General features: G+C 41.7%; 1 protein-coding gene across 2 annotated transcripts; it reads left to right on the forward strand.

The window, feature by feature from the left end:
• Nucleotides 1-1,263: 1,263 nt before the first annotated feature.
• PNPLA2 (patatin like phospholipase domain containing 2) lies at nt 1,264-40,702 on the forward strand. 2 transcript variants are annotated; one of them, XM_063437442.1, is made up of 10 exons: nt 1,264-1,417; nt 1,944-2,175; nt 23,897-24,129; nt 27,167-27,232; nt 29,845-30,054; nt 31,830-31,890; nt 33,158-33,328; nt 33,471-33,603; nt 34,420-34,542; nt 38,414-40,702. In XM_063437442.1, the coding sequence occupies exons 2-10, from the start codon at nt 1,989-1,991 to the stop codon at nt 38,679-38,681; spliced, it is 1,452 nt and encodes a 483-aa protein (XP_063293512.1). In that variant the 5' UTR covers nt 1,264-1,417; nt 1,944-1,988; the 3' UTR covers nt 38,682-40,702. The 2 variants fall into 2 exon arrangements, with proteins under 2 accessions (XP_063293512.1, XP_063293513.1); XM_063437443.1 differs by having other exon boundaries at nt 34,420-34,595; nt 38,414-38,536.
• Nucleotides 40,703-72,089: the final 31,387 nt, after the last annotated feature.

A 72,089-nucleotide genomic window follows, 5' to 3' on the forward strand; every position in this document is an offset into this window, starting at 1 on the left:
AATGTGCGTTATAATCCCTATAAATAGTCCAACCTATTAAAGTTGGACTTATTATATACAGTGGGACCTCGATTTACAAACGCCTCCATTAACATAATTTTCGGTTTACAAATGAAAATCCATTGAAAATAATGCCTCGGTTTACAATTTTGTTTCGCAATACAAAGCAAGTTTCCCCTGGATGCATTGCACCTGGGAGGTTATAGCACCGCCCCCATATATGCTGGTGCATGTGGGTAGCACGTGGCGTCAAGTGTGGAGGTGTGGAAACCATTCTGGTAATTGTTTGCAGTTGTTTTGGGACTTTTTGGTGCATTTCTCAAGCTGTGGAAAGGTAGGGAGCTTAGCTTCGTCATTTGCATGCCTTTTATTGTGTGTTCTGCATTGTGGGTTAGTTTCCATGCCAGCTGATTTTGACTTTTTTCTGACCTCCAGAACGGATTAATTGGTTTTCAATGCATTCCTATGGTAAACGGAGGTCCCACTGTATATATATTTTTCCCCTCTTATGACGCTCCATCTTTCATACATAGATATTTAATTATGCAAATTAGAATGGCCATTATTTTTCCAAGAAAGGTGACAACCCTAACTATGGGTCTGAAAATCCCAGCAGCTATAGTACACACCACATGGTACACATCCATTACCCCACCTCCTCACTCTGATGCAGTGTAACCTTACCCAGCAGTGTATATAGTTATGCTAACCAGATGTTCTAGAAAATTCCTAGATGGCATGTGATATTAGCACTGACTGCCGTGTGTCCTGTAAATTGCTGTTTCAATCTGTTCTGGATTGATGAAGTGGGGAGATTTAGCATTACTAGAATGTTGAATGAAACAATTAACTTGATACTTTTGTATTCAATAGTGAATAATGTTAACTTCTTATTGTATGTATGTACAGAGAGTCCTTTATTGTCAAAATAAAGCCAAGCCACATGTTTTGCTCTGGATTCTAACCTATTTTACAATGTAGGGATTTCAAGTGAAGTGTTTATATAGGACAAAAGTTACAAGTCCTCTTCATACAGATTGAATCCAATGAGAGATTTCAAGGGAAGCATGGAGCTAAGAAAGGGCTGTCAAATGATCTCCCTCCTCCCCTCCTCCCTCCACTATCTGAGGGTGTATCTCTAAAGCAGGCGGTGGTTGGTTCCTGGCTTGTTTCCACTTAGTGTAGCTCAGCAAGCAGCGATTGGTCGACAGGCAACGTGACGTTCCAGGACAGAATGCTGCGCCACCCATAATAAAATACCAGGAATTGGTCAGAAAATAAGTGTACACAGAGACAGCAGGGCACAGACAGAGACACAGAGAGACACAGACAGCACCAGCTCCAAGGGAAGAAAGGAGGCACCGAGAGGAACAATAAGTCTTCAAAAACAGATCTCATAGATCCAGCTATACAGGAGGTGTGGATCCACTTGTGTTAGTTACAATGTATCAGTGACAATAGTGCAACAAGGCATTGTGTGAGCATGTATAGGGAATAATAGGGGGTCTGGAAGAATAGGAAATTGGGGTACCATTAGACTGTATTGATGGTTACCATAGGGACTAATAGATGCAGTGAGGAATTAAGGTGACTGTGTGATTCTCTTCTTCCAATCTCCTAGTATTCAATGTGTTTAACCCAGGCAGGACAAGAGGACTGCTTGTGAGTAATTGGGGATTTTGAAGGAGAATAATGGCTTCTAACACTCAGGGCTAATAATGTAGTATGATTTGAGGGTGAGTGGGAGTTTCTTTTTTAGGATAACTGGTGGAGAAGAGTATGTAAATGTATTTTTAACACCCCTGTTGAACTAGCTAATCACACCCTGACTGATCTGGCTGAGGGTAATTGGAGTAGCAGTCCAGCAGTAGCTGAGGGAAGATGGGAATTATGTGACTAGTGTGTCCAGTTTGCTTATATATTGCCTGCTCTCTTCCATACAGATCAAACCCAGGATTTTGCTAAAAGAGGGAGTTTGTCCCTCAGTCATGTTTCCCCCTGACTCTTCCTGGAACATTTCCTTTGCTGGCTGTGGCTTCCTGGGGATCTATCACATTGGAGTGGCCAGCTGCCTGAAGGAACATGCGCCTTTCCTGGTAGAGAATGCTAAGAACATCTATGGAGCGTCTGCTGGAGCCCTCACTGCTACTGCCCTGGTCAGTGGAGCCTGCCTGGGTGAGTTATCAATAGCAATCTACTCCTATTACTGCCGGTAACAATTCACCTCTATACCATGTATTGGGAGAATACATGTACTGTTATATGACGAAGTGACATCCTATAGCATGGGTCCTCAAACTCTGGCCCCCCAGATGTTGCTGAACTACAACTCCCATGATTCTTTGAATTACATAGATAGCCAGAGAATCATGGGAGTTATAGTTCAGCAACATCTGGGGGGCCAGCGTTTGAGGACCCATGTCCTATAGCATTTGTTATTATTACTGAGTGATTTATCCTACACCTATAGCATACAAAGGCAGAATACATGTACTGTTATATTACGAAGTGACATCCTGTAGCATGTGAGTGTCTTATCCTATAGCATGTATAGGGAGCACATCTATACTATTAATTCACCTATAGCATGTATAGGGAGCACACATCTATACTGTTATATCACTGAGTGAATTATTCTATAGAATGTATAGAGAGAACACATACTGTTAAATTACTGAATTACTTTACCTAAAGCATGTATAGAGAGCACACATTTACTGTTGACACTGAATGAATTTACCTATAGCATGTATAGGGAGCACACATTTACTGTTAATACTGCATGAATTCACCTATAGTATGTATTAGGGAGCAGACATTTACTGTTGATACTGAGTGAATCCACCTGTAGCGTCGTTTATAGGGAGCACACATCTATACTGTTATATCACTGTGAATTCACCTGTAGCACACATCTACCAAGGAGTTAGTCTGTACATGTATTCTGCATGCATCTATTTTCTTACTTCTATACCATGTAGAGAAATCTGACTCTATTTACTAAGTCTATCTGTACAGACCAGAACACTCATGTTTACAGTGAAATGCTTATCTAAATGAACATTTACGAATCCAATCACCACCGTTTATTATTGAGGAAGTTCACCTAGGGTTGAGTGAGAAATATATTGGTAACAGTTACTGATTACCTATGAAAATATATGGGTCTGGTAATTTTATTATTATTATTAGATTATCTGTAGAATAATTGTTGTGTTTTTTACATTAATATCTAATAGTATGTGTGAATTGCATGAGAACCATGAACTTAAGGCAAATAACAATCATGATGATATCTGTTCTGTGGTAAAAATCCTAATATTGCTGTATTGAGGAGGATGTGCCTGTCTTGTATAAATGTGAGTCAAGTATCTGTTTAAGGCAGTATTAATATATAATTAGTGTGTAAGTCTAGGCACGTGCAGTAATTAAACCTGTTTATCTTCCTCACACTTTTAGCATAGTCTTATATTTATTAGTCATGACAGAACATGTCTCCCCCATCCTTTTAACTACCAGGACTTGCTGGCTTATTCACTAAACATTGAATTGTTGTGAATTGACAAATGTAGACCAAACTAAATATACTGGACAAATCCACTAACTCCGCTGTATTCACAGTTTTTGTTTTTTTGAGCCTGAACTTTGCAGTTGTGTTTTCAGTATGCTGCAATTCACTGATACAAACCCATCGTCCATATTATCAGTTGTAATTTACATCATAGTAAGATACATTTAATGTATGTTTACAACTACCAGAAAGTATAATGAGATAATGTTTCTTTAGGGTCCTTGACTGACTGCAATGGAAGTTAGAAAAAAACAAAACAAAAATTATTTTTTTATGTTTCTTAATTTTTATTTCAAATATATATTTTTAAAAAAAAATTTTTTTTTTGTTTTTTTTTTATTGAATTAGTGTGGGGAGGGAGGTTGTTCTTTAAAACTACAAACAAGTATTTCAGTAGGTAAAGCAAATGGCTAATACCAAATATTATATATACATACTGCTAGCAAAAGCAACAAAAATAGATGACCTTCCAGGCGCTAGCATTATGACTGTGTTTCATGCATGAGAGAGTTCTGTGTGATTGTATCTACTCCGCTCTGTTATTCTTTATAACTTTGCACACCTTCTAGTTTTTGTTTATACACAATGGGTTTTACTGTGTTTTAGAGAATGTGTTGTTTTTTTTTTGTTTTTATATATATATATATATATATATTCTCCATTAGTGCACCTTATTTGTATTGTCTTAAGGTAACAAAGTGCTTAGTCCAGTGGGTTGTTTATTTCTACATTAGTTTGTAGGACTTTTCTGATTATTGCCTTTATAAAGCATTGCCTTGCCAACTATGCCCAAAAATATGATGTCGTCGTTATTTTGCTAATAATGTATTTAAAAAAAATAAAAAATAAAAATGGGGATGAGGGAAGGGTGCAAAAGTCCCTAATTTTTTATTTTATTGATAACTTCTTTATTTTTATGGTCAATTTATTGTTTTAGATTCTTATGCACCATATTCTAGCAATTATTAATTAATACCAATTTCAATTGCAATAAAAAAACCTCATACAGTTCAGAACAACATTCTATTGAAAGTGAATGGAAAATCTTTCTGGATTTTTAAAATAAAGTTTTTTGTTTTGTGAATTTATCAACCAGCATTAATTCCTGAGTATGTATGATGTGACTAATCCCAAACAGAAGTTAGATTTATCTGCTTAATACATTTTTTACTAATCTAATCTGCTCTCTGTGTAGTTTGGTGTTGGGTGAATAAACGTCAGGATCTGTGATTTCCTTTAAGTTTATAAATTAACCTGACGTGCGTTTATGGTATTTCTAGCTGACTGAACCTAATTCTAAATCTATAAAACAGAATTATATGTTGCCAAGTAGCTAGCAAGAGGACTGCTGCCTGAACTGCTTATGTTTCCTAGAAAACCAAATTCAGAAAAAAAAACAAAAAACAACCAATGGGAAAATCTCGATTGATGTAACTTCAGTGGCTCCATCAAAAAAATAAAATAAATATATATATTATTTTTTTGTTTAGTTCTCCTTGAATGACCTTTGTTTAGTGCAGACCTGCTGCTATTGATTTAAGGGACACTATATTCACCTGAACCACTACAGCTTAATGTAGTTGTTCTAGTGTCTATAGCTTGTCCCTGCAGGCATTTCAATGTAAACAAAGCCCTTTCAGATAAACGTCAGTTTTTATATTTCTACCTAGTAACACCTCTAGCAGCAGTCACTCAAATAACCACTAGAGGTGCTTAATTGTTCGGAGAATGGACTGTGCAGCTGAGGGTACATTTCAATATGCAAAATACCATCTGCAGGTATATTGTAACCAAACAAAAGACACAGTGCATATAATGAGCTTTCCATATCTTTTGCAAAATGCACAGAATTTGCATGTAGGGATTTGTATTGTGTGTGTGTGTGTGTGTGTGCATATAGCCTTGGTCTTTTAAATAAGAAAAGTTATTTTTCACCTGGCATCCGAGAGGTTAACCAATATCTAGCATTATTCTGCTGACTAATATTTCCAATAATCTTCTTGCCTACTGGAAGCTTAAAATAGGACATTGTGAGAGTGTGAAGCCAAAGTTCATTAATATCAGCAAGTTTAGATCTAGAGATCAGAGAACAATGTGAAAGACAAACATGGAATATAGTCTCTGAGAAGGATCAAGGTTATATGGTATCTGGTTAAACAACAATTGTAATAATATGGCTCATTATTAAAAAAAAAAAAAAAAAAAATCTGAACAAGGGGGGCGGAGCCTAACATCCGAGCCGGCCAGATGCCATTTCCCTGAGCTCCTAACCTAAATGATTAAAATCTGTCTAAATCCACGATTCCAACCCGCAATCGACAGAACGTCTCACTTGCCTTCTTCTCCTGGTGCCAGGAGTTGCTGGCAGATGCCCTTATTATCCACGCAAACAGGCAGGAAAGTGCGCCGCAGGTCTGGGGCCTACCTCGCTCCCTCACTAGCAAGGGCCAGAGGCTCACAACACCTCCCAGGTGATCGGAGAGAGCCCTCACCGCACTGCCGACCGCATGGGCTGGAGGTCGCAGAAAACACACAAGGACCTACAGGTACCGACTCTCGAGACATCGGCACCATGCTGCAATGCCCGGCGACCTGCAAGATGGCGGCATGCCAAGAGTAAGATACCAGTTCCACCTCCTCGGAGCAGGCCCTGGATGAGCCCGTGGACCCTCCAACACAAGCACAGGGCCAATGGACCCAGATGCACTGACACCAGCCACTAAGCTGGACATCAAGAACCTCCTGCTGGAGTTAAAACAAATGTCTGCGGCCGATATGGCCCTGTTGAAAATGGAGGTTCAGGCGGTGACAGCCCACCTGCAGGCCTCCGAGGAAGACATCATGGAGGTACAACAAGACGTTAAGGCCCTAATGGAAGATTTCCTCCTCCAGTCCTCCCACACAGCCCTGTTGACTAGATTCAACATGGCAGAGGACAGGAATAGGCGCATCAATCTAAAGATCAGGGGCTTACCGGACGCAATTGGTACTGATGAATGACCTCATTACCTCAGAAGGCTTACATCAGCGCTGATGCCCCATGCTCAGGCGAAGAAAATAGCTTTCGATTACTTTTTCCGTATAAACCACAGCACCTATATCAGCCTCACGCAATGTGATCGTGCGGTGCCAAAACCGACAGACAAGCGGCGCATCTTAGCTGTGGTGAAGGCAAGACTCCATTGGACTTTGAATCCACACAGCTCTCGTTCTTTCAAGACCTTACGTGCAACATGCTACTATGGAAACAATCACTGAGGCCCGTAACAAGCCGGCTCTGGGACGCGGAGATTACCAAGAGCTCTGACAGTCGCCCACAATGGCACTACCTTGAAACTCACCACACTGCCCGAAGTGGTCCCGTTCCTCCACGCCTTGGTTCTCCCAGGGAGTTCAGACCCTCCAGAAAATCCCCCCAAAAAGCTACTTGACACACCATGGTGCTAACAGTAGTGCTGTTGTATTATGTTCTCTAATTTCTCTTCTGTTATCGTTTGTTGATTTAAAATGTTTTAGTTAACCAAGGAGCAATGTATCACGTAGCTCTAATGCCAGTTAGAAAGCTAAAAATGGCAACGAGAGTTTAGACTCTCACTAACGCCCTCCCGAAGACCCCCTTGGTAAGGGGTCATTAAGCGACTCTGTTAGAATTCACATGGACCTCACCTACGTTACTTTTTCCATGGCACCCTGGGCCCACCCTACTGTCTTACTACCCGACCTTCAAGCGCAGTCTATGCCCTATCAATACAGCTTTCCCCATCTTTGCCAAAGCTCCACCAATGTCACACCTAGACTAGACATGGGGTGATTGGCCAACTATACCTCGAAGGCATACCCTCATGGGGTGTCCGTACTGGTCAGTTATGCCCAGGGAGATTGTTGTGTTCTCCCTTTCCCTTACTACTTACGACTAGCACACATTTAATTAATTTTTATTGCAGTTGGAAGTGCTCTAATCTTACCAGAGTAGGCTTTATAGCGTTGGGTATACAAGGCTGTATTTGTAACTCTGCAGTGTTCCTTTAAGTGCAAGGCTTGTTTGCCCCTACTGTCTGTACACTTAATGCATAATGACAGTAAGGTTGCTGATTACACATGCCATGCAAACATCTTGCCTAATATTTGTACCAAAAAAGCAGAAGGAAGTTTGCAAATAAGCACGCAATATGTTTATATTAACCACTTGTCTGTCACTATGACCTTGGGGATTGTGTTATAGGTGCTTCTAGATGCATTCCAAAGGGATAAAGAAGGACACAGAAGTTGGTCAAAGTGATGGGGGCCAAGACACACATACACACACACACACACACACAGGGGAGGGGGGCTAAGATACACACAGAAGGGCTGAGTGGACCAGAGGCTCTAAAAGACACACAGAGAGCTGGGTGGGGGGGGGAGAAAGCGACACACGCAAGGACTAGGGGGGCGAGAAAGCGACACACGCAAGGACTAGGGGGGGGAGAAAGCGACACACGCAAGGACTGGGGGGGGAGAAAGCGACACACGCAAGGACTGGGGGGGGAGAAAGCGACACACGCAAGGACTGGGGGGGGAGAAAGCGACACACGCAAGGACTAGGGGGGGAGAAAGCGACACACGCAAGGACTAGGGGGGGAGAAAGCGACACACGCAAGGACTAGGGGGGGAGAAAGCGACACACGCAAGGACTGGGGGGGGAGAAAGCGACACACGCAAGGACTGGGGGGGGAGAAAGCGACACACGCAAGGACTAGGGGGGGGAGAAAGCGACACACGCAAGGACTAGGGGGGGGGAGAAAGCGACACACGCAAGGACTGGGGGGGGAGAAAGCGACACACGCAAGGACTGGGGGGGGAGAAAGCGACACACGCAAGGACTAGGGGGGGGGAGAAAGCGACACACGCAAGGACTAGGGGGGGGAGAAAGCGACACACGCAAGGACTAGGGGGGGGAGAAAGCGACACACGCAAGGACTGGGGGGGGAGAAAGCGACACACGCAAGGACTAGGGGGGGGGGAGAAAGCGACACACGCAAGGACTAGGGGGGGGAGAAAGCGACACACGCAAGGACTAGGGGGGGGGGAGAAAGCGACACACGCAAGGACTAGGGGGGGGAGAAAGCGACACACGCAAGGACTAGGGGGGGGAGAAAGCGACACACGCAAGGACTAGGGGGGGGGGAGAAAGCGACACACACACACACACACAAACAAGGACTAGGGAGGGGGGAGAAAGCGGCACACCCACACACGCGGACTGGGTAGGGGGAGAAAGCGGCACACCCACACACGCGGACTGGGTGGGGGGAGAAAGCGGCACACCCACACACACGGACTGGGTGGGGGGAGAAAGCGGCACACCCACACACACACGGACTGGGTGGGGGGAGAAAGCGGCACACCCACAGACACACGGACTGGGTGGGGGGAGAAAGCGGCACACCCACACACACACGGACTGGGTGGGGGGAGAAAGCGGCACACCCACACACACGGACTGGGTGGGGGATAGCAACACACAGAGGGACTGGGGGTGGGGGGGTACCTAGATTTAAGTGAGATTTTAGGTGTAATTTTAACACACATACTTGAATTTATATTGTCTGTTATGGTAATGACTGGTATATTTTTATGGATTGTGTTTGTACTTTGTATGAATTGCTGTTTTACATAATAACAGTGTTCAGTGGTGTAGAAAAAAGGACTTTTCATTATATATTTTTTTTTCTTGGTATAAATTTTTGCGTACATGTTTGACTGAAAACTCATTGTTGACTTTATCAGGCAGTATTGCGTTCCAACTCTCAAATGATTATAAAAATTTCATATTTGTCTTTTCTCTATACATTTATGATTAGCTCATTTGGTGATACTATGTAACAAAGTGGGTTATTTACAAAACTGTACATTTAAATGAAATTCGCCAGAGAATTGCAAAATTCCTTTTTTCGTAAATAACCTTGAATGTAGTCTAAACCACTAAAACTAGCCTTTTATTATGCATTATAAACACCTAGCCTTTGATGGGCCCCTCTTAGGGGGACAGTAAGGGCCCTTCAGGCTTATCTCTACCTAAAAGGTAACTGTCGGTCAATAAACTTGCTTGACTTCTTTCACTCCCCTTCTAAATATTTCCTCTCCATACACTGACTGAAGTCAAATACACAACATTGAGCACTGTAACTAAACAGGCCTGGGCTGTGCAGGGTCCCCTCTGCCCCAGTGAATGACTCTAGAGGGTGTGATTTGAAAGCGTTCTACTTCTTAATCTTTACCCTCCTGTCCCTTAAAAGCCCATTTCCCGCCTCTTTTTGATTTTCTTTTTTTTTTTTGTAAATATGTTTTTATTGAAAGCATATCATCATTTTAGGTATTTTCCACAATGAACAATGTGAGACTCGCAGGTCTCTCGAATCACCTGAAATTGCATGGACGCGCAGGTCCAGCTGTTGGTTTACACATAAGCAGATAAACAGTCGAAACCAGCCATATGGCTCTGAACAAAAGTATAACTCGGCATATTTATATCCCCATCATAATTACTAAGAGAGAGTGAATGAATCGAGGGTTAAACGTACAAATTCTAGGTCTACGCAGTGCACTCTAGATTGTAGGCCTAGTGCCGTTCCGTTTGTATATGGAACGAAGGCTTAGATACCTGGGATGCAGGATTACAGATACTATTGTTTAATACTAGACTAAAGTATTTGTATTTGTATGAATGAATTTTCGGGGGAAGGGGCAACATAGCCATCCATTAGTCTGGATACCGAGTGGGGAGCCGAATGAGTGGATAAACAAACCCCCAATACAACGAAACAAGAATCGTTCAGAACTTCTACTGGCCTGTACCCTGTCTGAGTCACAGGCACTTGTTTTCGGCCACAGTACCTAAAAATGGTGCATTCTATAAATGTTCTGATAAAGCAAACCAGTTGCAGAAAGTACGAGCAACTAGCATTTAGCATTCTAAGATACCATTTATAGCTAATTCAAAAGTACACGGATACTGGCGCACTTCCACCCCCTACCCCCGTGAGGCCGTAGGCTGTTTTGGGTACCGCATAAGGCCGCACACAGGTGTTGTAGCCCCACTTACGCCCCCGTGGGGTTGGTCCCCGCCCCGCTCCCCGGGCCCCCGATCCCTCGCTCCGCCTGGACCTGACGTGGGGTGGGTGGAATAGGGTGTGGGAAGGAGGTACTGAGTTTTGAGCAGAGTGTGGATTATCCCGTTAGTTTCCTAGTGTCTCCTCCTGGGGATCGTCAGCTCCTCCCCCCATTTGCAAATGCACAGTCCGAAATGCCTCTGTACCCACCCGTGTCAACCAGGGTGTCCATGTGTCTAAGTATGTCTGCATTCGGTCTTGGGCTGAATACCAGCTTTCCTCTGTCACTCGTAACTCCTCCATTCTAGTAAACCACAGGGAGAGCGGTGGGGTTGTGTCTTTTTTCCTTTTTGATTTTCTATTGCGTAGTCTAAACTGTTGCTCATTGCTGTCCTATATAAAGAAATTCCTTCAGCTTGTTTGAGCATACCGTGTCTATTTGTATAAGTGTGACTGAAAACAACATTTGCTTAACTGTACTTGAACGGTTTCTGTACTCGGAATGAGTATGAGGTCAAACATTCTCATCATGCCGAGTCTACTTTTAAAATATACCTTTTATCATAAGAGAGCTCTCCAGCAGTCCTCTGTCATAATGTCACCCTCTCAGCATTGGGTACAGACTGCTCCCATGAGCTAAACTTGGCAGGATTTCCTTGAAGTTATCCAAGCTGCATATATAAACCTGGCTTTTGGCATTGTGTTTAGGACACTGTGTACTTACATTTCCTCCGTAACATTTTGGTAATCAGGATTTATTTATTTTTTGTTCCCTCACCTCCTGATACGTAGCTGTTTCTTACCTTCTTCCTAACTCTAAAACTAGGAGTTTGTTCACCAAACTCTGAATAAAAATCGGAATGTCAAAATTTAGGGTAAAATAGACCGGTTATGACTAATACATATTAGGGGGAATTTTTTTTTTTAGTTTTTTTGTTTGTTTGTTTCCGTCTATACGATTTTTGTGTACAACTTGCAATTCAGTTTTCAGTTAATTTAAATATTTAGTAATTAATTCCCAGCAAAGTTTGTTCTTTAAACTGACAATAGTGAAACATTTACAAATTTATTTATTTTTTTTGCATTTTTTATTTTTTTGGGCTATCAAATTGAAAATAAATATTCAACAGTTTTTTATTTAAAAAATTTTTCCCTTTCCAGTTTGGCTACTTTCATTTTCAATTGTCCAACAATTTCCAGTTTAGTAAATAAGCTTTCTGTGGTCTCACCTAACCATTAATTCCTCTAATTAGTCTTCTTTTGAATGTGTGTTTCTGTCTGTCAGACAAAGTTCTTAAAACCATATCAAGAGCAGCATAAAACCCTGGTCATGCATAAATAAAGATAATGGATATTAAGGGATTGTGAAAGAATCTGAAGAGATGCAGGGGAGTTATGTGATTAAAGGTCTTTGGTACTCCAAGGGTTACGCTAATTGTAGGTAGTAACAGAATAACTCTTGATTGTATAGTATTAGATCAATACTCTCTGTACTTCACCCCAGTGGCAGTGCGCCAAGGTGTAATAACCAACGTTTGGACTTTATATGATGGGACATGATGGAGATTTTTTTTTTTTTTTTGGTGCAAACAACTAAATGTTGAAATTTCTATGGCGATGGATTTTGATTTAGAATTTTGCCCCAGGATGGCACTTGGTTTTTTGTCTTGTTAAATCTCCAGCTATATTGTTAAAGGTTATCCATCATACCACTTTGTGTTCTCCATAAATGAAATCTCCTGATTTTGGTTATGCATTGTGCTGGCGGAATCACTAGCAAATGTATCGTTTTTTGCGATAATCCTGTGGTCTAGTGACGCGTTTTAATGTCCTTCCCGTAGTCTTTGCTGATTTTTCAGAATTTTTTATTTTCCCCGCCTACGCCGTAATTGTTGCATAGTTTTCATCCGTATGACCTCCAATCTTGTACTCCTTTATTTCAGTTTATCTTCAAAGTACAGATTTTAAGCAATTTATTTTAACTAAAAGAAATTGCCTGAAATTAAAGTTGAGATTGGGCAATATGTCCACATGGATTAAGAAGCTAATGTTCCCAGCTTATGAATTCTGGCCAGAGTTGATTTTGCTAATGTGGAAGGAGGACTTCTGCTTTAGGGATATCCTGTAAAAACTGGCCAAACCGCATGCTTCAATGGGACCAAAATTAGTGTGAAACCTTTCAAAAACTGTTTTACTCCTGACACCATAAGCACTACACCATGCTGTTGTGGTCATGGTGCTTAAAGTGACCATTTTTAATAACATTATGCAAGTATTTAATAGGTAATAAACAGTGTTTTAAGTAAATTGCTTTTGCAGTGATGGTTAGCAGCCCCGATGTGTTTGTACTGCAAGTTCCATGGTGTTCTGTCACCTTTTAAGGCTTTCTAGGACACCTCTCAACTCTAATCCAGGAATTGAGAATTCTAGGCCAAAATAGCTGAATTGGAGAATATTTGCAGCTTAACTAGTTTGGTCTCATTACAATTCTCTTCTTCTGTTTCTGTGACTTATGTTTGAGGTCTTCAAGATAAAACACTGATTACACTAGTTTAATTATCTGCTGGTTTATCTCAGTCCCCTGTATCACAATGTTGGTTTGTGACACAAACTAAAATGTACATCAGTGATCTGGAATGATTGGTTTTGTTTTGATGTGATGTAAGCCTGCAGTGTGTTGGAATGTGTTACACTGTAAACAGGAACACGTGAATATTCATGTTTAAAGATTTTTTTTTTTTGCTGGTTTTGCATAAAATGCCTGGAACGTACAGTGTTTTACTTCTTCACAGAAAAACAAATGAAAGGTTAACTCCTGCCATGCCATTCACGGTTTGCAGATAATAGTGGCTGGTATAACCGTGCCATTGTGTAATGTAAGATACAGCTTGTCTAGGGCATTGCATATTAACTTTGACACTAGAGAATCTTGGCAACTCCTTTACCCACTGTGTTCAGCCATCATTCGACAACTGAAACTCTGGGTACAATGAGAGCTTTCCAAAAAACCTGGGTACAAGTGTGGTTTCTGATGTTGTCACCTCGTCCACCTTCAGCGAAGGATGCAGACTGTCACTGTTATCGTCACCTTGTCCGTTTTGCAGTGTGGGATTCAGATTGTCACTGGTATTGTCACCATGTCTGTTTGTAGTGTGGGATGCAGAGGGTCATTGGTATTGTCACACTGTGCACCTGAAGTGGGGGAATGCAGACTGTCACTGGTATTGTCATCTTGTCCACCCGCTGCGAGGAAAGCAAGCAGTCATTGTCCACATACAGTGGTGGATGCAGAGGGTCACTGCTAATTGTCACATTTTATCTACCTGCAGTGGGGGAAGCAGACTTGTGACTCTGTATGTGTACAGTGTAATCTCTGGCTACATTTTGTCTGAGGCCTTCCGGGGTCTGTCCTATTGTCCCACTCCACCTAGATTAAGGTTTGAACTGTCACTGCTTGTGCTTAATTGGGGCCCCTTGCATGTGTCCTGTTTACATCTTTCTCACACATTCCTGAGGGAGGAGTTACGGGGACTGGGGAAGGTTAATAAACACCCAGCATACCTCTCCAATGAGGCACTTGGCTCTCCCTGTAAGGAATAGAGCAAATACCAAAAACAAAACATAATTTATAGCCCAAATATATAGGGTAATGCACTAAAGTGAATTTCAGATTTTAGGCCAAAGTAGCCTAGCTAACCTAGAAATATTTTCCCATGAGGCTATTTTGGACTTAAATTTTAAATTCGCATTCATGATTAACCCTGTAAGTGCGTTGTGTGACAAAGTAAAGCTCAATGTATCAGACCTTAATCATAATACAGAAAGGTTTATTCCCTAAACCACCAATTGTCGGGAGCTGGGCGTGGTATTGTAAATTTTATACCAGATAGCCAAGCCGTAAGAAGTGGTGGAGTTGTAAAATTATCCCTGGGTGGCTAATTCAGTCTAAAATGTTGCAATTCCCTTGTTTGTAATTTGCCATGCGCACCTCTAAATAATGCCAAGCATGCCTGAACGGTGACATTCCCTGTGAATGAGCTTGTTCAGTATATAATGATGAGTATATGTATATACATCCACTTCCTGCTAGTAATTATATTGTTACGTGTAATCTTGCTGAATAACTGTACATTCCTCATAAACAGTGCTGTGATATGCTCAGTAAGATGTTTATTGCTACACTATTTTTATGTAACATATTGTGTGAGTGCTGATTTTACATAATGATTTGCTGTAAATCTCAAGTTATATAACCGCTGACATGCAAACACCCCTATACCTGTTGCCTAAACTTCAAAAACCATGCCAGCATTAACATTATTAACAACCTGACAGTCGTTGGAGGGCGGCTTACACAAGGGGCAGTTCTTCCACATTGCCTTCAGGCAGTGTTTATTTTGGCGGCAAATTTCACTTTAGTTTTACTCATAGTTTTCACTAAAAAAACATTTTAGTTATCTAAATTGTGTAGTCTAATTTTATTCGACTAAATCTCCTCCAGTCGGTTTTAGTCGACATGACTAAAATCTAATAGGTTAAGTTAAAGCCTCTATCTGTCTCTCTTGCCCCTTCCACAGCCTCTTCTGGGAAGTGTAAATTTTAGTTTGTCAATCTTTTTAGTTTTCGTATTTTAGTAATCTGAATTGTTTTAGTCGACTAAATCTAAAAAATATTTAGTCGACACAGTTAACACTGCCTCCAGGAGTTCAAGACAGTCAGCCTACCACCATCAGCCCTTGGCAGACTACGACTCCCTACATCAGGTATATTTAGACTGCGCCAGGAAGAAACACTGCCCACTGTGACAAAATTAAAGACAAACACATAAACCAACAAAACTACAACACAAATTCAACACAATCCATGGGTGGGAAAAAAAAAGTTAGGCTTCCTCAACTTCTTGCTGACTGGTGGGTCTCCACCCTATCCTCGTTGTTATGTAACCTTTTCCAGACCTGCAACTTTGTATCCATTGTTACTTCCCCCCCCCCACACCCCATCTCTTCCTCCCCCCCCTCCCCCCCCCCAATTTTGTGGGCAGTGGTCATGCTTCCCCTTCCATCAGTGACCAGGGGAATCCTTTTAATTTGCTGGTGGGAAAACGTTTATAAGTGTAGCAATGCTGAATGAACTATGGATACAGTATTATAGTGGCCTGTGGTATGTGTCCTGCCAATATTTATGTGAATACCATTCTTTATGTCCTTGAGGCATACCTGTAGTGTTTGTGTGTGTGTGTGTGTGTGTCCTCACATTGCTAAGATGAATTGAGCTGCTCAGTCACACGCATGTTTACACATATATAGCACTTGGATTACTGCCAAGGGATTTTCTAAGAAATCTTTTTCCTAGAAGTGTTTGTAGAACAGCCTGTGTCCAGTATATCATATCAAGCAGCCCTTTATCTTGGCTACACGCCAGATATGCCTCCCCAAGATGAGTGCGGCAAAATATATTTTCAGAACTCTGACACTGTTTTCCATAATAATTAAAAGGAATGGTGTTTTGTTTTTTTTTTTTTATATTGTAGAACCATTTTCTTGCAAATTTTACTCCCAAGCTCTTTTTAGTGCACATACTTGGCTTTATATTAATCACTAGATCATTAAAGGACCACTCTAGGCACCCAGACCACTTCAGCTTAATGAAGTGGTCTGGGTGCCAGGTCCCTCTAGGATTAACCCTTTTTTTTTATAAACATAGCAGTTTCAGAGAAACTGCTATGTTTATACTGAGGGTTAATCCAGCCTCCAAAACCTCTAGTGGCTGTCTCATTGACAGCCGCTAGAGGCGCTTGCGTGATTCTCACTGTGAAAATCACAGTGAGAGCACGCAAGCGTCCATAGGAAAGCATTGTAAATGCTTTCCTATGCGACCGGCTGAATGCGCGCGCGGCTCCTGCCGCGCATGCGCATTCAGCCGATGACGTCGCAAGGAAGAAGGAGAGGAGGAGGAAAGCTCCCCGCCCGGCGCTGGAAAAAGAGGTAAGTTTAACCCCTTCCTCTCTCCAGAGCCTGGCGGGAGGGGGACCCTGAGGGTGGGGGCACCCTCAGGGCACTATAGTGCCAGGAAAACGAGTGTTTTCCTGGCACTATAGTGGTCCTTTAATAAATGTTTGTTTACCCAATGTAATAGTAGTTACGAGTATCCTCATAAAGCTCTACTCTGACCTTTTATATAGGGCAATGAAACCTAATTTTGGCCCCCACAACGTTTGGTCTCAACAGGGCGTTTTGTCAAGCTTGACACATGGCCTTTGTGGGCCGAAACTTTGTTTTGATTCTGCTCCAATAAATCTGCCCACTGGATTGAATTTGAGTGCCTGGACCATCCTTATTTATTTTTTTAAAATTATTTTTCAAATCACATTATGATGATTGGCCAACCTCAGGCCCGGTTACACCCGGGGATCCAGGAGAGTGTGGTATCCATATTGGTAATTATACTCCTGTAAGTAGACTAAAATAGTCAGAATATTAAAATCTAACTTCATGATTTACTCCAGTTAATGTGCCGAACATGTGTTGTGATCTCATCAGTTGTCCACATTTTACAGTTTCTATAATAGAACATACAGAAATAAAGGTAATATAAGACCACCAGAGTAGTTTCCACCAATTCCTCTACCCACAAACTCTATCCCTGGTCACTAGTTCCAACAGACCCAGGGCATTTTCCCTTGTAAATTCAACTGTAGGCATCTGAGATTAATAATTATTTGTACTGGCAAGGCTCTCTAGACTGTACTGTGACAACAACAAAAAAAACACACACACAAAAAAAAATTATAAAGAACATGACAAGTTATTGATATTGGGTAAAGATAAGCAAGACTGTAGGTGTTAACCTTTGTGCTCAACTGTCCTGAAGAATAAAGGATTGTATGAAGGGGCTTACTCTTCAAATACATTCCACTACATGTGAATATTGTCCTAAACTGACTCACAGACCTGGACCTACAGTCGCATGGTTGCATGCACTTTCCCCAATTGGTCCAAGGGTATCCTCTTTATTATTATTATTATTATTTTTTTTATCAAGACAGATTTCCAAGGCATATAATTAAAAAAAAAAAATGTTTTTTTCTTAAATGCTGATACTTGGTTAAAAAAAAACAAAACCCCAACACATTTTGATGCCTGTAGTCCATCTGTTACAACCCTGATATCAATGTGTTTGTGGCACAATTTGAAGTGGCCTTAGACGATGCACCGGTTTGGCGTGGCTCAATGCTTGAAAACCACTGCTCTAGAATCAAATTCTCTCCTTCCAAATCAACTATAAACTATAGATTTGTATTCAAATTTCCCATTTTCAAAAGGTCTGTAATCCATGTCGTTAAGAAAAGACTATTGTGAAATGGTTCCGTGGGGGGTGGAAGAGTCCGCAAAGGCCTTTGGCAAACCGGAAGCATAAACACCATAAATATTTCGTATGAGGCACAAGAACATTGTTCTATGCAGGAATTCCAGTCCAGGCCTCATCCAGTAAATATTTATTAATTTCCTGTGGGATATTGAGAACACATGGGCTGTTTTGAGATACACATCAGGCCTTTGATTTAGAGGCTTACCCTGCCTGGGGTGGTAGTATAGCCAGCTGCAATGAAACTCCAATTTCTGCAAATATTATTGGAGATTCCATGAGTGAGGAATAATTGTTATACCAACTGTGTTGTGTTAGTTTCCAGAATGTTAAGAGTGGAACTGTAGCTGTAGTTTGATAATGGGTTATCTGACTCAGTGAGCAAAATGTGGAAAGGTCAGTTTGCTAAAAGTGGGAGGTATTTGATTTGGAGTTTCTTAACCGTCCTAAATTTGCAGTTAGTTGAACACAAGAAGGTGTCTATTCCCGAGTTTATTACATTGAGAATGAATGATCTTTTGGAAATTGAGCTGTGATGAAGCTTTTAGAATTCATGCCATCGGGAAGGGTGTAGTCCATGGATATATGATACTGTCTGTCTGTGTGTCATCTATAATTTTTTTTTTAATCGTGAACATTCTGGACGCACTATTTATAAAACTGTGCTGTACTGTAGAAGTAATTGTGTCACATGCATATCTGGCTTTAAAGGTTTTCCAGAATAATCGAGCTAATGCCCTTTAATCCTTTAGATTCTCCCCTTAACCCAACACTGCAACATTCTCTCACAATGTTTAGCTACTTGGACAAGTTCCCTGCCCTTTACCCAGACTTGGAACCAATCCAGTACACAGCTACAAACCACAAATAACCTTTTATATTTATATTGGGAAATGCTGGGGTCATAGTTAACGGAACAGTGTGGTAACAAACTACATTCATACAACACGATTTACATTATTTGTTTGTATTCCCTGGTAGATAAGGGATCACCTGATTCAGTTTAAGATTTCTTCAAATTGCAGATTTAACAATCTGTTTGGGAGGTTAAATTAATTTCATGTTAAGCCCCTACTATATGTTTAAGATTGTGTTGCCTATTTAATATTCAAGGCTTAATTTAGTACTTAGCTTTCTATAAACCATGCTCGCGAAAACTTCACCGAACACGAAATGTAAGGATTTAGGAGCATTACATCGAGCCTCTCATAAATCCTACAGTTTGGCTCATGATTCAAATAAATCTATAGAGCTTTTCTCAGATTACTCGACAATTAAATTCTAATAAAAGTGTGTTTATTTAGTCCCTATCACATTTCAAGATGTATAATGTACAGTATTGGAATTGTTGTCCTCCTCCGCAGGTGTGACATTTGTTATAATAACCGTTAACCTGCCATTTTAAATTTTTTTTATTTTTTTTTATTCTTTATTTTTATTATGCAAAGAGGTTAACATACAAGCCTGCAGTGCCACAATAGCAGCAGCAGGCATAACAAGGCATTCCGTGTGATAACATAAAATTGAATTGCACATTTTGCTAGGTAATCAGAATAATGCTAGTCCTGCTATCAGGTATGTAAGGTTAAGTAGTAATACATGGCTACTAATTTTGCAGTGACTGGCTTTTTCAGAGTTCAAACGGGGGAATGATATCTTACTAACCACAAGATAATATATGAAAATATAGTATAATAAAATAATATAGTAATGTAATAATGGTGTGTTGTTCAGGTAGTATCAATTTCTGGTATGCCTGTAAACTGACCTATGGTTGTCGATAGCCAAGTTGACCGTCCGGCATCATGCTTACATGTCGTGTGACTTGTGTGGTGCACGTTGGGCTAACCCACTGTCGCTATAGCCATGTGAGGTTCAAGGGTGTGTGGCTGCTTGTCTCGGTAATTCAGTGTAAGGGTCAAGGTTGTGATCGTAACGGGATCTGTTGCCTGCGAGGGTGACTGCGCGCTGGAAGGCAGGGTCTGTCCAAGCCTCAGCAACCACTGCCCTGAGGTGTTTCTCCCAGCGTAGCACTGGAGGCCATTGATAATAAAGGCAGTCGCCTGGGGGGCGATAAAGCATAGAGTTGCCTGGGGAGGGAAGAGTGGCACCTACTCTCCTCTATATAGGTTGGTGGGTCGGCTACCGTTCCCGGAGGCTTACATGTCTGGGACAGGACAGGAGGCTCTGTGCCCGGCGTAGTTACACCTCTTATTGTGTGTGCTCTCCCCCTCCACTCCTCGACCTCCCTTTCGCTAGGTCAATGAGTGTGTTCCCTTCCCTCTGTGCCACTACACCCCGCAACTAAGCTAACACAAAAACATCTCTTACAAACTTCTATAAGTCCAAGCGTTCAATAACTATCAACTGTTGTCAGGTAGAAACATTTAGAGCTCTCTGATCAGCGTTATAAGGGGTTCATCAGCCTGGGAGCGTCTCCGCCTTCTCTCATCCCAGTGTCCCCATCTTCTGGCAGCTTGATCGCCATGGGTCTCTGGACTCTGACCCTCTGTTGTGTTAAGGGTTGAGTGGGTTGAGGGGGCTGCTGAAGTTGCTGCAGAAAGTCTGCTGGGTCCTCAGTGGCCAATAGGACGTGGATCTCCTCCCCCCCGTGGCACAACCAGGGTTCCCAGGACTCCCCATCGGTACCTGACGCCGTGCTCCCTCAGGAGCCTGGTGATGGGCAGGAACGTGCGTCTGGCCAAGAGCACTGAGAATGGTAAGTCCGCATATACCGTTATCTTGTTGGCATCTACTTGTACACTGGGGCTCTTCCTGGAGCAGGCCATGATGGCCGATTTTACTGTTGTGTCCCGGGTTACTGCGATTATGTCCCTAGGTGCATCCGCTGGGGCGGTCGGAGCCTTCCTTATCCTAAAGGCCGCCACAAATAGCGGTGAGTCTCCTGCTCGTTTGACCCCCATTGCCTGTGTCACCTTGTGGGCGAAGTCCAGTAGGGTATCTGGGTTCACTGTTTCTGGTGCTCCCCGGATCCGGACATTCCTCCTACGGTGTCTCGCCTCCAGCGATGCCACCGTACGTGATAGGTTTTGGACCTGTTGTGCAAGGGCTTCCACCTGGGATTGGGTGTCGGTCTGGCGCTGTTCCTGGGTTTTCTCTCTGGATTCCGCTGCTGTGATTCCGCTGCCGCAGCCCGCCAACCTCCACCTGCACCTGCCAGGTCTGCCTTCCACACTGCTCTTAGGTCTTGGAGGAGTTTCTTTATGTCTCCTTTCGTGGAGGGAGAGGCGTCAGAGTCCGAATCTGCCTGTAGGTGTACTCCACTGGTAGGTCGGGGCAAGTCCTCTTCATCTATGGAATCTATGGAGTCGCTGGAGCCACATGGCCTGTTTGGCGCCATTTTGTTGCGGGCCTGTGACCGGTCAAAGGAGATTCTTATACCGGGGTGAGTTGCGCTCTCTGGGCTGGCTTTTTCCTTATGTTTTCTCCCCATTGCACTTTGGAAGGCAGTGAGGCGATTTGGGGCTCTTTTCCGAGGTGGTCTATTTATTAAAAAGCTTCTTTTTTGGGGTTTGGAGCCGGAGCTATCCACATGCACGTCTGCTCTGTATCTCAGCTAGCCCAAATGGTCCCGTTGTAAAAAATGTAATTAACGGAAATAGAGCATTTGCGTTACAAAGTGTTTTTTTACTAACTAACAATAATCACCTGGAGCGTATTCCTGGGAATTGGGTGTATCATTTGTAGTGTACGTTCCCACACGTTTCTTGGACAACGTTACTTTCTGTATTTACTAGTGATAAAGAAATGTTGAAGTAAATGCTTTTTTATATCTCAACAAGGAAATGTAGTGGAGTTTTCATAACCAGAATATTTTAATTTTATTTTTATGAACATTTTAAGAATTCAAATTAAATTTTTTTTATTTTTTTATTGTTTTAATGATTTTAAAGTAGAATGTCAGATTTTCTATTTGGATGACGTTTTGAAATCTATAGTAACTTCAAATCCTTGAGTTTGTGTGCACCACATTTTCACAGGGTCATCGCTCCTGTAATTCATAAGATATTAGTAACTTCATTAATTTGAGTGGCCCAACTATTCTTTTCTTTTGTATTTAGTTTTCAAGCTCTAAAGGACAATACAGAATATATAAACAGCTGTATTACCAGTTATTCCAAATAGCCATTATACATAAATTGATGACCTAGTGGCTTTATGCGGCAGTAAAAATAATGAATCCGTGTGGTAAGTTTTTATATTTTGCTGCCTTTGTGCTGGTTAAAGGATAACATCATTTTATTTATGAACTTGTAACGTTGCATAGTGCAGTTGGCCAGGACAGAGGTCATAAGTTTTAACGTTTTATGCCAAGTTCACACTTATCGTTGTCCCTTATTTTCTATATTTTTTATTTTTGCAGAGCTCCCTAGGAAAACCGTCAAAAAAACTAAATATATTGTTAAAGTTCTGTACTTCAGATTCGAGAGCATGGGTGAAATTTGATGGAAAACGTGTTTTTTTTTATTATTTTTTTTTATTATTTTTTTTCTAAATGTTCATTAGACTGTTGACAGCACTTTACTCCAGGGTAGGCCCACAAATACCAAGGGGCGAATTGTGAAAAAAGTCACATTTTTGCCTAGGAAACAAATACAGTGGAATTCTCTGTGTTTGATACAAAAATTTAGGGAAAGCGCACTCCTTCATCTCTGTACTTTTGGCCTTCGGCCTGGTTCTCTTTTGAACAAGCCCAGGCCTGTTCTTTCATGTGGCATAGAATTTCATAATGGCTTTTTTATGGCTGTTGAGAAAAGAAAAAAACACTTCTTTTTGGCACGTTCAAAACTTATTCCAGCTCCAATTAATTTAACCATGCTTTCCACTTCTAATTGTACAGCGCTACGGAATTTGATGGCGCTATATAAATAATAAATTAATAATAATAATATTGATACTTTTATATAATGGAGAGCGTCATGAGCCAACTGTGAAAGCCTTTAGTAAATTTGTATATATTAACAGTATCAATCTCCAAGTTTGCATGTGTTTTGCAGTAGAATGGTAGATTTTGTTTATTGACACCTATTTTAGTTGGTGGAGTATATTGATGTGATTAGGTAACCAAATATTTTGCATAGTTATGCAATTAGTTTGTTTGTTACACTTAATTGTATGTGTTCTGTGTGAGGATGAGTGTGTATAGGTAATCATGATCTGTCTATACATTGCATGATGTCATTTCAGTAAGCACATCATGTTTTCAATGCCATTATACGACTTGGTGAGTGATGTCATTTGTACATGATTCTGTGGTAGTGTATGATGTGTCTAACACCATGCAGGACGTGGTCACAGATCTCTCTGTGGCAGTAATTTGGACCTATCCCAATAATGATATTTGGGGGGGGGAAATGATGCAATTGTGTCTCCTGCCCTCTGCTAGTATATCTCTATCGAAAGAGAGCCTGACTTGATAATGGTAGCATCTGCACTGGGGTGATATTCACGAATTTCAGGCCACTAAATGTTATCAAAAACCCATGAACCCTGTTTCATGAGAATAGTCAGTTTATTCCATCAAAGTTCCTACCCAAGAAGGGGTTAAACCCCAGATGGGATCTTCGTCAAGCCTGAAACTTGGAACGAATGTCCTCTTTGTATGACCCCAAGACTTCAGGAACTGTAGCATTAACCCCAGTAAAAATAAATTATACATTCAATTTAAAAGGTGCGTTAACGTGCGTATTAAGGGAAAATTATGCCATCTTGGTGGGTTTGATGTTTTTAAGGTCTTTATCCATAATACTTGGTTCATGGTTATTTATATACTGTACCATATCAATATTTTCGGTACAACGGTTTAAGGGATAATATGACTAACGCAATTTTACATAATTTTTTGCAGGTGAATCTGGAGCAAACATCATCGAGGTATCCAAAGAGGCCAGAAAGCGGTTCTTGGGGCCTCTACACCCATCCTTTAACCTAGTTAAGATAATCCGGAGCTGTCTGTACAAAACCCTTCCAGATGACGCACACATTCATGCCACGGGGCGGCTTGGGATATCTCTAACTCGCGTATCTGATGGGGAGAATGTTCTACTGTCACAGTTCAACACAAAGGAAGAGCTCATACAGGTACTGAGCGAAGGGAAATTGAAAATAGAATTGATAAAATCAGACCTCCCTGATAGTTTTATAATATAGATTTAGTTTTTATTTATTTATTATTTTATTTTCTTTATAATGGTTTATTACAAATGAATTATGAATATGTGTTAAATTATTGGAACCTATATTCATGTAAATTAAACATTACTACCAAAATTACGTTCACAATAATGCAGAGTAATAATATTGTTATGGTGCTAGGCAAGTATTACAATTCCTAACTGCAGTTTTAGACAATATAGAAAGGAGTATTATCCAACCTTTTTGTGGCTGGACTTAACATGAATGAAATACACCACAAGTTGTAAGGTTTACAAACCTGTAAATAATTCAAGGTCAGAACTCCGGAAAAACAGGCAAGTCAAATTAGCCTAGGTCAGGGCAGGCAGCAAGCAAGGATAGGTCAATGAATAAGCCTGATCAGAAAAATGGAATTCAGGAACATTATAACACAGCAAAAATAGAACAAGATGGTAAGGACCACAAACCGGCAATGATCTTGAAGACCATCAAGCCTAGGACAGTTATGTCAAATGCGACAGGACCCAATCCTGCCATAGTGGCATCAATAAATGATGCATCTGGATTATCGAGGATGTGGCATAAACAAATGAAAATGCACTTGCATCAAAATAAAAGGCGAGTGTGTAGAGTGTCCAGTGTGAACCAGGCTAATAACGCAAGGATAATGCTGGATGCAAGGTGTACGTGATAAATATAAGTCCGTTAAGGATGATGATATCTATGCCTTCCCAAGTATGAGGTCCGTAGAGAACCTAATCTGACCCGGAATGTCCTACTCATTTAGCTGCAGCAGGGTACCATATGTTTATAGGCTCTGCACCCACCTGAGCATCTTTATGTCCATGAATGTCACTTGTCCTTAAGAAACATATAGTTGTGTTTTCTAAAAGATCTTAACATTGATTATTATTCCATTGAAAACTCCATTGGCTAGAGGAGATTTATTTTTTTGAAGTTGCCACAGGCTTGGTAATTCCACAAAGTTGACCAATGCGTTCTATGTTTTGAACAGTTCTCTTCTGTGTTGATTGTATCCATTGCCAAGTTATGCTTGGCTTTCTCTGGAAGCTGCTGTAGATAATAATGGCTCCATCTCAAAATTTTGCAATTGGCATCCGTGCTGTAAATGCCCAATTTGATACTAACAAAGAGTGAAAAATCAGTTCAGTCAAAATGGGAACTTCTTTTATGGATTTGAAAACTTTATTAGGATCGTGTAGTACAGATCCTGGTGATAGATATCAACACTTGGGTATATTGTGTCTGTCTTTTTTTTATTTATTCTTTATAAATTCTTTATTTTGAAAGTTTTTTTTTTTTTGTTTTATGTGGTGGGGCTACAGAAAAGAAAACAGGGAGTTAGAGCTTGTGGTACAGTTTTTGCAGAATATACATGTGCTGTTTTATGGCAGTCAAACATTACAAATACAGTCTGTCCTTTTTTTTTTTTTTCACAATTTATATTTTTTATTGAGTTATCTTATGTGATATACATCATTTCCATTGTATAAGAAAACAATATTGTCTAAGAAAACAATATGCATGTGTCCATTAATCAGTTACTGTCCTGGGGCAGCCTCCCGGGAAGCATGCCGTGGGGTCTCCCAGTAGCTATCGGACAAGGGCATAAGTCTCTGTGGGCTCAGGTGGCTATCTGGGCTCATACTGTCCTAGGTATCGTTATAGCCTCTCTGTCTGTTGTTCGGGTGAGATTGGTTTGCTTTGTATGCTGTGGCGTCTGGGGTCCAGCGTCCTGAGGCTCTTCCTCCTTCTGGTCTGTTCAGACTCTGCACTTTGCTGGGGCTGATCTTTGATCCGCCCGCTTGGTGGCGCTTGGAGGGTGGCTCTGTTGTGGACCGGGGCTGCAGTCCCAGAATTTTGTAGAATGCCTCGGGGTCATCTGTTGACGTCAGGGTGTGGGATGTGTCCCCCACTGTCACTTCTAGGGACCCCTCCATTCCCCATCGGTACTTTATGGAGTAATCTCTAAGTTTCCTGGCCACCGGTGCTAGTTTCCGTTTCTCCACCAGTACGGAGAATGGAATGTCTCCATAGATGGCTATGCTGCTGCCATCGAATTCTATGGCCCCCTGCGTTCTGGAGCGGCTCCTGATTGCATTTCTGGCACTTATGTCGCGTGTTACCGCTATGACATCCCTGGTGGTCCCTTCTGGTGCTGCTGGGGATTTGCGGACTCTAAATGCCGAGGTTATGAGCGGCTGGGTAGCTCCCCCTTCAATTCCCAGGGTGTCTATGAGGCTCTGAGCATATGGTAGTAGCCTCTCGTTACCAATCGCCTCCGGTATCCCCCTGAGTCTAATGTTCCTGCGCCTATGTCGAGTTTCCAGCACTGTCACATTGCGGTTCAGTTTCTGTACCTGTGCGGTTAGGTCCCCCATTTTTGCCACGGTCTCTTGTAATTGTGCATCTCTGGCACCCTCTCTCTCTTCCAGAGCTCGGACTTTGGTGTGGACTGTTCCCACCTCAGCCTGGACCACTTTCAGGTCCTCTTTCCACACTCTCCTGAGGTCTTGCAGGAGTTTCTTTATATCCCCCTTCGTGGAGGGTGCTGAGTCTTCATCAGACTCTGATGCAGTGGAATCTCCGCCTGACCGTTGCGGTGTGGAGGGCTCTTCTTCCTCTGGAGAATCTTCCGATAGTGTGTTTTCCACTCTGGCCTCGGGCGCCATCTTGGCTTGCAGCCGCGGTATGGGCCTTTCGAAGGAGAGCCGAATATCGGGCAGTCGGGTCGTCTCTGCGCGCGGAGCTTTCCGTTTTTTGCGCCCCATTGTTCTCTCCGGTGGGGGGTGATGTTTCTATCCGGTTACTTTTGTTTTTTACGGCCAAATTTGCGTTTTTGCTGTGGTTCGATACGGAGCCTCTCACTTAGGCGTCCGCTCAGTCTCTTGGTCGGCCACGCCCCCCAGTCTGTCCTTTTTAATATATAGCTGACTTGATATTTTCTGTGTTTTTTTTTCAGGCCTGCGTCTGCAGTACTTTCATACCTGTATATTGTGGACTCATCCCTCCATGCCTGCAAGGTGTTGTAAGTATAAACATTCAATAGACATATACTATAAATGTGCATTCAGTAGGTATTTTTTTTCCAAAGATTGAGGTTTATCTGCAAGGCACGATATTGTGGTTAATAGTAAATATGCAAGATATTAAAGGGACAGGCTGGATTTGGTACATTATTTGTATAGCATTACAAAGAGGCTTATTAAAAATATTTGTAAAAAATATATAAAACTTACACCACACGCATGCACACACACATACATACATGCACAAGAATACGCGCAGGCAAAGACAAGCACATACAGGTACACGCAGGCCTAGATCCGACACACACACAGACAAGCACAAAATCTTATTGTAATGTTCATAGTAGTGTATAACTGTGCTCCACAGCTCTGTCACAACTGTATGTTCATATCCTGAAGTTCCACTGTAATATAACTGAGAACCCCAGGTTACTTGGTTCTGGTGCTTCTAATATTGGGATGCAAGAGGACAAAGTGGGACAGGGGCAGAGAACGGTATTGTAAATGCGTTTAGGGGCTGTTTGTGATGTAGTGTGTGCAAAAAGATCTGCTTGTTTTGTGTTTGTGGTGTAGTATGTGTGTCTAGGGGCTGTAGAGAGTGTGTGTTTTTGCTGGGGATACATTGTGTGTGCTGGTGATGTCGTGTGTAGAGGATGTAGTATGAGATAGGGGAGGCAGTGTGTGTGTGTATAATATATATAATAATGTATTTCCCCGCCCCCCCACCCCCCCCTCCCGCTCTGGTTAAGGAGGGAGCATCACACTTTCCCTGGTCGTCCACTGTGGGAAAGATTTAATATGATGTTTTACAAACCATGTAACTTTACTTTAGCACAGGGTGTTCCCATCCTGTTTCTCTCATACAATTACAAATGAATACCTTGCATGCGTAAAGCCCTGCAATATTTTGAGAGAATCGCCATGTATAATAAATGAGTGCGCAGCCTGATTGAACATGCTTTTTGGCATTTCCTCTTCTTTAAATTCCCTTTGTTAATGGTTCCTGGCTCGGGAGATGAGATGAGATATGACAAGTGACCTCTGTCACTAGTTCTCAGGCTTTAGAGCTGTCACTATTGGTTATTTACACTGGAATGAAGTAGACTTCTTTTTTTTTTCTTCTCTCCGTTCTAGTTGTTTACCAGCTGCTTATATTCAATATAAATCTAGAGGTGTGTGTGTTAATATGTTCGATATGGAAATAGTACGTTTTTGTAATTGTATTTATAATGTTCTTTACTTAAAAAAAAAAAAAAAAAATGTATTTAATAATTTTTAATATTATAATCGTCTCTTATTGCTGTACTCCCAATGTATTTGACGAGAACCTGTTATTTATATCTAAGTTAACTCAAATTATCACCCGCTGCTCACAATAAAAGACGTAGTATTTAGAAAGAATGGCTAAAAACAAGGGGGAGGTGCAGCGCCTAAATAGCCCTCGGTAAAATATATGTAATAGAAAAAAAAAAAACTAAAGGAACACAATAGTCATGTATTTAAAACTAGGAATGTTGTAAATAGAATAAAAAATTGCACACTCTCACTTTTCAGGAGCTTCAGTGCAGCTCCAACTTCTGCGCCTGGGCGGAATTATCCCCGCCCAAGGATGAAGTGTGAGTAGAATTCTTAATATGCTTGTGGCGGTGGGAGGTATCCTCATAAAGAGATAAAAAAAAATTGTATATGGTGAAGTATGTAGAGCTATGGAACAAGGTTAGTTGTGTGTGTATATGTATGTATATATATATATATATATATATATATATATATATATATATATATATATATAAAAGGTGCACTCACATTTGATGGAGCCTTAGATATGGCTCCAAGGGAAGCGTGTGAAGTTGTACGATCCCCACTCAAGGATACAGGTGTAAATGGTAGTTCTCAGTTGAGAGAGAGAGAGAGAGAGAGAGAGAATATATATATATATTAATATATATATTCTCTATCTCGAAGTATGGTTTGCTCACTCCAATGTGCTTAGGTGGTATTATCCCCACCATGGATATAGCTCAGAAATTCAGCAGCAGCAGAAAGCGGTCCAATAAAAAAGTACTTCAATGATAAAAATAAGTAACAATATAAAATGGATAAAATAACATACAATTATAATTCAGCGCTCAAGTCAATTGATTACAGCTCCAATGGCAGCCTTAGCACAAAGTACGGAGTCTCTCTATTCCGATCAAGGAAACTGGGTAAAAACAAGGGGGAGATGCAGCGCCTAAATAGTCCTTGCTATAATATACGTAATAGAGGAAAAAAAATAAAGGATCACAATAATGATGTAAAGTATGTAAAACTAGGAATTATGTAAATCGAATAAAATATTTTAGAATGGTATGTTTTATCTGATAGGGGCACCAGATATTAAACCATGAGCCATGTAAAACCAATTTAATCTTCCAGTATTTTATGAATGTTCTAATCCTTTTAATAAAAAAATAAAATAAAAATGAAATGTAACTTTTATCAAATTGTCAACAGTTAGAAGGTTACAGACCCACTCTGTTGTGAAATATATTAAGCAGTAAAATGTTACATTTGTATTTATCTTTGTCGTTAAATATTGAGTAATGACCCCCTTCTTTCTCATTCTCAGAGGTATGTGGACGGAGGTATTTCGGACAATCTACCCCAGTATGAACTGAAAAACACCATCACAGTGTCCCCCTTTTCTGGGGAAAGTGACATTTGTCCCAGAGATGGGAGCACCAATATTCATGAGCTCCGTGTTACCAACACCAGCATCCAGTTTAACCTGTCCAATCTGTACCGGCTATCAAAGGCTTTATTCCCACCTGAGCCCGAGGTAATGGTTAATGACGAGTACATTTGATTGGCAATATAGGGTATTATGCTAAAAAGAGATCTTAAGTGATTTGAAAAATGGTCAGTCCTGCTGGCTGGATGAAGATTGTTGGGTGCTGAAAAGCCTCCCATTTTTCATTTCTGTTTAATTGTTACATTATTTTTTGTCTGTTTTATCTAAAATATACCTAGCGACCTGTTATTTCAATTGGCAAACTTTCCAGCGAAGGGGAGCCCCCATAATACACAGTTTAACTCTATACCTTACAATGTAGACCGTATTCTTAGTACAGCCCCAAGGCATGGGTACAGTATATGTGTGTGTGTGTGTGTGTGTGTATATCCCCACCATAACCTATTTGGATTTTGCTTCCCAAGCCTCAATAAGCAAACCAGTAACCAACCTCATGCTGATGATTTGCATTAACCATGAAACAGCTGTCCATGAGTGGTTCACTGGTTTTGCATCTTTTCCTAAATTGTGTTCCAAGCAGTTCTATACTGCAAACAGAGATTAAAAGGAATCCATGTTTAAAATTGAATGAGGGAAAAATGTGATTCTTTGTTAAACTAATTTGCATATGCCCACCCAGAATCCTTTGCGGTTGTAACATCACTGCAGATTTGGGATTTCTGTGGGAATAGCAAGTCTTATGGCTTGACTGGTGTGCAGATTTTTGTTTAACATTGTATTAACTATCCACAGACTTCAGATGGAAGGGGTTTTCAATCACAATTTTCCTCCACCATAACCTATTTGGATTTGTGTGTGTATATATATATATATACACATATATTTTCTAACACACATGTTGAAGTGTGTGTTATGGGAACATTTCATAGACCTGTTCTGGACATCAACGTATTATTTCATTATCCATTTGTGACGGAACGCTGTGACGGAACGCTGTCACTGAGTGCCATCCCCTCCCCAAGCACCGATTGGTGCAAGTTGATTTCGCTCCCTTTCTCCCTATTGGCCGGCGGGACACCTCTCCTCCCTGAGTGCCAATTGGTGCAAATTACTTTGCACCCTTTTTCCTGATTGGCTGCCGCATGGTTTAGGCACAAATTTGAATCCACTGGCGAAACCAAGTGATTCAGTTGAGCTATTTTTGGGTAAGTACAGAGCCTCAAGCCCAGACTTTGTACGACAATTTCTCGGGGTCTGTACATCGAATAGCTTGGGATCATAACTGGGACCAGGAGCTATTTGGGGATGTATGTGTAGGTGTGTTACTGTATTTATGGGGTTTTTGTGTGGTCGGCTTCCTGTGTCCGGGAGATGCCATGATCTTCCAGACACAGCGACACCAAGGTGGGCTTGTGTTTTGTATTGTTGTAAGTGGAGACCCCCTGTGGGGGTCTGTGCATAAATACGGTGTATCTTGTCAACAAAAGAGTTCTTGTTCACCCTTCACGAAGTCTCCACTAGTGTCTGGATTATACCACGATTTCCATTCTGCAAGTGACTATAGTTACTGGTTAGCAGCTATAATCACTCTAGGGCTGGGCACAACTAGGAAGGAGCGACCACAGGCTGTAGTAACCCATCCTCAAAAGGGTATACTGCCACAACATTTTTTTTATTTTATTTTTTGACAGGAGAGCTTAGGTGCTGTAGGAGACAGTTAGTGTGGTGATAATAAAAAAAAAACATGTCACACACCATTTATGACAAAGAATAAAGAGACATTTTGTTATGTTTAGAACATTTTAGTTTTAACTTTTTTTTTTTTTAATTTTTATTCTTTTTCTTCTCCCCTCCCCTTACAGGTATTGAAAGACATGTGCAAACAGGGATACAGAGATGCTCTTAATTTCTTAAAAAGAAATGGTAATACAGATGTGTGTGTGTGTGTGTGTATATATGTAAAACTCTTGAAAGCTTATCGTTTAAGTAGTATTTTAGTCCAATATAAAAGGTATCATTGCATACTGCAAGACTCAGGTTTTTTGGCATCTTGTGTAATGGACTAATATGGCTTATCGTGCGTGTGTGCGCATGTGGTGCCTTTAAAAGTATTCAGACCACTTCATATTTTTTTACAGCCATATGCTGCAGTTGTTTATTTTTTTCCACATCACTCTACACTCAATACCTCTTAATGCTGTAATAGTGGCCCAATGTGCTTCAACTGAGTACTGATTTGAGGGTTTGAGTATTTGTCAATGTCATATTTCAGGTTTTGTTTTCTGTTTCACATATTTGCAATAGTGTCAAATTGTGTTTTTTGCGTTGTCATTATAGGGTATTGATGTGTGTGAAAAATAAATAAAATAATAAATGTTGTACATTTAGACCAAGACTTTTAAAAGAATCTGTATTTGCTGACTCCAGTTCCATTAATTTAATTATAATGCTTAATCAGCATGCCTTTTATTTAATATAATTCTATAGAGCGGGTGCATTCTAGGGTTAATGGCATGCTATTATCACGTCATTTTAAGCATTTGTAAGCTACAGGAAGTAGGGGAATACAACTGAATAATCACACACAGCCGTAATAAAGACATTGTGTCCTTCAGTAACACATCTTCCCTGTGTGATTGTGAAGTTTATCTGTCACTTTTCATTTCTCAACCCATTACAGAGCACATCCCCTTTCCTTTGCCACAGACTCGCATATGTACACACACTGCATTCACTATACATACACGCACATTGCATCCACTATACACACTACATCCCCTATATCCACAAACTACATTCTCTATACATACACGTGCACACACTACATTCACTATACATACATGCACACTGCATCCACTATATTCACACACTACATTTTCTATACATACATGCACACTGCATCCACTATATTCACACACTACATTTTCTATACATACATGCACACTGCATCCACTATATTCACACACTACATTCTCTGTACATACACGCGCATCTTTCACGATACATACACGAACAAACTACATTCACTGTACACACATTGCATCCACTTCTCTGAAACACACCCTTTGCAAAGTATTTCTGTTACATTGTTTATAGCGGATAATAATGATAGATACTGATTATGTTGAATAATAGGTAATATTTGTACTCTACCAAAGTAATTGAAAATTAAACTTTGTTCCATTGACAGGGCTTCTAAACCGACCACAACCTATGAGATCACTTGCACTTCCTGCTCCTGAAATTCAACCCAATGAGAATGAAGAAAGCAATGATGAGGAGGAGCGACCATCAGAGAGTGTGGTAGTAGAGGCAGCTGAGGATCATATATTTGAGCACCTGCCACAGAGACTTAACCAGGGTGAGTAACTCAGAATGTGCCTTTAAGGGTGGGAAATCCTTGGACGCCCCGGAGTAATCTATTATTAACAGCTGCCAACTACTTGCTGTTCCACCTTAAGCCAGCAGATGTCATATGCACTCTCTATCTCTCTCTCCATCAGCTCTCCTAGAAGCCTGCACTGAGAAGCGCAGCATGTATCTCTCGATAACCAACCTCCTACCTGTTCGCTTGGCATCAGTCATGATGCTTCCGTATACTCTGCCTCTGGAATCTGCCGTATCCTTCGCAGTTCGGTAAGGAACAAAGCTAAACATTCTCAAAAGAAGGAATTCATGAAGTAATTAATTAAATACTTATGACAAGTGAGAGAGTGAAAAAGATCTCTCCGGGTCCTTCTAATTTAACATTTCTTGGTTCCCTTGTTTTGAACTAGAATAAGAAAGTGATACCAGCATCAATGTCCTTGTCACTTGTTCAAGGGAAAATTCTGAAAACATTTCAGTCTGTTTCCTCTCCCTATTCAATATAATCAGCATTTCTGATGCAGATTTTGTTATACTACAGCTCATATGATTCTACAGTAACTTAAACCCAGTCATTCACTGGAGATCTACCTGTTGGCTCCCATAGCCCAATCAGCTTGACTTCCTTTAAATATGAATTTCCTGTCAAAACTGAATTTGCACATTTTCCACGCATTCAACACCACTTTTTTTTTTGTGTGCACATAATACTCTAAATTAATTTAATTTGAAATTTTTTTTTTTTAATTATTATTTTATAATACATTAAACTGTATTTTTGAGAAGTCATAAAAGCAAGCTGTATTAGAAAGCATATTAATGTTTTTCCTTAAATTACTTTTGTATTTATTAGAAAGGGGGGAAAAAAAGTAACCCATATTATTCAGATTAGTCCCTTCCCTTCATGTCAACCACCCCCCACGTACCATCAAGTATATCAAGATATATTCCCACCAGCAGAGATTGGTGATCAATGTAACCTTTCAAGAGCCCAATTGAAACTGTATGCATTGCTGGAATGTTTCACTAATCCACATTTAAATGTACTGACTGTATTTTTTTCCACTATATCCTTGTTTGACCCAGACTGCTGGAGTGGCTTCCTGACATTCCTGAAGACATACGCTGGTTAAAAGATCACACGCGGAAAGTTTGTCACTTCATCCTGAGGAAGGCCATGACAAGTGTAGGGAGCAACATATCAGCAAGGTACAATCCTGGACTTACTCGAAAACAAGAGCAAGCTCAATGTATTACTTCTGGTAAAAATCTTTATAAGTACATTGTTTAGTATTGTTTTTATCACTATAGAGTTTATATAATACATTTATTTTTGTCATTTTCTGTTATTTAAACCTTTTATCCTTAATGAATTGATAGCGTGCTGCAGCAAAATTAAGGAAACACTATAGTGTCAGGAATTGAAACGTCTTTAGATCCCTTAAATGGGATAAAAACCTCAAAAATAAAAACATTATTACAGCGCCACATGGTTTTGCTGAATTTGACCCCGCCCCTTACCCTTCTCCTTGACGATCTAAACCAATCCAATGCTTTCTTATTCTGAGGCAGGTTAGGTCCGGAGCCAAATGCCACGTTCGCCAATCAGCATCTCTTCAATAGAGATGCATTGCATAAATGCATCTCTATGGGGAATGTTCACGTTGTGCAGCACTGACCCAGGAAGCACCTCTAGTGGCCATCTGAGTGACTGCCACTGGAGGTGTCCCTTCGGGAGCAATGTAAACACTGAATTTAAAATGCATGCAGGAACTGGCTATACTCACCAAAACAACGACATTAAGCTGTAGTTGTTCTGGTGACTAGTGTTCCTTTAAATGAGCACCCCAAGCATCATGATCACTGCATCATTCTGTAGTGCTTGTGGTGCCTGGAGTGTCCTGGTACCCCACAATTGTAAAAAGTCAAACAGTTTTTAGAACGGTTTGAATTCCTTCCTAGAGTCCGCAATGATTTTCCCCACCTCCACTACATTAGTCTGAGAAGTGGAAGCTCTCTTTCTCTCGGAGATAAAACCAGTGGTGCAGGTCTGAGCTCATTGGTTGAAAACAATCAGCTGATATTCCCAGCCAATGAGCTAGCCTTACACTGCAGGGCTTCACTTACAAAGAGACCTAACAAACTCTTGCTTAGGAGCATCTGGCTCTCAGACTGAGGTAGTGGAGGCGGAGAGTGGGGAGCATTACTTGGAGTAACCCAGGTAAGAAGTCATACAGTTCTAAAACGGTTTGACGTTTTATCATGTGTGCATCAGGACACGCCTGGCTTGGACTGTTCCTTTTAATGCAGTCTGATCTGTGAAACTGAAATTTCCTCCAACTCAACCATTTATACCAAGGTGCACTCATTCCACAAAAACAACTTTCCACAATCTCTTTTCTGTCAATGAACATATTACATATATTAGGAGGAACAGAAAACCAGTTCCAGTGCAGTGTGTGCCCTAATACTGACAGGCCTGATCAGGATTCTGATGTCAATGTTTAAAATACATTTAAAAAGAAAATGGAACATCACATAAAGAGATTTACAATAATTTATTCAGCAGTGTAATTTTAAGTGTTGGTTCCTCTATCAGAAATCATTCCATAGAAACCCGAATTCCTAATTAATTTGTATAGATTATCCAAATACATTAGCAGGGAAGGAAGATGCAAAAATGCTGTACTTCCAAAATCCTCCACTAGGCTGTGCTACGCTAAAGAGAAATACCCAAAGTGATTTGTTGGGTGTTATGTGTGTATAAAGGTGTTTGCACAAACATTTGCACAAATGCACTATTTTTAGATCACTTTGCGAACTATAGCTCTCCACTGTGATGACTTTAATCTATATGTTGGCAATCTCTGATCTAAGGGGTGCTCTAGACTCACATTTTCACTTAATTTGTGGTTTTTACTCAGAGACCGACATATTTATAAAACCTAATCTACATATTTTGTCACATTACATTTAAGTAACCCATAAGATTTATGTATTTTGCAACATTTCCATCAAAAAGACCTACAGAAGCAAACGCTTAAAATGTCTATTATAGCAGCAAAATAGTGCTGCACTCGGGAATTGTGATCAGTCCCCTCCGATAACCTAGTTCGTGAGCTCCAAGTCCATGCAAACCGGTACACCAGTAGCGTTTGCAGTAAATGTTCTCTTTATTGACGCCATATATGGCAGAATCACTGCAAAACTATAGAGATTTCTAAAATATGTACTAATGGATCAGATCTGCTATAGAAGTGCAGCCTATTTTATTAGCCGCCCTTCTTGGCATAAAGTGTAATCTTAAAGAGACAGTTACCACAATTTTAGCATTATTTTCTACAATTTATCAAATTCTTCTCAGATTTAATGAAACCTTTATGATTCAACGGAATATCTAAAACTAAAGTGAATGTGACGTATTGAGACTAATCTTATATTGTTTCAACTACAAGATCACTGTACGGAGAGACCGATAAAGTCAACATATTACATAATATGTATATACACATCAACTGTATCTTACTCCATATATCAACGTTCTGTGAATGTGTTAAGTAAACATTATAGAGTGCCATCTGTGAGATACACCTACGGCTTCATTCCTTTTGGGTAACCGCATTATGATTTCTTCAGGCATTTTATCAGAGTGCAATCTCTGCGTTTATAGTTGTGATATGACCAGCAGCTGTCTAGATTAAAAACAATAGAATAGAACGTGTGCGCTGTGTATCCATTTTGTCCCCTGTATTCTAAACCTGGCATCCCACAATACCTTGTTGCTTGACTGTGTGCAAAGCATTTTGGGATGTCATGCGACTCTGACAGGGTTATTCACAAAGTGAAAATTCAAAGTAAAGTTTAACTTTAAGGTTACAATAACTGATCTGAAAAAATAATCAAAAATCTATAATTCAGATATTTGGCCCAAATGTTGATTACATACAGCTTGAACAAGATAAAATGAAAAGGGATTAGTGTAATAGGGTGTTTTACGTCAGGTAGGCTAAGTATGGCAATTTGTTTATTTAGAGAAACTCCCAAGCAATTACATGGCTAAAGAGTTTAGGTCACTACATTTAAATACATTAATTATAATTTACTTTGCATAATGCCTTCGGGCTCCTTAGTGTTCCTTTAACTAATAAATATCGAGCACTTGAGTGTTGGGAATACAAAGCTTTGTGAATGATTGCAAATGAACAATGGATATTGAGGCACATATCTCTTGCTCCTTATAACTAACATTTTAGGAGTGAAGTGGCATAATGAATTTATTTTGCTGTAGAGTTGATACTCTTGCTTTCCGGATGTCCCTCTTATTGCACAAACCATAGTATAACACTTAAGAAAAAAGCTCCATCCCCCTACCAGGCTTCAGGTTGATTCTGTACATCAAATATTGGATTATCTTTAATCTTTGCATCGCGTGGCAGAAGGTTCTTTTCCATTAATGGCCAGTAATAGCTAGTGACATACAGTAGACCAGCTTTGCTATACTATTGGTCATTATCATCCTTAGCTGTTCCCACCTTTTGTAAAAGTAATTACAAGTTTGCCTCAAACTGGCTAGTGGACAAACAAGTCTGTCCACCCATAAATGAACACATGGAAAACCAGTTTTTATGAAACCACTTCAGCTGAGAAAATCTTTTTGCAAATGTTTGCTTGTACTACAGGATTTCAGTGTACATAACAAAATTTCACGTGTAGGCAAACCTTGTTCAAACAGAGCTGTCCAATTTGTGGGGGCGTATAGTGGTGAAAACATATATTCTATTGGGTATGGTGTCCATAACAGTGCATCCCAACTATTGTATTTTGTCAGGGACCAATCCTTCAATTATATAACTAGCTCAGTATACTGCAACTGTAATGTGATGAACATTGAAGGAACACTCAAAGCACCAGTGTGCTGTAGTGCTTACGGTGCCAGGAGTTCCCTTGCTCTCCCTGCTTGTTTCACGTAATTATAATTTAGAGAATCTGTGATATAAATTGTCAGTCCCTGCATACAATGATGAATGTTAAGGTCCGTTTCCAATAAATTTCTTTACTTTATTTTATTTTATATATAAAGGTTATATTACCATCTGGAGCTGAGACGAGTTCAGAGTCTACCAGTTAATTTCGTCATTCGATCCAGTGAGTCTTTGCCCAGATGGGTGAGAAGCAGCACCTCTCTTATGGACCTGATGCAAAAATGGGATGAATATCAAAGACAACTGATGCCTGGACTCTTCTGCATTAATCTTAACATGAAGGCTTCTCTGTACCATCATGAAGAGCCAGAACTCCCTCAACTTCCCATGGACCCTGATAGCCTAATAATGGTGGAGGTGGCTTAAGATCGGAATTATGCTGTTCATCTCAGTGACTGAGGCCTAGAACACCTCTTATAATAACCATAGTTGGCTGTTTTATACATAAATTTCAGTTGAATCAAGTCTAGCAAGATGGCACATGTCATCTTTAGGAGAACAACTAGGACAATGGCCAATTTTGGGTCTATTAAGGTAGCAACTGCCTTCTTTGGACGTACGTTCTGATGGAAGGGTTGGCGGTGTTACCTATAACATCTCATGATGATCATGGTGTAGTGGACCCAACAACTCTTGCAATAGTAAATATGCCTGTGGAATATATATACCTAAATAATAATTTTTTCTTAAGAGCTTTTCAAGGATTCTGAAACCACTGTAAGAAACTATGAATATTCATTTGAAGACCTTGTGGGACCAGTTAGGATTTCCACCTCTTGAGTACTGGGGCACTCTGGGGATTTTTTTTTCACTATTTCAATTATTGACAAACTGTTACCTTACAGAATTAAAGATCAGCCTGTTCAACATAGCTCAGAGCTGATGACATTCACTTAGACGAAGACAATGCAAGATAAAAACACATTTATATTTTAGTTTTGATGTTAGGACACCATCAAAATGAAACTAGTGAGGAGCCAAAACCTTCAACTGTATTATGTAATTATGTGCAATAATGTAAATTATTATCTCTGCTTCTGCCAATGTTTTTTCCTTAATAGCACCATTGCTCCAGGTTAACCTGTTTCTCCTGTAGAACTATTTTTTTCCCCCATGGCACTCTGCATAAATATGTCTATTTTTGATATATTGCATTATATATTCACAATAATGTTATGGTGCTGTGTGTTCTTACTAAAAATATAAAATGCTGTGGTAAAGTAAAATTTACTTATGGATAAGGTTATTGAAACGTTGATTATAGACAATTGAAAATGATAAGGAAATTAAGTGCATCATTTTCTTTGATTTATAAAGTTCTATAATATTGTGTTAAGTAATGCTCAATGCAGGTTCACAGTGTGGCAGACTAAACCTATACTATTATTCTATAATATTGCTGTACTACAAGCTCTTAAAATATGTGTAACATTTTCCATTATTTTTCACATTTTAAAATGGCACGTACTGTTTTTCAGCAAACCAGCTGTTTGGTTTTCCTTTCTTTTTTTTTTCCTTTATGTTAAAAACACGCATGTGGCAAAATGCACAAAGGAAAGTAATTATATAAGCACGTCACATATCAACCGCTGTTCATCATAGAAGCAAAATATCACATTGGCAGGGTGTAGGGTCTCTGCAGAAAATGCGAACCTCTGCAAGTGACTCTTCTGTCTTAAGGCTGACAATGTATCATGGTAGTTGTAGTTATTCATCCGCTACCTTTTGGTCATCCGAGCTCTAAACAATAATCGGTCATGGCAGGTTCACTTTAACTGAAATTGCCCCGATATGCATTGAATATATAATTTATATAAAAAGTCCCATCCCACGTCTTAATCAATTCCTCGAAGATAAATCGGTTGTTTCTCCCATTCTACAAACACAATATACAGGTGGGATTTAATGTACTCTTACATTAAATGTGTGCTGTGACAGCTACACTGTAAATACATGTTTCATTACATGATCAAAGGAAGCCGTGAAATGTGTTTAGTAACTAGTGAAAATGAAGGGTTCATGTGAATGCGATGGGATTAAAGGAACACTCCCCTGCAAAGCTCAAGTCATAAATGTGCTGATTTCAAAAGAAATCAACCCTTTTTAATAAACCACTTTAGTGTGGTTTTATTTTTACCTGCTTTATTTGCTTTACACTATAGTTTAGAGCAAAGCCGAATGCTTCTCCTAGAGAAACCTTGAAGCATTGTAGTGCGTGCATGCGCGCCCTATGTCCCTATCCTTTTCCTTGAGAAGTTTTGGATTAAACAAAGATCATCAGGACTGATTATATCATCATAGGCCGACTGTCCTGCAGCGAGAATGTCTTCGCATTGCAATAAAGGTAAAGGAAGTTTAACTCCTCCCTCACCCCCTTCCCCCCTCACACCCCCTTTAATATAATCTTAAAAAAAAAAAAAAGACTTAAAAAAAAATGCACTTTACTTGTTGGAGTGTTCCTTTAATCATAATAAATGTTCTACTGTTCAGAATCTGTTTTATGGAATACAGGAAAGTGATTTTAAGGACAGTGAAAATGTCATTGTTAACAAAAAGAGGGTTACCGTAAGTCATTAGTTTGTTTTGGATCCTTTGGGGAAAGACAAGTAATACGTTACATACGTAATATAGCAAACTATACAAGATGTGGCAGCATACTTAATCCCCATAATATTGGCTGAGAGTGATGGGGCCTCTAGTTTTACATCGACTTGTTTATTATGAGACCAAACACAATAAAACTCCACACAGTGCAAATACAAAAGTTACTGTTATGCATTAACTGCATATCTCAAGTTGGACTTTGAGAAGAACTTCTTGGGTGTAGACACTCGAGAAATCATGTTTCTGTAATTATCCCAGAGTTCCCAGTACTTTTTCTGTGTGTTTGATATATATTGCATTATCCCTCTCCCCTCGCCCCCTTCCCTCCAATGTTAATGCAATTTAGCATATTTATTCTAAAATGATGAGACGAAGACATATAGGCACTACTCTTTTAAGGTTATTAATTATATATTTTTAAAAGGAATGGCATTACTGCCTCTCATAGGGTTGTATAATCTTAATGCCAGCCTTTGCAATCAGTAGCATACCTAATAATTCCATAGGCTCTCTTACTCTAGAACTCTTACTGGGCATAAAAACATTTCTTGTTTGTTTTTATTTGGTTATGCAAAATGCCTAGAACAAGTATAAGGAATGTTTTAGTGCAAGAAGGCTATAGTGCTGCAAATGTTTCTCAGTCCTTTTTAAGCTATATTGATCAGGGACATTTATTAAACATAACTCGTCAGTTTTATTGCTAGTTCAACAAACTATTGGCATAGACCTATTTTGCTTCATAAGCTTTCATTTGAGTTTTCCATTTATTATTTATTCATTCAAAGGTTCAACTTGTCCACTGCAGGGAAACTATTCAGTTCATTTTATTCAAAGTTTGTCAAGGGGGCATCAGCAATATCAACTTCAGGTAACGGAGTCGGCCATTTTGTGCCATTGACATCAGACATTTTAAGGATTTTTTTTTTCCCAATCAAGACTTAACAATTACCCTGCATTAAATCAGCATAAACTCAGGTTGTCTTTTATTTTCATTGCTAACTTATTAAACTTTTATTTGTGTAGATTATTATATTATATAGTTCTGTATTATATTCTGCTTAAGTATATGTTTTTAAGTTGTGTACGACATTTACAGTATCTCTTGCTTTGGGTTTTATTTTTTTTGTTAATGTTATACCTCAACATGGGTGATCCCTAGGTAATGAACCAAACTCTGTTTGCCTTCGGGGCCCTGCATTCACAAGGTATTAACCACGTTCTACCTCAAATCAAACCTAGTGCTTCACGCAAATTTGATTTGTCAGAAATTTAAAGTTAATTTCAAATTCTAGGACAAAATGGCCAAATTGAAAACCCGGCTGACTAGAGACTGTTTCCAGTTAAACTATTTTACCTAAAATTCTAATTAACTTTGACTGACAGATCACACTTTACTGAATAACCCTGACCCTAAAATCCGTTGACTAAAGACATATATTTGAGTTTCATAAGCATGCAGCACTGCCTACCACTACAGTGACTATTTAAAACGTAATATTTTAAGATCTGACTGGACATCGGCTAAAATCCCACACTTCAGTTCTAAACATCCATCTGCTATTGCATAGCTGATTTGAGTTGTTCATCAGTCCTAATTAATGACCAGACAGCCCTCTATAGGTTATGAACTGAAAACAATGCAAAAAGAAAAAAGACTGGCTCAAGGTGATATGATTTGGATTAAAAAAAAAAAGCATACAAGGTCAAGATACCTGAAACTGTTATATTTAGCTTTCCTTTTGTTTCTTCTTATTGAAGTGATTATAGTTTATGGAATCCCCCGGGCACTGTTCTTCTTTTTACTATTAAATACTTTTTCTGCGGTTTGATGCGAAACAAGAGTCCCTAGCAGCGGTGATTGGCTGAGAGTGTCAGCTGACTGCATTCAGCCTATCACAGGCTCCCATGACTGGTATGGATTGGTATAGCTAAGGAAGAATGGAATCTCATACCTCCAGTGGTGCCAAGCTGTAGGTGGCCAGGATCCCTCATTCATTGTTAAATTGTTAAACACTTTTAAAATGGTTTAACACCAAATGGATGGACAGTGCTCTGGGTTTCCAGGAACTATAACCACTTAAATGGTTATATTGCCTACATTGTCCCTTTCACTCTCCCATTGCATACAGACTTGCTATTCTTTGATAGAAGGATTTTTATTTTTCAGTCCTGGTCAGTTTAGTGGTCTTTGAAACAAGAGGATGTACCTGTTTACTAATGCTGGACTGCGCCACATAGTATTAACGTATTCTGACGTTCTCAGAGTAACCAAACCATGGTGTCATTCAGAAAAATATTCAAATTGCAGAAAGCATTTCAGAATTGTAATAACCACTACAAAAAATTTCTTATATTGTGGACACTGAGTCCTATTGCTTGTGCTTAAACCTGTCTTCTGTGTAGCAAAATTTGTCATTTGTGTATAAGAATACACTTTTTACACTAAGAAATGTGCCAATACCCCAAAACCATTTCTCCAATTTGTTACCTTAAAGGAGCCTTCTAAACACAATACCCACTAGAGCATGCTGACTGTAGTGTTTATGGTTCAGTGCTCTCGTGCCGTCATCATTGTAAGTAACCAAACCTGCTTGCTGCTGTTCTCCAGGTGATTATGGTAGTTCCACTGAGCTGTGACTATGATACTTGGACGGTTTCTTTTAAGGGCTGCAACAGAATTCTGCAGGACCCCTTCAAGTGTTATTATGGATATCTCTGTGTGTGTACAATTATATAATATCTGTATATTGTTATAGCTGCACTGGTCTGATTTATCTGCTGTTAAATTGTAACTTAATCTGCTCTGTATGTAAATATCCTATAAATAGTTTACGGTTTCACATTACCTTTTGTCTTGAGATTTTTTTTTAGTCTTATTTTGGAGCTATTGGGGGATGTATAAGTATGAAGTTATTTTATTTATGATGTTTTTAACGCTCAGGGATTTATTGACTAACCTCGTGGACGTGAATTTGATGCCTTGCTTTATCTAGAGGCACATACTGCTCTCACTGTATCTTGAAACTTAAATTTCATACCAGTAACGGCGGCCAAATAATAATGGGGGGGGGGGAAAAACAACGCTGGGATGTGTTTGGGGCAAGTGTTGCAGAACGCAACATTAAACTGTGCACCAAAACCACTATAGCTTATTGAAGTGTGGATGGTGCAAGGAAACTACATGTGAAGTCCCTTCGGTTTATGGCAATGTGTTTTAGTTCAGTTTGATAAACCCCATCCACTAAAATAAAAATGATTTGAGAGGATTCCCCAGCACCCAGAGTCCTCTTTATCAGGAGATGCCATGAAGTTCTCTCAGCCGAAGATGCCATGAAGCTCCGTGTTAGCCTCTGCACAAATAGTTTGGATAGATAATGACTTGGGACTTTCTCATTATGACATATCTTTATTTTTGCTGTGCAGATACATAGTACAAGCTGGCAAGAGGTGCCCCAAAAGCAGTCCTCTGGCTTTTCCCACGTGGAACATGTGGGGCACATGGATAACGAGCACAATTATTTTATTTTTTTTATGCCTTTGTCAGGCTTAAACAATCGTAGTTAAACAGAGATTGAAAGTGTAATTAAGTTAGATCGTTGCAATAATATATGGTTAATGAAATTATAAGAAGATCAAGCGTATGTATCGATGTTTTTACAGGGAGTGCAGAATTATTAGGCAAGTTGTATTTTTGAGGATTAATTTTATTATTGAACAACAACCATGTTCTCAATGAACCCAAAAAACTCATTAATATCAAAGCTGAATATTTTTGGAAGTAGTTTTTAGTTTGTTTTTAGTTATAGCTATTTTAGGGGGATATCTGTGTGTGCAGGTGACTATTACTGTGCATAATTATTAGGCAACTTAACAAAAAACAAATATATACCCATTTCAATTATTTATTTTTACCAGTGAAACCAATATAACATCTCAACATTCACAAATATACATTTCTTACATTCAAAAACATAACAAAAACAAATCAGTGACCAATATAGCCACCTTTCTTTGCAAGGACACTCAAAAGCCTGGCATCCATGGATTATGTCAGTGTTTTGATCTGTTCACCATCAACATTGCGTGCAGCAGCAACCACAGCCTCCCAGACACTGTTCAGAGAGGTGTACTGTTTTCCCTCCTTGTAAATCTCACATTTGATGATGGACCACAGGTTTCAATGGGGTTCAGATCAGGTGAACAAGGAGGCAATGTCATTAGATTTTCTTCTTTTATACCCTTTCTTGCCAGCCACGCTGTGGAGTACTTGGACGCGTGTGATGGAGCATTGTCCTGCATGAAAATCATGTTTTTCTTGAAGGATGCAGACTTCTTCCTGTACCACTGCTTGAAGAAGGTGTCTTCCAGAAACTGGCAGTAGGACTGGGAGTTGAGCTTGACTCCATCCTCAACCCGAAAAGGCCCCACAAGCTCATCTTTGATGATACCAGCCCAAACCAGTACTCCACCTCCACCTTGCTGGCGTCTGAGTTGGACTGGAGCTCTCTGCCCTTTACCAATCCATCCATCTGGCCCATCAAGACTCACTCTCATTTCATCAGTCCATAAAACCTTAGAAAAATCAGTCTTGAGATATTTCTTGGCCCAGTCTTGATGTTTCAGCTTGTGTGTCTTGTTCAGTGGTGGTCGTCTTTCAGCCTTTCTTACCTTGGCCATGTCTCTGAGTATTGCACACCTTGTGCTTTTGGGCACTCCAGTGATGTTGCAGCTCTGAAATATGGCCAAACTGGTGGCAAGTGGCATCTTGGCAGCTGCACGCTTGACTTTTCTCAGTTCATGGGCAGTTATTTCGCGCCTTGGTTTCTCCACACGCTTCTTGCGACCCTGTTGACTATTTTGAATGAAACGCTTGATTGTTCAATGATCACGCTTCAGAAGCTTTGCAATTTTAAGAGTGCTGCATCCCTCTGCAAGATATCTCACTATTTTTTACTTTTCTGAGCCTGTCAAGTCCTTCTTTTGACCCATTTTGCCAAAGGAAAGGAAGTTGCCTAATAATTATGCACACCTGATATAGGGTGTTGATGTCATTAGACCACACCCCTTCTCATTACAGAGATGCACATCATCTAATATGCTTAATTGGTAGTAGGCTTTCGAGCCTATACAGCTTGGAGTAAGACAACATGCATAAAGAGGATGATGTGGTCAAAATACTCATTTGCCTAATAATTCTGCACACAGTGTATAGGAGAAATAGCTTAACTAAAGTGATTAGTCATCTAAGTTAACAAAGTAAATTTAGCTTAAAACACATCAAAGACTGATTAAAATTGCTCACTCTTACACTTAGTAACCTACATGAAGCAAGTATAATCTGCTAAAGGCTTAGTGGTGTAGACTATGCAGTGTCTTGGTGCATGGACAACAGAAGGGTAATCAGGGTAAGTTCCCTAACATGTCACTGATATAATAATCTGGACGGCAAGGTGAGAAGGGAATGCGTGCGTGCAAGTGTACGTATGTGATCCTTGTGTGCAAAGTATTACCAGGCTTAGATCCCCAACCTGTCACAGAAGTAAAGGGTTAAGCTCACCCCATGCCGGTTCTCGGTAAGTGGTCAGCATGGGTGAGTTTGCAAAATGTCAGCTCAAAGTCCCGCTGGGAAGGTCTCATTGGTGGCACCTCTCTCCCAATAGTCCATGCTTTCTCTCCTGTGGGCTGTGTGGGGGACCTCCGTCTGTATGTCCAGCTGGTGTGGTGCTGTGCTGACTCATGGTCAGTATCGTGGTCGGCACTGTGGGTGCTCGCGTGCGGATCAGCGCACTGCTTGCTGAGAGTTGTTGGAGTCGCTGAAGTGCGAGCAGATCGTGCTCGTCGGTAAGTCGCCTTCTGGGGCATGATGGTGTGGGTGCTGGCCCTCCATGCAGGCTTGTGGGTTCTGCTTTGTCGAGGGACTGCTGTGGAGGTACGGGGGGTATTCCCACCTATTTGGCGCTGCGTCCCTGGGCGGATCCATGCCGTTACCATTTTTATCGCCCTCTTGAAGGCCTGTCCCCGGGTGTGAAGTTTGGTCCACAGATTGGCACATAGCCGGTTATAGAACTCTCTTGTGCACTTGGAGGGCTTGCTGAGTGTGCGGTTCTTTATGGACCGTGTCCGCGCCGCCATCTTGTTTGTGCCTGGGTTGCTTCGGCTCGCATGAGATCTTGTCTCCTGTGCTGGTCGTGGCTTGGGGGTGATCATCCCCAGCGAGGACCGGGATGTCCCCCGCCGGTCCAGAGGGGAGAGGGGGGGGGGAGGTTAGAGGTGAGTACGGTGAGGTTGCCATCTGCAGGGTTACCAACGAGGAGAGCGGCCGCCTCTCCCTGGCTCGTCCGCAGGTAGGCCTCAAGCTGGTATCGTGGGGACCCGGTGCGTCGCGGGTACGTGTGTGGTATCAATACGTTTTCCTGGGTCTCCCCCACTCTGTAGTCACCTTCCCAGCGGTGTGCGTGCAGTGATTTGGGGTATATCCCCCGTTTTTGCGGCTGGTTTGCAGGAGCTATCGTGTAGCACGTCCACTCTGCTAGGAAGCCAGGCTCCGCCCCCCCTACATCTCACTTTTTAATGACTCATTCATTTAGGGTTTATTTAACCCCTTAAGGACACATGACATGTGTGGCATGTCATGATTCCCTTTTATTCCAGAAGTTTGGTCCTTAAGGGGTTAATAAGCAAGGAATGAATGTGCTTTGTTTTGTTGCTTTTTTTTTTAAGGTCAAACTAGTCAAGCTGGAAAACTAGCAGAGTAAAAAAATAAACTTGGTTAAAGGGGATCTATCATAATGTCTCTGAAATTTACACCGAGCAACCACAGTATTAAAACCACTGTCAGGTAAAGGGAATACCATTGATTATATCATTACAAAGAATGGGATATATTAGCTGTGGGATATATTGGGTAGCAAGTGAACAGTCCATTATTGAATTTCATGTGTTGGAAGCTGGAAAAATGGGTTAGCGAAAAGATCTGAGTGACTTTGACAAGCTCCAAATAGTGATGGCCTAACAAATCGATCAGAGCGTCTCCAAAACGGCAAGTCTTTAGGGATACTCCTGGTTGCAGTATTTGGCACCTACCAAAAGTGCTGCAAGGAAGGACAACCAGTAAACCGGCATCTGGGTTATGGATGCCGAAGGCTCATTCATGCACGTGGGGAGTAAAGGCTAGTCCGCCTTGTCCGATCATACAAAAGAGCTTCTGCAGCTTAAATAGCGGAAAAACGTAATGTTAGCCATGATAGAAAGGTTTCAGAACACACAGTGCATCGCAGTTTGCTGCGTAGCCACAGACTGGTCAGAGTACCCATGATGACCCCTGTCTACCACTGAAAGCACCTTCAATGGGAACTTGAGCGTCGGAACTTGGCCATGGAGCAGTGGAAGATGATTGCATGGTTTTGACGAATATCGGTTTTAGATCAAGTGGATGATTAGGTGTGTGTGTGCGTCATTTACCTGGGGTAGAGATGGCAGCAGGATGCACGACGGGAAGAGGGCAGTCCTGTGGATGCAGTGTTATGCTCTCGGCAAGGTTCTGCTGGGACGTATCATCATGCCTCAACTCATCCGAGCAGTTTCGGCAGCACGAGGGGGACCTTCACAATATTAGGCAGGTGGTTTTAATATTGTGGCTGATCAGTGTACACCATTGAATAAAACGTTGAAAATCCCCAAAACATATGTTAATCTTTGTTCCATGTGATGCAATGTTTTCTGTTGCATTTATATTAAAGAATTCTGAAATTGCGTCACAATCCAGTTCAGACAAGGCAAAACCAAAGCAAACTTGGCAAATGAAGAGGAGAAGCTGAAATATTGTTTCATTTATCCCTTTTCCATATGCTTTCTCTATGCTGTCTGCCCAGCTGAAAGGGACAGGGCTTATAATAATAGACAGGGAGCTAAGATCAAGACACCCTTCAAAGGATAAAGAGGTGTGCATTTCTATAGTTAATTATAATTTTCACACCTCATATAGGGTAAAGTAAATCCAATATTAAAAATCCTGGTAAGTGACCTCTCAACCTATATTTCTTATTTGTTTTTTTTAATTTAAATATGGTTTGCCCGCGAAGCATTATAAAATATTATGGACTAATATTCTGTATCTCTTCGTTCAGAGGTGGTCAGATCTTAGATCCCATTGTATTTCAAACCATTGTAACACTTCCAGTTCTAGCTAGGGATCTCTTTTTGTGAAATAGTAGCCGAAGATAACTTGAAAAGTAATTTTAGTTAAATACGTTTTTAAACTAAACACGTGGTGACATTCTAGGAAGCTCAGTCAACACATGGAGCATGTATTTGGTGGGGGTTGGGGGGGGGGAGAATTACATGTGAGTATTTTTATAATTATATATAAAGCTCCGAAAGTTTTGCATGTAAAACGATATCTATATATGTTGCAAAGACCTTGAAAACACTGAGAAGTATTCTATTTTTGTTATTGCTGCCGTTGTCAAAGGAGAAACAAAGCTGGATATGAATGCTGTGCTTTGATGTGTCCTATTAGCTACAGGATTCAACTTACCACCCCCACCCTTATCACTAAACACTTGTCACGAGCCTGAGTTAGCTGTACCGCCCGCCTATTCAAAGTGTTACATCACCCACCTGGTTAGCTTTTCTGTATTCATCAAAACAAAAACTGTCCCAGCAATTCATCCAACCTGACATGTCTATGATAGGAGGGTAGAACTCACCCCCTTTCCATCCGAAGGAATATTGAGGAACTGCCAACCCCCCTGTTTGCTTTACAAAATATATATATCTCCTTAACAAATGTTACATAAATGTTATATAAAATAGTGACCTATTGGAGATGTGTACAGTTGGTTCTATGAGAAACGTAGAACAACTGGTAAACATTTACTGTATATATACACCCTGATCAGCCGCGACATTAAAACCACCTTCCTAACATCATGTAGGTCCCCCTCGTGCTGCTAAAACAGCTCTGATGCATCGAGGCATGGACTCCACAAGACCTCTGAACATGTCCTGTGGTATCTGGCACCAAGACAATAGCAGCAGTTCCATTAAGCCCATGCAAGTTGCTAGGTGGGGCTTCCATGGATTGGATTTTATGTTTCCGCACATCCCACAGATGCTCAATCGGATTGAGATCTGTGAATTTGGAGGCCAAGACAATACCTTGAACTCTTTGTCATGTTCCTCAAACCATTCCTGAACAATTTTTGCAGTGTGGCAGGTTGCATTATCCTGCTGGAAAAGGGCGTACATGGTCTGCAACAGTTTCTAGGTAGGTGGTACATGTCAAAGTAACATCCACATGAATGTCAGGATTTTTAAGCAGAGCATAACAATGCCTCCACCGTCCTGCGTTTTTCATCATCAACCAAGCAACAGCCAATCAGCTGGAAGGGCGCGAACCAGGAGATGAAGGAGTTTCACCACCCAATCCGAATGAAGGGCGCGAAACTTGGCTGCGCCAATCAGCGCCCAGGGACAAGGGGGGTTTTGCCACCCAATCAGAAGAAAGGGCGCGAAACCCCATTTGAACAAGCGCTCTTTCTCTGATTGGTCGCCCGCTCCCTGCGGTGACCAATCTGCGCTTTACTTGTGCCGACCAACCAGGAGAATGGCGCGAAACCAGTTTGAATGGGCGCTCCTTGTCCCATTAGTCGGCACAGACTTCCCTGCGGCCGTGAGACCGACTCACAGCCCCAGGGAATCCCTGTTGGTGAGCGTCCCTCTCTCCGGTGGATACCCACACTCAGGCATCTGCCGGAGAGAGCGTTCTCCTGGGTAACCACGAGCCTAGCTTCGTAGCTCTCAGGTAGGGGACAGGGGACGAGTGATTACAGCTCCTTTCAGAGCGGGTAGGATGGTCTCTGACACAGGGACCGAAGACAGTGTACACAGGATGTTCGGGAGACAAGTGCTCCCCCTGGTGGCCATTCGGCAATACGAACCGGCTGCCACCCAGGGGATGCACATGCCGCTTGTTCCCTTGCGGTCTGCGGTTTTCACACCTCGTTAGCGAAGTGTGAATGTTCTAATTGGAGGATCGGGGTGGTCTGACAGAGTTCGGGAGACGAATGCTCCCCCTGGTGGACGTTTAGCAATACAAACCGGTGGCCACCCAGGGGAAGCACGCGCTGCTCGTTTTGCTGCGGTCTGCTAGCGAAGTGTGAACATTCTAAGTAAACGTTCCAAATGAAGTGCCGGGATGGTCTGGCACACGGGGCTCTGTGCGCCGGAGCGCCCCCAGGCGGCCAAAAGGTATATTGCAGGATTTTATGGTCAAATTTATAGAAGGGGAATGTGAAAGAGGGGAAACACACTTTCTAGGAGGGTACATCCATGCATATAAAATAAGGCAATTCACAGTTTAGGCAGTCCCGCCACAAAAGAGGTTTAGGGTTAAACTTTTAGTACAAAAAATCCAAAATAAAAATGTTTAGTCCCAGTACTATACCATTTTGAAATGATAGGCAGCTCGACTGTCCTAAAGAGTAGGCATCAAAATTCCACTATTAACTAAAACTGGCAAGTCCAAAGACACAAAAAATAAACAAGATTAGCATTTTCTATATGGGAGTCTGAAGACACATTTTAGAGTTTTACTGCACAAGACTATTCAAGAGTAGAAATTTCTAGCAAAGCTACAATGTAGTATCAGAACCACAAACACAATGCCAAAATGTGCAATTTCAACATTTCTCTTTTTCTTAAGGTACAAAATAGTCCTTATAGGAGTTAATTGTTCTAATTTTACATAACAACAAAACATGTCCGTTACAAATCTGTGTTTCTCAAACCTCTAATTTGTAAGTTAATTTTTAAGTTAATGGAAGTTACCATTTGTTACACCTGTTTGTAACTCTTTATTTCTAGAAAATTACAGTCTTGGAGTGACAATTTGTGTGATGTCATCCCGCACCCCTGCCTTGGGGAAAATCCAGAAGATGTTCTGGCAGAATATAATTGATTGTTTTTGTTGTAAACAAATCCCAATCACTGTGCAATCCCTTGAAGAATAAGTAAATGAATATTAAAAATCTGAAAGTAAAATAAATGAATATACAGCAGGTTTTTTTGGGGTTTTTTTTTTTACAGCTGCTGAGATAAAATGATCTGTCCCTTTCCTTCTCCATAAAGCTGGACTGCCATCTGTATTAATAACCGTCATACCAATGTATAGAGCATAACAACTGTCTATATCACAGTGTTTGGTTATTTTTGTTTTTGTGTGTGTATGCGTGTGTGTGTTGTTTTTTGTTGTGGTTGTTGTTTTTGTTTTATGTTCCTTATTGTTCCTTTTTCTCTATGATGTTTTATTCTTTGCAAGATATTTAAAGTACAGCCATTGCTAGATACAGTATTGTGTAGAGTGTTCTGCGCAATTTTTTTTGTGTGTGCTTTATTGAAGGCCTTTTTCTGAAAGAGAAAATATTCTAATTAAAAAAGAGGAAATTTAAAGGGGACACTCTGGGCACTTTAACAACTTCATTGGAATAAAGTTATGGGACAAAGAGGACACCACCATCTGCCACGTTTCAGGCTTGAATCAGAAGCATAAAACGGGCGCCGCTCAGCGTCAGCTGACGCTCTCAGCCAATTAGTAGCTCTCCATTCATAAAAGAACTTGAGAAAAATGTTAGTTTCTCAGACTGTTTGGTGAATAGGGAGATACCAATTGGTTGAGAGTGTCAGCTGACACTCTAATCATAATACCTGCGCCCTTGTCTGAATCTTCCTGAATCAAGCCTCGGACTGCAGAGGATGTTTGTGGGCAGAGCCACCGGACAGCGGACTCAACATTTTTGGAATGAACCAATTTGTTAAAGGTTTCACCAATTTAGGTAAGATGGTGCCCAGGGAACCGACAAAGTTGTTATGGTGCCTGGAGCGTTCCTTTAAGTATTTCCTAGATGTGAATGAAGTGGTGATTTTAAACACCATGGTGGCTACCAGGAGCCATATTACAGACTGTATAAAGCATTGTATTTCTTATCCATCTGAGTGTAGTGTATTACTTTCGTATTTTTATTTACAGGAGTGTATTACTGGTTTTGTTTCTTTTTTTTAGTATGCCGTGAGTGGGTATAAATTGCTTCTCTAAAGAAGCAGGCTGATCTAAAATACTGTTCCGCTTTTCGGCTTATTTACTCATAATGCTTTAGTCTTTAACATGGCGGCACAGTTTTGATTTGGTACATCTGTCCTGCCATTTTGCTCTGCCACCACGAAAATGAATAGGACCAGAACATGGCCACTCCACATGATTTCTGTAGCACTCTGTGAGTCCTGGATGATTGACAGAGAGGGAGACTTGTAAGTCCAGCTCTCGAAGATCTTCAAACGCTTTCCACCAAACTTTCCTCATACAGAACTACGGACTCTCTCCCACATCCCATTTTCATTCTTCTCAATGTTGGCAGAAAGAGAATCGGATCATTTAGCACATGTCCCACTTTATTTCTGCCAGTAATAATTCTCTACACATACACCGACTCTGATTGTGTCACAATTGTGTTACTTTATTCTCTGAAACCTGTTTATACATCTCTCCCATTAATCTTTTTTTTTATGATGTATTGATTACTGTACAGTTTTGTCCAGCTGACAGACTAGTCAAATAGTCCAGGAAAAAATGTCAATAGAGATTGAATAATGCCTTTGTGTGAAACCAGTCAAAAAGGGCTGGTGGATATTTTGTTTTGTATTGTAAAAATACCATGTTGGCATGACTCTAGGTAACCATTTATGCTACACTAGTTTGGACCCTTTCTCGCAGTTGGTAGCCTAGCAGTGGTTTGGGTGCAGTGGTCCTGTCCTTTTAACCCTGGAATGTAAAACATTTCAGATTTGTTTAGAAACCCTAAATGTATATATTGCAGGGTTAATTACACCTCTAGTGGTACCTTCCAGATAGTCTCTAGAAGTTTGGCTCCTTTTTAAACCATGTTTTTTTGATATACCCCCAATGACAAAATGCATAAATAAATATATATATAAATGAGAGAGAGAGAGAGAGCGATAGTTAGAGGCAGTGGAGTGTCCTTTTAATTAACTTTTTGAGTTACAATGAAAAACATATTTTTTTACCTTCATAGTGTTAAGTAAAAATTAGAACAAATGGTAAAAATCACAGTAAAATAATTTTCACTTCTAAGTTTTAACACTACAAATGCTGAAACATCCAAGAGATTGAATACTTATGCACCATGCCAAGTATCATCCAATTTATACCATTTACTGTTAATTACACCAGCACAGTGTCTAAATAATAGCTAACTAGAGATGTCGCGAACATAAAATTTTCCGTTCGCAAACGGCGAGCGCAAATTTCCGCAAATGTTCGCGCACGGGCGAACCGGGCGAACCGCCATAGACTTCAATAGGCAGGCGAATTTTAAAACCCACAGGGACTCTTTCTGGCCACAATAGTGATTGAAAAGTTGTTTCAAGGGGACTAACACCTGGACTGTGGCATGCCGGAGGGGGATCCATGGCAAAACTCCAATGGAAAATTACATAGTTGATGCAGAGTCTGGTTTTAATCCATAAAGGGCATAAATCACCTAACATTCCTAAATTGTTTGGAATAACATGCTTAAAAACATCAGGTATGATGTTGTATCGATCAGGTAATGTAAGGGTTACGCCCGCTTCACAGTAACAGACCAAACTCCCCGTTTAACGCACCGCAAACAACCGCAAACAGTCCATTTGCACAACCGCAAACTCCCCATTTGCACAAGTTTGGATACCAAGCTAGCCATGTCCCGTTCCTTGTCCTCACTGATGTCATTGAAGGTCTCTTCCTCCACCCAGCCACGTACAACACCAAGGGTCCCCGAAAGGTGACAACAAGCCCCCTGGGACGCCTGCTGTGTTTGGTCTTCCATCTCTTCAAAGCCACCTTCCTCCTCTGACTCCTCTTCTTCAGACTCCTCTCTCTGCGTTGCCTCTCTCTGCATTATTATAAGGTGTGTTAAGTAGTACTATTCTTATCAGGGGACGTGTATATGGCATCGATTTTAGGAACCGGGAGATGGAAAAAGATGCTTGGTCGGTCCTCTTACTTCAAATTTGGGGTACTGCGCGTGCAATCTAATGTGCCACCAGATAGGAGTGGTGTGTTAAGTAGTACTATTCTTATCAGTTTAATCCCTGTTACGTCCCTGTTGCGGTCACCGGCCTGCCGAGCCTCACGGCCGTGCCCGACCGGCACGGCCGCGCCGACAACACGAGCTTATCTGCTCGTCGGCGAGCCGGGAACCGCTCCTTCCGTTCTTCCGGGCATCACGCCCGAATCAAACATGGCGCCGACCATGTGGTCGCGCCTAAGAGTAGCTCCGCCCCCGAGAATTATACTAACGTGTGCGTGACGTCACAACGTCAACGCACACGCACGTTTTGGGGTCAGAGGTCGCCCTCTGACCAATCATAGCCTAGAGAGGGGTATTTAAACCCCTAGCTTTTCCCAGTACTTTGCCCTGTCGTGGTTTCAGTTTCCTGGTTCCCTGAGAGTGCTATTTTCGTGTTTCTGATTTCCTGGTATCCTGATCCTTGGCGTTTCCCTGGTTATTCTGATCTCTGGTTTCCCTGACTTGGCTTGTTTAAACGGTATTGAGTATTTTCTGGCTTCCTTGACCTCGGCTTTCCCTTTGACCATTCTCTGTCTCTAGCGTATTAGTCCGGCCATTCTAAGGTCCGGTTTACGCTCTTTCCTGTTATTTTCCTTTTCTTACTTATGTATATGTTTACATAGTTTCTGCGTGCTGGACCACATCACTAGCCGTGACAGTCCCCTATCAGGGGACGTGTATATGGCATCGATTTTAGGAACCAGGAGATGGAAAAAGATGCTTGGTTGGTCCTCCTACTTCAAATTTGGGGCACTGCGCGTGTAATATAATGTGCCACCAGATAGGAGTGGTGTGTTAAGTAGTACTATTCTTATCAGTTTAATCCCTGTTACGTCCCCTATCAGGGGACGTGTATATGGCATCGATTTTAGGAACCGGGAGATGGAAAAAGATGCTTGGTCGGTCCTCCCACTTCAAATTTGGGGCACTGCGCGTGCAATCTAATGTGCCACCAGATAGGAGTGGTGTGTTAAGTAGTACTATTCTTATCATTTTAATCCCTGTTACGTCCCCCTCATCAGGCCTTTTTTAGTCGAATGTATCGCCCACTGTCAGTCCCTTCGGGATCCATCCCTCATTCATCTTAATAAAGGTGAGGTAATCTAGACTTTTTTGACCTAGGCGACTTCTCTTCTCAGTGACAATACCTCCTGCTGCACTGAAGGTCCTTTCTGACAGGACACTTGAAGCAGGGCAGGCCAGAAGTTCTATCACAAATTGGGATAGCTCAGGCCACAGGTCAAGCCTGCACACCCAGTAGTCAAGGGGTTCATCGCTCCTCAGAGTGTCGATATCTGCAGTTAAGGCAAGGTAATCTGCTACCTGTCGGTCGAGTCGTTTTCTGAGGGTGGACCCCGAAGGGCTGTGGCGATGCGTAGGACTTAAAAAGCTCTGCATGTCCTCCATCAACAACACGTCTGTAAAGCGTCCTGTCCTTGCCGGCGTGGTCGTGGGAGGAGGAGGATTACTTTCACCTCTTCCCCTGTTAGATTCCTGTTGTGCTGTGACATCACCCTTATACGCTGTGTAAAACATACTTTTTAATTTATTTTGGAACTGCTGCATCCTTTCCGACTTGCGGTAATTCGGTAACATTTCAGGCACTTTCTGCTTATCCCGGGGGTCTAGTAGCGTGAACACCCAGTACAGGTCGTTCTCCTTCAGCCTTTTTATACGAGGGTCCCTCAACAGGCACGACAGCATGAAAGACCCCATTTGCACAAGGTTGGATGCTGAGCTACTCATGTCCCGTTCCTCGTCCTCAGTGATCTCACTGAAGGTATGTTCTTCCCCCCAGCCACGTACAACACCACGGGTACCAGATAGGTGACACCCTGGGATGCCTGTTGTGGTTGGTCTTCCTCCTCCTCCTCAAAGCCACATTCCTCCTCTGACTCCTCTTCCTCACAATCCTCTTCCAGCGTTGCCGCAGGTCCAGCAAGCGATGCTGATAAGGCTGTTTCTGGTGGTGATGGTGACCACAACTCTTCCTCTTCCTCTTCACGCTCATCTATGGCCTGATCCAGCACTCTTCGCAGGGCACGCTCCAGGAAGAAAACAAATGGTTTGTCACCTCCTCAAAAGGACGCAAGAGCCTACAGGCATTGCGCATGAGCGTCCGGTAACGTGGCAAAAAAATTCCCAGCTCTGCAGAGGCTGTCCTAGCACCCCGGTCATACAAATAGTCGTTAACGGCTTTTTCTTGTTGGAGCAGGCGGTCGAACATTAGGAGTGTTGAATTCCAACGTGTCGGGCTGTCGCAAATCAAGCGCCTCACTGGCATATTGTTTCGCCGCTAGATATCTGAAAAGTGCGCCATGGCCGTGTAGGAACGCCTGAAATGGCCACACACCTTCCTGGCCTGCTTCAGGACGTCCTGTAAGCCTGGGTACTTATGCACAAAGCGTTGTACGATCAGATTACACACATGTGCCATGCACGGCACATGTGTCAACTTGCCCAAATTCAATGCCGCCAACAAATTTCTTCCATTGTCACAAATCACTTTGCCGATCTCCAGTTTGTGCGGAGTCAGCCACTGATCCACCTGTGCATTCAGGGCGGACAGGAGTGCTGGTCCGGTGTGACTCTGCTTTCAGGCAAGTCAACACCAAGACGGCGTGACACTGCCGTATCCGGGATGTGGAATAGTACTTTGGGAGCTGGGGGGGTGCTGTTGATGTGGAGCAAGACGCAGCAGCAGAAGAGGACTCAGCCGAGGAGGTTATGGAAGAGGATGGAGTAGGAGGAGTAGAGGAGGTGGCAGCAGGCCTGCCTGCAAGTCGTGGCGGTGTCACCAACTCCTCTGCAGAGCCGCGCGTTCCATGCTTGGCAGCCGTCAGCAGGTTTACCCAATGCGCAGTGTAGGTGATATACCTGCCCTGACCATGCTTTGCAGACCAGGTATCAGTGGTCAGATGGACCCTTGCCCCAACACTGTGTGCCAGACATGCCATTACTTCCTTTTGCACAATCGAGTACAGGTTGGGGATTGCCTTTTGTGCAAAGAAATTTCGGCCGGGTACCTTCCACTGCAGTGTCCCAATAGCTACAAATTTTTGGAACGCCTCAGACTCCACCAGCTTGTATGGTAAAAGCTGGCGGGCTAAGAGTTCAGACAAGCCAGCTGTCAGATGCCGGGCAAGGGGTGACTTTGTGACATTGGCTTCTTACGCTCAAACATGTCCTTGACAGACACCTGACTGTGGGCAGATGAGCAGGAACTGCTCAAGGCGAGAGACGGAGTGGCGGATGGTTGAGAGGGGGCAAGGAGGCTGCATTCGTAGGACCTAAGTGCTTTTGAGATATGTTGGGCGCTCAAATCCAGGCTACCTGGGGATATAGTACTTGATGGGGTACCTTATTGTTAAAGGGGTGTTTTGGTGGTGTTTATTGGTGGCAAGCGATGGGATACAAGTGTCGCAACGAAAGAAAGCAGCATTCGTATGGGTTTGGATTATACGAATGGGAAAGTGAAGCAGCGCGATCGTACGCAAGCAGCAGTTTGTATGCATTTCGGTTATACGAATGAATGGAGACAAATTATGCAGCACTAAAATGAACAACATTGAAAGAACTATTAGAAGCAAGGGGTATGATAGCCAGCAACACAGCAAAAGCTATCTTTATCGTCAAATTGATGGAGGGAGACTGAGCCAGCAGCGCTGCACCTCCACCAGCTATGGCTGAAACCGGATTTGAAAGGGAATTGAGGACAAGACTGGCATTCTACAACAGAACACTATCAGCTATGAAGAAAGGTTAACAAATTTAAACCTATTTAGGTTAGTAAAACATCGCCTGAGAGGGGATATGATAACATTATACAAATATATTCGGGGCCAATACAAACCATTGTGTGGAAATCTATTCACAAACCGGACTTTACATAGGACACGAGGTCATGCGTTTAGACTGGAAGAAAGAAGATTTCGTCTAAGGCAAAGGAAAGGTTTTTTTACTGTAAGGACAATAATGGATGTGGAATTCTCTGCCTGAAGAAGTGGTTTTATCAGATTCCATACAGATGTTAAAACAGCTACTAGATGCATACTTGCAAAAACAGAATATTCAAGGATATACTTTCAATGTAGGGTAAATCTGACTGCCATTATGGGGTCAAGAAGGAATATTTTTCCTAGCTTGTTGCAAAATTGTGCTTTAAACTGTTTTTTTTGCCTTCTTTTGGATCAACAGCAAAAAACAAATGTGCTGAACTTGATGGACGCAAGTGTCTTTTCAGCTATGTAACTATGTAAGAAGAAACCATGATAAGAGTCATGGCAGATGTACAGGACTACACACAGGGGAAGCCAAAAATCCCCTATCACGCACGCAAGTCCTTCTCAGGCACAGAAGAAGATATTGATGGTTTTCTTTTGGACTTTGAGAGGTTTTGCCACCTACACAACATCGACTGGACAGTGTGCAGCTGAGGCATACAGGGCAGTACCCGATGAGGAGAGCAAGAACTACAACCAGGTGAAACAAGCAATATTAGCACGGTATGCCATCGCATCCGAGGCAAAACAAAGCTGATTCCAAGAACAAAGGAAGCAGGAGAAACACTCACACGCAGAGTGGGCTTACCGACTTCAAAGCGCCGCCATGGGATGAGTCCAGGCTAACCAAGCCACGAACATGGAGGAACTACTCCAACTTATCCAACTGGGGCAGTTCTTCAATTGTCTAGTAACAGAAGTACAGGAGTGGGTAAGGGACCATAACCCCCTTACCCTCACAGACACCGCCCGGCTGGCAGACAAACACCACGATGCCAGGTGCCACTACTGACCACCACCCCACTTATTTTCCAGACCGGCTGCACCAGCACCACTTGCACCAGCCCCACAGCATCATGGGAATACATTTAACCCCACAGCACACCGGCTTTCACCTTGCTCCAATATTAGATGCCATTAGTGCCAACAATTGGGACACGTATTGAGGGAATGCCCCCCCGAACCGGAAACGCAACACATGGGTTCGTCCCAGCCAACCACCCGTAAACAGAGCAGAGGCCCATTACTATCAGACGGAGACTGTTACCCACGATTCAGCTCCTCACTACACCGAGGAACAACTGGGTGTCTTGCACAAAGCCGAACCAATCCAGGCTGCATCCGACAACTGGCAGCACCACAGACAAACAGTATGTCTGGAGGGGAAAAATGTTCAGGGACTCATGTTCAGGGACTCCGAGACACAGGTGCCACATTAACCCTAATAAATGCCCACCTGCTTCCAGACACAGCCCGTACAGGGGGATCGGTACTTCGCTTGCCCACTGTGGGGGGTTGGGAGTTGTGAAAGTGGGTTTGATGCAGGAGCTACCCGCAGACGTGCTTCTCGGAAATGACTTGGGAAAACAAACTTCTGCTTTTGGGCCCTAGCCTTCGCCCCAGGAGACTTACCCTGTGACCACCCGGCAGCAGGCTCGCACCGCGGACCAACAATCACACTCTGAGGCTCAGGTAAGCAACAACCCCTCACCCATAGAGAACCTTTCCTAGGATGCCCCAGCTGAGTTTGAAAGGGAGGTAACATTAGACCCCACGTTACAATTGTATAAAGATCACCTCCAGTCAGGCAGGATTTGAGGGGGAGGGATACTCCTGGGACAAGGGGTTACTCTATAGGAACTTAGAGAGGGTAGTGGCTGGGTCCGTACCGACCCCCATGAAACAGTTAGTAGTCCCCCAAAAGGATAGGCAGAAGTTACTACGGATAGTGCATGATATTCCGCTATCCGGACACCTAGGAGTCAGATGGACTAAATACTGACTGACGCAAAACTTTTTCTGGCCAGGGATTTCGAAAGATATTCGCCAATATTGTCAAACCTGTGACACGTGTCAGAGGGTAGGTAAGAGGGGAGACCGCCACTGGGCGAAACTTCACCCCCTTCCTATTATTGAAGAACCCTTCAGCAGGGTGGCCGTAGACCTTGTTGGGCCCTTAGATAGACCCAGTCCTTTGCAAAGAAATACATCTTGACCATGGTGGACTATGCCACTAGATACCCAGAGGCATTGGCATTGACTAATGTCCAAGCTGAGATGGTTGCGGATGCCCAGATGCGGATTTTCTCTCGCATGGGATTTCCCCAAGAAATTATTTCGGATCGGGGTACCCAATTTACCGCAGAGGTCACCCACCAACTCTGGACACTATGTGGCATTAAGCCCATAGTGAACTCCTTATATCACCCGCAGTTGAATGGTCTCAGTAAACGATTTAATGGGACGCTAAAACAGATGCTCCATACATTCGTAGACACTAGCAAGGACTGGGAGAGATTCCTACCGCACCTCCTATTTGCATACCGGGAGGTACCCCAGGAATCCACCGGGTTCTCCCCATTTGAACTACTGTTCGGGAGGTGGGTAAAGGGGCCCCTAGATTTAATTAGGGAGCATTGGGAGGGAGATGTTAGCACAGATGGTATCCCTGTCGTCCCTTATGAGTTTAGGGACCGCCAGGAGGAGTTAACCCAGACTGTGCGAACGAACCTCCAGGCGGCCCAGCAATGCCAGCGCAGGTGGTTACGATGGGAGCCAGTGACCACAGCTTTCAAGTGGGACAGAAAGTGTTGATTTAAAATCCGTCCGCGATGATAAGCTGCAGGCCGCCTGGCAGGGCCGATTCCGGGTGGTGGAACAAAGATGTGACACCACCTATGTGATTGGCCCTTGTTCTGGTGTAGGGGGGAGACACATGCTCCATGTGAACATGCTCAAGCCCTACCATGAGCTAAAGAAGGTCGTGGTGGCTATCTGTGCCCGAGCATCCGAGGATTTCGAGAATCTTCCCCTACCAGACCTCCTAGGGGAAGGAGATCAGACAGGTTCCCTGGGAGAGGTACAGTTAGGGGAGCGGTTGAGCCCTCAGGAGCGTACCCAAGTACAGGAATTAATTACAGCTATGGGGGCCACATTCTCCAACCTACCTGGGTACACTCCTCTGGCCACTCACCGCGTAGAAATCCCAGATCAGTTGCCGTTATGCCAGCCACCTTACCGCATCCCTAAATCCGTGAAAGAGAATATGCGCAAGGAGATTTAGGAGATGCTTCAGCTAGGGTTTTTTGAGCCATTAGATAGTCCCTGGGCATCCCCGGTAGTGCTAGTACCGAAGTGGGATGGAATGACCTGTTTCGGTGTAGACTACCGAAGGCTGAACGACAAAACCGTGTCTGACGCCTTTCCTATGCTCAGGATAGACAAACTCCTAGATAAGATGGCCAGAGGCCAGTACCTCACTACAATAGATCTTTATAAGGGGTACTGGCAAATTCCACTAGCCGAGGATGCCATACCGAAGTCGGCGTTTGTCACCCCATTTGGCCTGTACCAGTTTCGGGTCATGCCATTCGGGATGAAAAACGCCCGGCCACTTTCCACCAGATGGTAGATTGGCTATTGGACAAGTTCGAGAATTATGCTTGGACAATATTGCTATCTACAGCAACACCTGGTCAGAACACCTGACCCACATAGTGGCGGTGTTAGACCGTATTAGAAAAGCAGGGTTGAGCCTAGCAAGTGCCATATAAGGATGGCTGAGGTACAGTACCTCAGCCACAGAGTAGGGAGCGGTCAGCAGAAACCCGAACCAGCCCAAGTGGAGGCTGTGGCAAAGTGGCCTATCCCCCGTACTAAAACCCAGGTCCTAGCTTTCTTGGGAACAGCAGGGTATTACCAAAAATTTGTACCCAACTACAGCGCCCTGGCCAAACCTCTTACTGACCTAACCTGCAAGAACCTCCCTAGGCGGGTAGTCTAGGCCCCAGAGTGTGAGCAGGCATTCCAACAACTGAAAACTGCTCTAATTAAGGCACCAGTACTTGCTGCTCCTGATCCAACTAAATGTTTTCTCGTTCACACAGATGCTTCTATGTTTGGATTGGGGGCAGTACTGAGCCAAGTTGGAGACGATGGCAGAGAACATCCAGTAGCTTACTTAAACAGAAAACTGTTACCCCAAGAAGTAAGCTACGCCGCCATTGAAAAAGAATGCCTAACCGTGGTGTGGGCCCTCAAGAAATTACAACCCTACCTGTATGGACAACCCTTCTCATTGCTCACAGATCACAACCCATTAGTGTGGCTCAACAGGGTGGCAAGAGACAATGCCAGGCTGCTTCGCTGGAGTTTAGTGCTGCAGCCATTTGACCTTACAATTCACTACTGCCCTGGAAAGCAGAATGGCAACGCTGACGGGTTATCTAGACAAACTGAACTAGAGAAGTGATCTGTGACTACTCCCCCGGACATCCCCAAGCCAATCTGTTGGGATCAGACTGTTTGGTTCCGCCACACAGGTCCCCCGTAACCACGAGCCAGCATAGTCACCCATTTGGATTATGTGCCTTTCTTTTAAATCATGGAACCATATCGGCAATTGGGGTCCACCAAACAGGTTATAAATGTATTGTTCGTATACCAAACAAACTCCCGAACAGTTAGACCACAAAGAGTCGTGTGCTGCCAAATGACCCTTTTAGCCTCCTTCACACTTAGAAACCGCAACGTGGCCGTCATTCGTATGATCAAACACGTGGCGGCGGCCATCTTTAGCCGCGAACACGTACAGCAGTGGTCGTCTAATGCATGGAACTATAGTCGGATACTCGATGGCGTGAACACCGCTGGGACTTCCTGAGAAGAGCGGCATTCTGTGGAAGCAAACTTCCAAACGAGGGGCACGCAACCAACTGATATATGAACTGTTACATTCGTTATTTTATTGTTTTCGTACTCCCGAAATAAGCCGACCGATCCACCTGAATTCATGGAACTCTTTTGGGCAGATGCCTCGTGTGCGGTCGGTCTAAGCTATACCCCGGCGGCATTTTGGCTGCATTCGTAGGATCTAAGTGCTTTTGAGATATGTTGGGCGCTCAGATCCAGGCTACCCGGGGATATAGTACTTGAGGGGGTACCCTTATTGTTAAAGGGGTGTTTATTAATGTACATGTCCTGGACCTGAGAGGTAATTGTGTACTTTATCGCTGTCCCCTCTCAGGTCCAGCGGGGAATTCCCCTGGAATGTGTTACAATAAACCCCTTGCATGGGGACACACATAAAATGCCATGTGTGGCTCCTATTAAACAGTTGACACCCAGAACTGTGTATCATCCGGTTACTGGGGGAATTGGGATTTATCTGCTGAACAACGCTCTGCTTCATGGGTTTTATATTCTGCCAGTATATTATATATTATGATTTATTATTACAGGTCCGCTACATTATATATACAATGATCAGCCATAATGTTAAAACCACCTGCCTAATATCGTGCAGGCCCCCCTCGTGCTGCCAAAATGCAGCTCTAATGTGTTGAGATATGGACTCCACAAGACCTCTGAATGTGTCCGGTGGTATCTGGCACCAAGACATTAGCCGCAGATCCTTTAAGTCCTGCAAGTTGGGAAGTGGGGCCTCCATGGATCAGATTTGTTGGTTCAGCATATCTCACAGATGCTCAATTGGATTGAGATCTGGGGAATTTGTAGACAAAGGCAACACTTTGAACTCTTTGTGATGTTCCTGAAATCCTTCCTGAACAATTTTTGCAGCGTGAAAGGTTGCATTATCCTGCTGAAAGAGGCCACTGCCATCAGGGAACACCACTGCCATGAAGGGGTGTACGTGGTCTACAACAATCTCTAGGTAGGTGGTACATGTCAAAGTAACATCCATATGAATACCAAGACCAAGATTTGCAAATTTTTCAGCAATTTGAGCTACTGTAGCTCTTCTGTGTGATTGAATCAGATGGGCGAGCCTTCGCTCCCCATGTGAATCAATGAGCCTTGGACGCCCACGATCCTGAAGCTGATCCACTGGTTGTTTTTCCTTACATCACTTTTGCTAGTTACTAACAACTACATATTGGAAACACCTTACAAGACTTGCCGTTTTGCAGATGATTTTACCCAGTTGTCTAACCATCACTATTGTCTCATGTTAAAGTCAATCAGATCTATTTATTAGTTCTATTTAATCAATGCTATTTACTTCACCTGTCAGTGGTTTTAATGCTGTTTCACTGATCATTACATATAAAGAGAGAGATATTGTAATTTATTTATTTTTTTACTACTCCATGTTTTCTTACTCTGTATTATTGTGCAGAGTTAATTAAATACAGGAACTTAGGAGGGATGCAGGTGGACAAACCTGGTGTGGGCTGGTTCGCTGTAAAACTTCAAGCTGACTGTGCACACTGAGCAATTGCTCGCTGCTTCTGTTTCTCTAGCAGTGTGGCATGTCCCCTTTCTGCTACACTCACCACATCCACCTCTTTCCCTTTCTCAGGCTGCATAGTAAGAAGGGAAGGAGAGAAGTTGACAAACGAGTCCTGAGCAGACAGGATACAGAGTTTGTTATTAGTAAGAGAGAGGGGTTAAGAGCTGTGGGGCTTGTGAGGTAGACTTGGTTGAGAGAAGAAAGTGAGAGATTAGCATAGGGTATGTGTATTCTTATAAATGCGTCCTTGGAGTTTCCTTCTGGCACCACCTCCACCAGATACAAGACATTTGGGAGGTACGACTTTTTAAGTGTTTTGTGCAAATAGGCCCCTTAGGCTCTTAATCAAGCCATGTGCAATGTTTTTATTACATTAATGCATATTATTTTTGTATACAGGGCTATAAAGAGCACATTTCAGCAATATCATCAGGTGTACCCATGCCAAAAGTTACTGACACTTAATAATTACTGTACTTCTACACGTGTTGCATGGAAATACTGGTTCCTCCCCATTCAAAAATATCCCACATGTCCTTAAACGCATGTTGACTGTAAATTCGCTAGATTATTCTTATTACTATAATTATAAATACTTCTGCTTTGGGAGACATGGGGCAGATGAGGTGCGGCAGGAAACCTAAATGGGGCTTATTCACTAAACATGAAATTGTAGTAAAGTGAAAACCGAATTGCAAAATGTAATCCAGAATAACCAAGCTGTGACTATCACTGCATTGGAAAATAATCTACTGTTAACTAAACTTTGCAATTTGATTTCCAGTTCACTACTTCTTTCTATTTAGCAAAATATCCAAACATTGCAAAATTAGATTTTTGCTGTTTGACTTAGAGTGACTTGCAGGTATATGCACTAATTCGAATTGACCAGGGAATATAAAATGTAAGGGAACACAACCGGGGAGCCAACGGTCGAGGTGGTTGGACGTACTCTCTCCTAGCTGTGATCTTACAAGTCTATAACACATTATTCACGAGAACCATCTTGTCATAGTGTAATACCCCAACATGCAGAGGTTAGGACCGCAAGGAACAAGACAAGGATATAACGTATAACGGGGCCTTAGAATGGCCGGATTAAACGTCAGACAGAGATAAAGCGTAATCAGAGACAAGCCGAGGTCAGGGTAATGGAGAGACAGCGAAAAAGAGAACTAACCAGAGTCAGGTACACAGTAGTCAGTCAGATGGGCAAAGAAGACAGGAAAGGGTTAAAGATAAGCTCAGAGTCAGGAACAAAGCCAAGGTAAAAACCAGAATAAACACAATGGATCAAGGAAAGCACTAAAGGGTACTGAAACAGAAACCACGATACGGCAAAGTGGATAGGGCTAAGGAAGTTTAAATAGCATTTACTTAACATTTGATTGGCCCACGTCATGCCTACGCCCCCAAAATGTTTGCGTGTGGGGGTGCCAGAATGACGTGGGCCAATGGGAGCCTGAACCGACATGTGGCACTCACTGCCCCTATAACAGCGCACTCATGACGCAAACCACGCACCTAGTGCGAGGCGGGCTGCATGATCGCTCACAGCGGTCAGTGCACGTGGCCTGTTCAGAAGAGGAGATCAGACTCTCAATGCAATGTAGGGTCAGTCAGGCTGTTCACTTTTTTCAAAATCCCACCTCAAAGCTGCGGAAGCTGCTTTGTCGACTGCCAATGGGGATTTAAATATTCTTCTTGAGGTCATTTGGCTAATCATACCCTTAGATGTCGCTGTCCTGGAACAGAGACTGGATACAATGGAAGACAAGCTGTGCTCTAAAAACATATGTATCCTTGGTCTGTTAGAAGAGACTCCCAAGCAGGATTACAAAATCTTCTCCGTAGATTACTCTTAGTCCTCATGGCATGTTTCAGAGCCTCAAATCACTTGCCACCACTCCTATTGACTTAAATCTCAAGTTTTAAAATGGCCTGGATAAGGTAATCGTACTCTGAACAGTGAGGAGAAGACATTATATAATTTTGAAGATAATTTGATTAACTTTACCTGGACTTCAGCTTCTTGGAAAAGATTTCTTCATTTTTTGACCCAGCTCCTGTGGTCCCAAGATGTATCAAGATGTATCGCTGGGCTTCTCCAAGATCTCTAGTTGCATTGCATAATGATACTACAGTCGGTTTGTTGGAAGCTGATGATTGGGAGACTCTCCTTCCCGTGACTACTTCACCACTCCAAAAGTGGAATGTTTCTAGAATTAGACCCTTCACTTTATGTTGTCTGAGCAATAAGCCTGTCTGTCTTCTGGTTTTTATTTCTTTTTTTTCTGGTACCCTGTGGTCCCTACAGCCCTGTACAGATACGGGGGATGGCGTGACATGCCATTGCTATGCTCCCAGCATTTGTACAAGGTGCACAGATTGATCAAATTACGACAAAACAATTTGCTATTGGCACAATGCACTGTGATGTTTTGGGGTATGTTAATGAGTTAAACCCCTGATAATTACACCTGGCCCTAAGCATAACAATCAAGGTTATTTACTAAGGTGAGAATTCAAAGTGAATTCTAAATGAATTTCAAATTTTGGGCCAAAGTAGCTCAACTGAAAGCAAAGTTGACTTAATTCCAATTTGGCTATTTTGGCCTTTAATTTGAAATTCACTTTGAATTCTGGCTTCACGGAATAATCCAGTCTGTCATGGGTATTCCTAAAGGGGTGTATTCACTAAACGAAGAATTGTAGTGAACTTAAAATGTAAATTACAAATTCTGGGCCTTAACCAAGTCTGCAAAATTCACAATCTCATCTATGATTATGGCTTGACCTTTTTTACTTAAATTTTTTAATACGGTTTTTAATTTGCTCTTTTGTAGATAAAACCCTAATGAGTGAATTATCAGCCGTTGAAAATGAACTGAAAGAGAAATCGACCTTTACCCAAAACAACCAGAATTAAAATGTGCTGATTTTTCCAGATTTTCACTTTCAGTTCCAGACAGGGCCCTCTTTTACCGTTTGTATTGGTCTTTTTCACTCGTTTTACATTACAGCTCTGCAGAATTTGTTGGATCTGTAAAAATGCCAAATAATAATAATAATAATTCATACTTAAGCGGCTGACCTATCAGTTTAACTTGCAAACCCCTATTCCTTTACCGCTAGCAACTGGTGCTTAAAGTGTTAGTCTAGGCACCATAACCACTACAACCTGCTGTAGTTTGTATAGTGCCAGAAGTTACCTGGCACCATCCAACTGTATGTAGTTAAACTGTTTTTTAGAAAAACTATTTAACTCCAGTTGTATCCAGCCTGGCTGCCTTTAAAAAAAAAAAAAAAAAGAATTGACTGAGAACATCAGCTGGTGCTCTCAACCAGTAAATTCCACTGAAAAGTGCGGTATTTATTGCAGTAATGCGTTACTAGGGATTTCTGCATTGGTGATATCAGAAACGGAGGCTGGATCGGAGGTGCCCAGGGGACCAAATATTTGCCTACTTACTGTGGGAAACAGGTAGGTATGCTGAAATGACCTCACATTGTTTCTAAGGCATTACGCCAAATGGCCTATTTTGATGCGTGCCATGTAAAATCGGAAATGCAATAAGATGCCAGGTGGAGCAGCTGATTGTTCTATAATTCTAGGGAGCGAGATGGATATTGTAGAACTCAGACCATTTTTGTATGTATAGTGTTAGACGTGAATATAGATGAGTGTGTGCATTTCACAGATTTGAGAATCTATCTAGTTCAAAACAACTCCCTGCAGGATCTAAAGCCAAGTAAGTAAAATATTAATATATAACCACATTCCAGAAAAAACACGTTATTAGCATATTACCACATTGTAACCAATTATAGAGAATTAGGAAAAGAACACTTCAGCAACAGTCCAAACATTGCTACTATGTGTACAGTACAATACATACATGGTTATCAAGTGTGCATTGTTAGGAATTCAAAGTATCCAATTTTAGGCAAAAAATAACCCAAAACAAAAACATCGCTGGCTTCAGGAATTCTTTCAATTTGACCTAAAATTTGAAGTTCACTTTGAATTTACTTTACATTCCTGAGGATTCACACTTTTGTGAATAACCTGCATAGTGTAAATTAATAAAGTTGCAGTGAGATTGAATAGGGACACAACTACCACTGATTCACTTCTGCCATGCAATTTGTTGTAAATTTACATTAAAAAAAATATACTGCCCAATATGCTTTTGTACAGCGCTATGGAATTTGTTGGCGCTTTATAAATAATAATAATAACGTGTTGCATAGCACTTTGGGAGTTTTTTTTCAGTATTTTTTCATGTTATTTTACTTGTCTCATGACATGTCAGTGCTGCACAGCAATATACCTGATAATTTACTGTAACAAGCATACCAAACTTTGATCCCTGGCATGCCAAAGGTTAAAAAGACATTGTTAAATTCCTAGGCAGAGAAGGAGGGACTTCATTATCCACCCATTGAATGAAATCCCTCCCACTCTGTTGTCTCACAGGATCCGGGACAAGTTTTTCTAATAACAGCAGGTGCACCGTACAGGTAAGGAGACATAGCTTGCAAAGGTAGGGACTTTCTCTTAAATGGAGTCACCACAACTACAAAATGTATTTTAGGACACTTTCTACAAAGCCAACAACTGCTGATCCCTCTTACTGCAGGAAGCAGTAAATATGTTTCTTTGTCTTGATATTATACTTGCTAGTCCCTTCCTCTTTAATTCCTCCTGTATAAAAGAAATCAGAGTTTTTGCTCCTGTTTTGCAGCACTGTGCAGGTTAACGTGTAAGCTTTGGGCAGTCGGAGAACTTTATTGGGTAAACTACACTGGGGATGTACTGTAAATGTTTAATTTGGAAGAATGACCAACTCTGCACATGCATTTAGATAAGATATCGAGTTTGCTTAGTCCTTTCATAAATATGAACAGTAGGCAGAGGTTTAGCTTTCAAAATATACATAGTTTCTAAGCCACACTGACTTCCCTTTTTTTTCTGATTTGTAGTCATCAATTCAGTGATACTTGATCTTGTTAAATACAAAGTATTTTTGCATTCCTTCACAGCAGGCTTCCCCAAACTCCGGCCCTCCAGATGTTGCTGAACTACAACTCCCATGATTCTATGAATGAAATAGATAGGCTGAGCACCATGGGAGTTGTAGTTCAGCAACATCTGGAGGGCCGGAGTTTGGGGAAGCCTGCTTTACAGTATACTGTATTCATCTACCACCTCTACTGAGATGCAACTCCACTAATCTGCTACACATGTAATAATATAGTACTTAGCAGTGTTAGTCACAGTGCGTCCTGCTCTATTGCAGCCAGTACTGATGGTATATAATATTTTTGCCAGTGAATATAAAGTGCAGTTTATTTTTGGGATTAAGTCATAATATGTACCATGGCCAGCCATTGGCATGTGTTTATATTTGAACAGATTGTAAACGTTTTGAGTCAAGGCTTTAACTATTCATTACTTATATGAAAACCAATAATTGTGCTGTGGAAAGTTTACACTGTTAGACATTGTGTTTTATTGGCTGTAAAGCTGTTGAATGTTAGAACGCTTTGTTTTTTGTTTTAATAAACCCCATGACACTTAAATCCGATTAGTGACCCTGGTCCATAATCTGTTTGTATGACTGCCTTACTGTTAACGGAGGAATTAAGATCAAGTCACTTGTCTCTGTGAACGTGCTTGCTTTGCTGCCAAGTAGATTCTATAATCCAGAATATTTGCATGTTGCATTGTATACTGCTGTTGAGTATTTACGTACACACCTATATACTGATAAAGAATAAGACTGAGATTGCACTATGTTATTATAGCTCTATTACTTGTAACGGCGAAATGTGGCACCTCACATATGCCCGAGTTACATTTTAAGTGATGCATCGCCGGCCATCACCAACCACTCTGTACATTAACATGTGCTGTTAATGAATAGGTTGCTGCTTTGTATAGTGATATGGAATATTGACGACGCATCACAGGATCTATACACTAACTCCTGAGTTCCGCCAGTTGACCCTATAAGTGAATGTTGTCATGTTTGCTGTGATACCCTAATTTCAGCAAAGAATAGGCCAGTTCAATACCAAATTATACAGAAAGAAAGATATAAAGGTGTATAACCAGACCTTAGAGTGGCACGGCTTAATGCTACAGAGAAAATCAGGTCTAGAGCAAGCCAAGTCTCAGAACTATGGAGGTATAGAAATACGAGACACAAGAGGTCAATATTGTCATTAAAATAAAGCCAAGGTCAAAACTGGAAAAACACTAGGAAAAATAGATAACTCACTTAGAAGTGCGAGAACCATGAAAGAGCAGAGAAACATGTTTTCAGATAGTTTAAATAGAACTGTAAATTACATAATCAATCCGTGTAACTTCTGCGAGGCCAAAAGGTGTGTATGTATGAATGTGCATTTAACGCATAATTAGATATTGCTGTGAATATTAAAGAGGATTGGTCATCAATAAAAGATGCAAATCTACAATTCCTGGTGTCAGTGTGACTTCGGAGACCCCCGATAATGGTACAGGGGTGTGACTAGGATCTGCCGCTACTCTTACACTTAACAAGCTTACTTGCACATTCCCAGAGAGAACTAAAGGTTGATGAGCTTAAAGGATCTGTGAACTATTCTCCATATAGTAAATATGAGTTGATTCTCTAAATCAGGAAATAATGAGAATGGACAAGGGAATTGTACAATTTATGATACATAGTTAAACTGTAAGAAATTTTTTGCATATCTCTTATTAGTTTTACACAGTTTACACTTTAGTCAATAGCCTTGC

The sequence above is a fragment of the Pelobates fuscus genome, chromosome 12, assembly GCF_036172605.1.
Source record: "Pelobates fuscus isolate aPelFus1 chromosome 12, aPelFus1.pri, whole genome shotgun sequence".
Taxonomy (NCBI): domain Eukaryota; kingdom Metazoa; phylum Chordata; class Amphibia; order Anura; family Pelobatidae; genus Pelobates; species Pelobates fuscus.

Bases quoted from the DNA above. Each gene is read 5' to 3' on its own strand.
- PNPLA2 (XM_063437442.1), top strand. From the start codon at position 1,989: ATGTTTCCCCCTGACTCTTCCTGGAACATTTCCTTTGCTGGCTGTGGC. The intron at 2,176-23,896 runs GTGAGTTATCAA...AATTTTTTGCAG, and splicing joins GGTCAGTGGAGCCTGCCTGG to GTGAATCTGGAGCAAACATC. The intron at 27,233-29,844 runs GTAAGTATAAAC...TCTCATTCTCAG, and splicing joins CTCCATGCCTGCAAGGTGTT to AGGTATGTGGACGGAGGTAT.